This window comes from Beta vulgaris, chromosome 9 (assembly GCF_026745355.1).
Source record: "Beta vulgaris subsp. vulgaris cultivar EL10 chromosome 9, EL10.2, whole genome shotgun sequence".
Taxonomy (NCBI): domain Eukaryota; kingdom Viridiplantae; phylum Streptophyta; class Magnoliopsida; order Caryophyllales; family Amaranthaceae; genus Beta; species Beta vulgaris.
This window is the reverse complement of record NC_079210.1, coordinates 51,749,791-51,820,221: the sequence shown is the minus strand read 5'-3', so window position 1 is coordinate 51,820,221 and position 70,431 is coordinate 51,749,791. Positions and strand designations below refer to the sequence as shown.

Sequence of the window (70,431 nt, the reverse complement as noted above, 5' to 3'; positions counted from 1 at the left end):
GGAAAAAACTACACCCCAGAATAGCCATCAGCTGATCAGCATAAGTATTGTCATTGCTGCTGCAAGCGACATTCGATTCGACAACTAACACCATTGAAACGAAACAAAATCCTCCTTTTCCAGCTTCTTGAAAATAGCTAACATGATCAACAATTGCATCAATTAAAACCCAAAAATACCCCTATACTATCCCCAACCACCCCCAAATTTGTCGCCAGAAAAAATGAAAAACCCTGTCATTGTTCATCACATATACACCTAGCAAAACAATCTCAAGTTTCAATTTTTATAACAATTACGTGGACAAACAACAGAAATTAATAAAACCAGCAAATTACAAACAGCATTCACATTACTTAAACATATAAAAAAAAAATCCAATAATTAAACCACATAGCTAAAGCAAATAAAAAGTTAAAGAAAAACCGTAAAAGAACAAAAATTGGGAACAATTGAATACTAATCTAGGGTTTAAACTAAGAAAAAATCGAATGACGCAAAAAACAACAATTCAAAAAACAACAATTAAAATTCGATCAAAAAAAAAAGAGTGGAGTTAAAAAGTACACAAAAGAAAGAGGAGAGAGAAAGAGAACGTACGACGATGAGCTTGAAGAGATTAGCTTCCTTAGAAGGAAGCGAAGCGCCCATGGTTGAAGGAGGAGAGAGAAAGAGAAGTTGAATAGTAGTTTAGAAGGCTGCGAAAGAGGAGAGAGAAAGAGGTGGCGTTTATCTGCTGCAACCCTACTAAGGTGAGAAAAATAAGGGAAGAGGAGAGTGTACTACTGTGTAAACGACTCAGATGCGCACATATTATGATAATACTGTGCGTGTGTTTGTGTGTGTTTGCCCTTTTTTATTGTTCGTTTTTGGTTTGGAGGGGGATATTCCAAGGTAATGAGATTTACTTAGAAAACTAGTTCTTGTCGCGAGTGATACGCTTTGAATTATTTACTGATGCATGCGTATTTGAAGTCTTCAAAAATCGAGATATTTGTCTTTGAATGGTTTTTTTCGCCCATAAACATCAACATGAATATTGTAGTTTAGTTGGTTAGTGCATTAGCATATCAAATGAGAGGTTATAGGTTTGAGTCTTGAAACATATAATAGATGAGAGACAAAGGAAAAGGAGAAGGTTGGTGTAAATTGTAATAATACGTTTGTTCCTAAATAATGGTTACGTTTTGATTTTTGACACTAGGGGTGCTAATTGAGCGAGTCGATCGCGAGCTGGGGTCTGCTCGACTCGGCTTGATTGATCAATTCGAACTCGTCAAGCTTAGCTCAACTTGGGCTCATTATGCTAAACCCAACCCAAACTCTTAACGGCCCGTTTGGTAGTTGGTAATAAATGGTGGTAATGGGAATGAATTTGTGTGTAAATTTGTGAAAAATATCATTGTCCAATACCATGGTAATGCTAATTTATCCTAAAGTGTCCACTTTCCTTCTTGAATTTTCATTCCCATCCAATACCACCTTGTAGGGTGGTAATGAGTGGTAATGAAAATTGCTTCCCCTTGGAGACAAAAACACAAGTTTAGGGGTGAGATTGCTTTCCCATGGAGAAAAAATGCCTCCCCATGGAGATTTTAAGGGTGCTTCCCTAATACAATTACACTTAAAATTCATTCCCATTACCGCAATTTATTAACGACTACCAAACGGGCCGTAAGTGTCATCCTTCCCTTTTATAAAGAAAGAAGCTTTGGTTTTTAGTTTTCAACCAATGTGAGACTTTTGTTTAAGCCATCATCTTTTTATAAAGTAAAATAGGCTTTGATTCTTTGTCTTTCTACCAATATGGGATAAGTTTTATGCATTGTTTCTCCATCCGCCTTTCCAACTTGTTTACCTTACTTTCTTTTTAAGTATATTTGTTTTCATTCTCACTTCAACAATTTATATAAAAAATTTTAACGAGTTGCTCGCGAGCTTATCGAGTCGAGTTGGTGCTTGCTCAACTCGACTCGTTAAGGTCTCAAGTAGAGCAAATTCGAGTCGAGCGTTGATCGAGTCGAGTTTATTATTTTGCATGCCATTTCAGATTGTTTTGAGGTTGGAAATTTCAACCGTAACCTAATACCTAACCTATTATATTTTAGGCCGTGTTCAAGTTGATCCAATTATCTAAATGGTTGAATATTCCAATCCTAACCTATTTTTATCATTTTTTGGCATTTCTAACTGTATATATGTTCTTTATAAATTGAAATAGATACTTTCTATAATTAGAAGTTGATCCAATATGGGGATGGGAAAATGGTAACATAGTCAAAGAAGATTATAAAATTGTAGATATTTTCCAAGTACTGTTAGACCAATCGAACTACGTAGTTGTCGACTTGTCGTTCACATTGATCAGATTTTTAAAAAAAGCAAACAAATTTTAAATAAATTAAAAAAGGATTATTGATTCTAAAATGTAGCCTCGGACCAAACTGAAAGTTGGTATCAAAATAGTGTTGGTACCAAAGTACTCTATTTTGGTACCACTTTGACTTAGCTTTGGTACCAATTTTTTTTTTTGTATTTTTGTTTGAGATGCCATTTTGGCATCTCACTATGAGACGCTAATACTTTCTCTTTGAAAATATAGCAAACATAGGTTACAGTGTAGTTTTAGAAAACATAAAGATAAGATAGAGCTTGGATTAGCGTCTCACAGTGACATACCCAAAATGACATCTCACAAAGATAGCAAAGTAATTTTATAAGCTGGAGATACTAAAGTAATTCTATAAGCTGGAGATACCAAAGTAATTTTATAAGTTGGAGGTACCAAAGTAAGTATAAGTTGGTAACAAAACTCAGTCAAATTGGTACTAAAATAGAGTAATTGTAATACAAATATAAGAACTTGGTCACCGTAATACAAATATAAGAACTTGTATTTAATTACCCGTTGCATTTGAAAAATATATCCGATGCATTCGAAAAATAGTTAGGGGAACATGGAGCAAAAGGTTTTCAATCCTAATTACCAATTGACGCCATAAGTAAAAGGCCTTATTGCCTTTCACTATAGTACGGGGTATAGCCGTATAGGATGCATTTTGAAAAATACACCAATGTATCATTTAAAAGTACACGATAACCCGTGAAAAGCCGGAAAAGAACCTTGATAACGTCCTAGCTATCTCCACATGAGAGTTTGTAAGCAATTTTTTGGCATAAGGTTGTGTAATTATTTCAAACTCTTCCTGGAAAACACAAGAATTACCTATGATGGTGCTAGTTGGGACTTGAGGAGCTTTTGACATATATATCATAATTAAATGCTCTTTAGGTATCAAAATGTAATCACTAAAATCAGGTAAAAAGAATAGGGTTGAAATAGAGGTGATCAAGGTGAGCCGAACTCAAAAACGGGCGGGTTTTGGGCACAAGTTTTTGGTTCGTGGTCGGACCCGACCAGATTTTTTGGGCAAAGGCAACCTAGATTTGGAAAAGATGGATAAATATCGGCCCTACCTAAAATGGCCCGAAAAGCCCGCTAGACCAACCGAAATGATGGGCTTTGGCGTGGATTTTTGGCCCGCACCTTGCTCGGCACGCGGCTTTTGCCCGAAACAGGCCACTTTGTTTGCCAAATCCCGGCCCGGCCCATGATCACCTCTAAGCTGAAACATGAACTACAAATTGAAAAAGTGCGAACTGATATCACAAGCAGCTTGCAATGACTGCTCAAGGTCTGACTTACAGGCACTATAACTCTGCATAATGGAACTCATAAGAACAAGAATTCTTGTTAGTCTGATCTTAATTGATGTTCTCGGTGTAAATTAGTACATTTTTCACTTTTCAATCAGCTTCTTTCTCACCCACAATATCTAAATAACCATTAACCATCTAAGACAAGTTTTCATAATAAAACTAAATGAACAGATTCATGCTACACAGGACAGTAATACTATACACAAAAAAAAGTCCTCTAAGATGTAGGTATCTTGGAAGCTATACTATTGTAAGCATCATTTACTTCATCTTCTGTCATTTCAATTGTTTCCTCACTGTCATAATCCATTAAATTACCAGCTAAGTCATCGGTTAAGCCATGTTTCCCTTTCCTTGTGTTGCGGCTTTTAGACATTGGCGATGTATCATTACCTTTTGAACCATTAGACATCATCTTTAGTTCCCCTTCGTAAATCTTCTTACATGCAAGTACCTGTCTGTAAAGATCATCCTTAGAAATTGAGGAAGAACTTTCAGTACTTTGCACTTCTATCAATTCTTCTACCACACGAGGGACCGTTGTCCACTGTTCAGTTAAAGGGCGTAAATCCTGGACTCCAAATTGAAACAAAAACAATCAGAAAAATGACCATATCATAGAAGAGAAGAATGTAACAAGTGCAACCCTTTCCACTTTACAATGTGGCCAAGTAGAAGTCAACTTCCTTAAAATCGTTTTCTAAATCTTTCTCATAGTAGGCATACCTGGTCTTTGTCAAGCAAGTCTATGGCATCCTGTAAACAGGTCAAGATCCCTTCAGCAGCTACATTCCTTATCACCATTGGCTCCGGCTAGATAAAGAAAATAAAACATTGTCAAGATGCTATTTCAGACAGGGCACAGAGTGGTAATGTTATTTTTTCAAAAATTTATCATAAGGTGTCGTACAATGTTAAAAGGTAGATCCACATGCGGTGAATAACGCAAAGCAAATATGAAAATCTATTAAAATTTCTGTTCTTTTTCTCTCTTTCTACTTGTTTTAAATCATCAAGTAATCTGTATGACCAGGAACCTTCTATATTTTCTGTGTTTGTTCCTCATGTGCTTTGTTGTCTTTTAATGCTTTATCCGACTCAAATACTCAAGGAGGAGGAATCAGTCTGTTAGGGAAAATTCCAAGCTCATACTTCGGTTCCTAGTTTACGTTTCATAATACCATTGACCATGTTATTGACAGTTAAAGGTTTCAGACCTGAAGACAGAATAGTGCAAGCAGAAGAAATAGCAAGGATTTCAATATGAGTAAGGCTACTTGGTTAAATATTTGTCAGCTATATCTTGTTTCACAAGTCTATTAGAGGCATTTCTGTAAAATTAGGACTTCATCGATACAACTAATATAATCAGCACTAAATCTACTTATTTTACTTAGTATAATTCAACTCACCTGAGTTCTTAGCATTTACTGAATCAAGATTCAGTAAAAACGATCTTACTATTTCTTTCATCAGACAATCCTAAAAGTTTAGACATCAAACAATCTAACAATTATACCCCCCATGTACCCACGGCCACCTGGCTCCGCCACTGTGTCCTAGGGTGAAAAAAAAGTCAAGAGTGAGGTAAGGACTTGATAATCATGTTGGAATGTTTAGTATCTGAAGTAGGTACTTATGATAGAATATAGTAACAAAATCATATAGGTCCTAACTCATTGAACATTGTATCAGTAATTTACTAAACCTCCAAGGGTTAGAAGACGAGAGAATGGGAGAAGGGTGCAGGATATACTTGAAGAAGGAAAGGGCCATCTTTTCATCCCTCCCCCTCCTAGAGATTAGTCCCAGCGTTATAATACCCTGCTTTGTTATCATCTCAAACGTAGAGTTAAAACTTAAAAGCAATAGTGCAACTTCTTTTCCTGGCTTTTAAGCCATGTGAGAGTGGTGCAGGACATACTTGGAGCAAAGTGCAATCTTTTCATTCCTTCCCCACCTAGAGATTATTCCCAACACTATATTACCCTTGCATTATTTTGCACTCTAACTTGAATTAAAAGCACTAGAGTGTACCTTCTCTTCCTGGCTCTCAAGCCATGTGAGAGTTTTGTCCAAATCATCATTTGCCCATTTCTTCACCTTCAAAGAAGAAAATCTATCTCTCAGACATTTGGATACGTTGCCACTCAATTCCTGCAGCACAAAAAAAGTATGTTTCACCAGCATAAGTGACATCATAGGTCCAAGAGCTGCCAAGGGTCTTCCAACCAAGTTCTCATCACATATGGATGGATGATACATGCCAGCAATTTCTCAAATACTGTCAAGAAACTTGTACTGCAGTCAATTTCTCATCACATATGGATGATACATGCCAGCAATTTGTCAAATACTGTCAAGAAACTTGTACTGCAGTGAGCACTAAAAATGCTCGGTTCGACTAGAATGACTAACCTTTGAACTGGAAGCCTTGGGGTCTACTTCAACTTGTTTTACTTCCTGCTTGCGAGATTTACTAGGTTGTGATGTTTCACAAACTGCAAGCAAACACAGCATTAGCCTTCAGAAATATATACACAATCAAGGAGCTAAAAGCTCCAGTTCAAGCAAGAGCATGAACATGAACATAATATTATGAGAATGAACTGCCTATTTAGAAGAAAAGCAAGAAATGAAACAACTATTTGTTCTTGATTTTTTATTTCAGTTGATGTTCCCTATCTCAGGGAGGGGAAGGGAGTTGGAACTGAGGATACTGACCCCATTACTACACCCTGGAAGGAGTGAAGCAACTTCTCCAGCCCAACTCCTCAAGGAAAACTTGATTCTGACTTGACTTGTAGCAAAAAGCTCTGATGCATTGGAATAAGTCCAAAATGGTATGCAAGCTCAACAAGTGGAAGGAATAGGTAGGAGAAGAAAAACAGTGTTCAAGCAAAATTAGAGCAGCAATAGGTTTAGGAAAAGTTACGGTGCATAAAACCGTAATAACATATTGGCTATCCTATTATGCATATTGGTTTATAGTCACCTATCCAAACAGTGCAGCTTCAGGTTCAGACGTTCAGCCTCAATGGCAGACGCTGATGTAGAGTAAAAGACATGACAGAACAATGGTGTCAACTATAGTCACGATGTTCCCACATGCCACAGCATAAGCAATGATTAGAAAAGACTAAAAAGGGTCAGCAACAAATAAACTTCTGTCTGGACTTTGAATACAAAAGAACATGAGCTCCAAAAAGCTCAAGCAGCTGCAGAGTGCATCAGGAGGCCTCTCTCCAACTACACGGCCTACAATGGCCTCTAATTCCAGATCACAGGACAATTCAACGCATAGCAGCGTTCTCATATATGTGCTTAGTATATACTCAAAGATTATGGAAGGAGCTTGAAAAGCTGATCACCAGCAACAAAAATGGAAAAACCTGTCCTCATTACCAGAAAATCCAGATGTATCAGCGATCATGCCCTTTTGCTCTAGTTTCTCAAAGGCTCAAGTGGACGTCCAGAGTTTGAGGAATATCCACCACTAGAACTTAGAAGCCCAAACCTGGCGATAGTGTGAGACTAGTTCAAGGAGAGCAGTATATGTAATGGAAAAGTGAAGCACTTGAGATTGGCTAGTACTACAGGGAATATAGAGTCAAAGACTTATATGCTAGAGAACTCAGCCTGAGGAAGCTCCACCTTGTTTACAAAAATAATTAGCTCTAGTTGTTAAAAGTCTATCCTTGATAATCCCCTTGGTTTTCTCCCTTTATCTTTGCCATAGTTTCATACTAATTCCTTCGAAGATATGGTGGGCCATATCAAAGTCTTCCATGAGAGGAAGAGATGTAAAATATTTTGTCTTCTAGTGCTGCAATCCTGGAATCAGTAGACTGCAGCAGCTAATCTAAGCTTTTTGATAGGAATATCTATGAGAGATCTCCCTAAAGAAAACTGATGCACTCAAACAGGACAAGTTTGTGGGCCTACAGTCAATTATTTCATGTCTTTAGCGTGAATCCTCTACAAATTTTCGCGCCAAAATTCTGCTGTTCCTTGTTATATAACTTCAACATGCATTAGCTTCTTTGCACATGCCTAAGTAGCTTCCTCATAAACAAATGATAACACTCTCTCCTCCAAATTAATAAATAAATCCACATGAGCATAGGAGCATCTCATATCCCAATGAAATCATGAACATTTAATCAAACACCTTTTCTCTCCATTTAAATAAAGAAAATTGTACGCAGGGGTAAGAACAAAGTGAACACCATGAAGACAGGTGGAAGCCTTACATTTTAAACACACACAAAGTATTTACATGAAACTATCACGATATAGTGACACTGTTGGCAACCACTCTTTCCTACCATCTATATCCTTAATTCTTTTTAAAAAGGACTACAGAAGGAATTTTCATAATACCTTGGTCGCCTGCATGACTTTTTTGTTTCCTCCAAGGTTTACCGACATGCATAAGATAAGTTTCAATATCAACAAGCTTCTTCTGTGTGTAGCACTCTGTTATCCAGTCCTAAAAAAAATATGCAGCAAGATATAAGATTACGGATTGTTATTATGAACAAAATTAGAAAATAAAGCTAAAGGGAAAAGACTGAGAGAAAACACCTCAGTAATCAACAAAAACAAGAGTAGACTTCGATTTGGAAAGCAATACGAGGCACAGGAACAACAAAACCATGCAAGATCATATTTTAGGTCTATCAGGGTTAATTATGAACAACTTTCAACTGAAAAAGCAAAAAGGTTGTTCCTGATATTCAAAATTACTTAGAGAGCATTTGTTTGGTTCAATCATCAAAGACCCACAGGCCACAGGGATTCACTGATGACCTACCCGGCTACCCTTCCAACCCTCTCCCCCAAGCCACCGACCACAGCGTAACAAGAGAGATCCGCCCACCATGATTTTGCCAAGAAAACATTATATGACCTTAGTTAATAAAGTTAAGTTTCACTACAATCTGCATAAGTGTACCAAGTAATTCATAAGTTTAGTTGATGTGTTATGGTCGTCTAGTATTTAGGGTATCTCAATTCATGTTTTTTTTTTATTTGTATTCCTTTACCTGTGATCTTTAGATTATCTAATTATATTGTTGTGAGGTCCTATGTCCCTAAGTCACATAGATTAGAGTGTTTATCCTAAAAGATACTTTTACTATACCTTGAGTCCTTGACCATACCATAAACTTAAATAAGTTGAAAAGGTGCATGACAAAACTAGTTGTCTGTTACCTTATTTGATTTTAAAGTTGGTTATAAATGATGGAGAGAACAAACTTCAAGAGAATATACAACTTCAATTAACATGTTCTAAATATAGCAGCTCCCCAAGTAAACATTGTAGTAGAAATATAGGACTAGCAGTAAGACGATAGCATAGGCAACGCTCCAAACGACAGGAATGGCAAATAGTTCCAATGAAGAGGCATATTTTTGTTCATTTGTTGACACTTCCCTCTCAGCAAGACCATTAATAATATACTTCATGAGGCAACAGATAAAAGTATACAATGAATTCCGCAGAAAGAAATCATGTTGAAAGGCAATGCAAGAAAGATACTGCACCAGAATCAATAAAAAGAAGTGCAGACCTTTGAGACAATTGTTCCACCGTCTGCTTCAACTTGCCGAAACTTTGGAGTATTGGGAAATGCACAAACCAAAAGAGTGCAATCAGAGTTCCAGTCTTGCTGATATGCTGCCCCCATTTCTAAGGCTCGTGACCGCAATATACCTCGTTCAGGATTTACAAATCCTGACAAAACAAATACTACCCCATCCTGTAATAACGCCAAGAAAATAATTTTTCACACACCAAGAAGCACATGATATGATCATATGAAAATAAACATATATGTATAACATACCAAAAGCTTGGAGAATCCCAATTTGGTTGGACCAACCGGTGAGGATTTCTTCCTATTTACATATTCCTCACCACTATCATTCACTCTTTTGCCTTGTCCTCTCCCTTTATTCTGCGAATTCTCCACTTGACTTTCATCATCCATCCTATCACTAACTAGGTTTTCGTCATTTTTATCGTCTCTTGCACTCATCCAAGAAGGCAAAGCTCGTTTCGGAATCTTAGAAGTCCCAGTATTGGGACTTGCCTTTGAAGATGACATATCACAATCACTCCCCTATTATCCGAACTAGGAGTAATTGAAATTAATCAAAGCTCTTAACACAAGTCACAACCACAAGCAAAACCCTGAAATAAAAAATTATCACCCCTATATCAACATAACTACATTAAAGTTCAAATTTCTGGGCTTAAAACAAGAAAATACTCATCAAAAATCAGTACCCATGTCTTAGATAAACAAAATAACATTCAGTTCGAATCAATATCAACAAATCATTTACTACTGTTACTAGTATTACCCCCATTGATATATATTAAATAAGCAATTTTGAAGCAGATACAAATTAATTACCTCATTTTCTAACAAATAATTTTCATTTTAAGATACACATTTGAACTCAATGAAACAAAACGAATTTCTCAATAACACCATCAAATTGTACCATTAAAAGAAATCATCCTAAAATTTACTAAAGAATACAAACACAAACTGTGATTAAAGCATCATAAGTTCATAAATCATAATCATAGTCTCTCTCATCTGATTTTAAATGTAGGCATGCATCATTAGCATACATCACAAATCACAATTGCTCCATAAAAAAAAAAGAGTGAATTTCTAGAGAAATAACATGAAGGAGAGAGTTTTACCTGGGTTGCAAAGTAGTGGAGAGAGAGAAAAAAATGCAATCTTTTTTTTTTTTTTGTTCCCGCCGGTCGTTGAACTTGTGACTTGTGAGATGGTTTTGCAAGAGAAAAGGCATATTCTTTCTTACTTTGGGTTGGACCGTTGAGGCCTCCAATTAAGGTAGGTCTCGTTTTTATCCATTCGGGTTCGGTTCGGTTCGGTTCCGTCTATGGTTGAATTAGAGTGGGTACTAGTTAGGGATGTAGGTGGAGTGGGATGGTTCCCTGTTTGGTGGGTGGTGGGGCGGAGATGGGGATAAAAATCATATCTGTCTTGGAGATGGATTTTAAGTTATACCCGCCCCACCCATAATACCCGCCCCGCATGTTCCATCTTTTTTTAAATAAGTTTGAGTCAAAAGTAAAAAATATCAAAAAGTCAACGGGCCTTCACATTAGGGCAAAAAAGTAAAGGATGTTTTTGTCTATTTCATCATATATGTGTTCTTGGGTCATTTCATTGTTTATGTATTTTTGGGCCGTTTATATTTATCGATGTCAAAGATATTGTACATGTTTCTTTCCTTTCAAGGTGGGGATTTGGCGGGTGGTGGGACGGGAATGATTTTATGTTCATACCCGTCGGGGTGAGGATGGGGATAGCCTTTATACCCACCACGAGGATGGAAATGGGGATGGAAGAACAAAATCTGCCCCGCCCCAGTTGCATCTCTAGTACTAGTTAGACTATGAGTCCGTCATATTCAACTCTTATTTTAGTTTATCTGGACTTATTATACATTATTAGTCCTTATTTTAACTTATTAGGCCGTATTTTGTGAGAGTGACAACCCTTATTTTTTCTATTTTTGCTAAAGTGAATTTATGTCTATTTGTTAGTCCTTATTACACCTATCTAAAATGTGAAAATAAGGTGAACAAAACAAGGCCTACATGGTCGATATTAGGTCAAGTAGCTGCTGATTTTGTTTTATTGTGAATGGGTATTATCTAGTCGGGTCAAACTTTGGAAGTTTGAATTTGTAATTAAGTGATTTTGACGTATACAAAGTTAAAATTTTGATCTGCATGTCTTTCAAGTGGGGAACTTAGGCTCCGTTTGGTAGGGGGTAAAATATTTTCAGTGTAAAATGATTTTCATGGAAAACAATTTACAATGGAAAACACAATTCCAAAATTATTTTTCCGTTGTTTGGTTCAATGTAAAAAAAATGATGAAATGAAAGGGAAAGTAAGGAGGTAGTGAGAGGAGTGTACAAGAGAGAGAAGGAAAATAGTTTTCCCTTCATTTTGAAAGGAAAATGGTTTTCCATCCTTGGGAGAGTAATTTTACCCCAAGGGAAAATGGTTTTACACTCTTTTGCCAACCAAACAATGTAAAACTGAAAATAGAGGAAAACAGTTTTCCGAGAAAACGTTTTACGCCCTACCAAACGGAGCCTTAGTCCATTATATGATTTAGTTAGCCTTTCAAACTAGTAACAACATTTTGATATCAGATAATCCATATTAAAAACTCCTCCTACAAATAAAAATACTTAATTTTAAATCTAAGGTTTTGTTTTGAAAAATATTTTGAAATAAGATTTATTTTTCTTTACGAATCAAGATTTAGTTCTAAATTCTTTTGATGAATTGAGTTGTTGACCAATTAGCTATATGGGTATATAAAAACGCATTATTTGTCACATGGGCATACATAAAATAACAATGACATTTGGGTATAAAAACACTTAAACGAAATTTAAATCTATTTGTCATCACATTGCTATTTAGGAATGTGTGATGTACACTATTTATGTATCCTTAAATTTTTATGATATAATAACCTTACTTAGTACTGCTTTTATTTATATTTCTACCTTTTAACAACTACTAATATTTTACATTCTTATACAGAATGTGCTTATATTTTTCATTTTGTCACCTATTGTTGCCCACTAACATATGACAAAATCGAATCTTATTTTTATTACTTCCTCCGTTTTTTTTTATATGTTACACTTTCAAAAATTGTGGTTTTCTAGGCAAAAATTGGAGGAGTGATTAGGAGATAATAAGTATAGGGGATTAAAGGGGTGGGGACCATTGCACATGGGGGGTTTAAGGGAAAGGAGGAGAGAGAAAAGAGGGACCACTAGTTGGTTCCCTCCCAAATTATACACGGCTGAGGAGAGAGAAAAGTGGGGGAGCCAATTTTTTTTGGCACCAATTTGTTTTCCCTCCAAAATTTCACAAAGATGAAAATTTGCAAAAAATTTAAATTACCCAATTTCAAAGTTACTTTTAGCATACCATAACCATACTCTATCCTCTATATAAACCCCCAACATTAAATGGGGGCTTATTTTCCAAAATGAGGAGAGAGAAAATAATGTTAAGCACCATGGTTTAGTTTTGTTACAAAAAATCAGATAGACCCACAATTCACTGCACACACATTGCACAGGATTAATTACAAAAAAATTTCTACTAAGTTCAAAACTGAAGTTTCCCACAAAAAACTTCAAACTTCAGTCTTCAAAAAATCATCTTCAGCTTAATCACATGGGGTCAGCAGAGAGGGAGGGGATTTTGGCCTTCAAGAGCTGCTGGAAATAGAAGGCATGGAGGATGAGTTGCTGATGCATGAGATGTGGACACATTACAACAGATAAGATGACACAGAGGATGATGATGATGGAGGTACAGCAGCAGCAGATGGCAGTGAATCAGGCAACCAAATCACCAAGGTAACCCAGAACAACAAAACACAGAAATAGACACAATGTAAGTTCAACAACCCAAAAACCAATTTAACTTTAACAAAAAGAAGAATGTTGGTTGATGACCTACTTACCTCTGAAATAAATGGTAAATTTGCATGGGTTTAAAAACAGAAATAGCAAAAAACATGGCATAAGTAGGATGACATTAGATAGGATATGGAAAGATGCAAAAAACAGAGAGAAGCTGGGCATGCCATAGATGTGAGAAACAAAAAAGCAGGAAGATGTGGTAGGAAGCTTAAAGTATATGATGACAAATGGCTTCAGTCAGTCCCACTTAATCTGAGGACAAGTATAAGGCATTTGCTGGATATCTTAAAATCCCCCCCTCCTCTGTTTACAGTCTATTGAAACGGGGCAAGCTGAGAAGTCACACTAGCAGCACCCACCCAAAACTGACTGAAGATCATAAGATTCAAAGAATGAAGTGGGTGTTACAACACATATTACCAGCAACAAGGACACAACCCTAAATTTGTTGACATGCAAAATGTTGTTCACATAGATGAGAAGTGGTTTTATTTAAGTCCAGATATGAGAAGGTTTTATTTGCTTCCTGCTGAAGATGACCCTTATAGTTGCTGTCAGTCCAAGAGGTTTAAGATAAAAGCCATGTTCATGTGTGCCACATCTAGACCTATTAAGGACAGTGAGGGAAGGATGATACATGATGGGAAATTTGGTATCTACCCTTTTGTTGAGTATGCAAGAGCTAAGTATTCAACAAAAAACAGAAGGGCAGGTACTATGTTGACAAAGGCAATTGAAAGTGTTACACTACCAGTTATGAGGGATATGATAGTTAACACTATCATACCTGCCATAATGAGGAATTGGCCAGAAGGTGTGTCGAAAGAAATATACATACAACAAGACAATGCTAGACCTCACATTCATGCATCAGACCCACAATTTATTGAACAGCAACTCAGAATGGATTCAATATCCAACTCATAATCAACGCAGCTCAGTCCCCTGACTTAAATGTGCTAGACTTGGGGTTTTTTAGAGCAATTCAGGCACTACAATATCAATCATTTCCTAAGAACCTAGATGAACTGATTTTAAGAGTGCAGGACTGTTATGATTTCTTTGACCCAGAAGTTTTGAAGTACACTTGGTTGCAATTACAATATGTTATGGTAGAAATACTAAAGTGCAAAGGGGGGAACAATTTCAAGAATCCACACCATGCAAAGAGAAAGTTAGAGAGATTGGGATTACTTCCAGAAAATGTAACAGTGGACCAAGCTGTGATAGATGAGGCAGTTACATACTTGAATGAGAGGTTTGTGAATGTAGGAGAAGCATTTGACTACTTAGATGCACATCAAGAGTAGAATGGGCAGAAGATGTGGCAAGTTTTTTTTGAACATAACTACACTGTGTATGAAGGAAAAAATGGGGAGCAACTTTTTGGTATATATCTAGTATAGAAGAAGATGAAGGATCTACTTGCACAAATACACATGATCTACTTTTTGTTAAAGATTATGGACAACATGAAGCAACACTTCTAAGCAAACCAGAAAGTTTTTGGGGGTTCTTGTTTAGTTATTAGACTATTTTGTACATGTTCAAGGACTGGTTTGTATAAGCAGTGATGCAAGCATTTAATGAAGTAAGCAATTATGGTTGTTTTTATTCTTTTGCATGTCAACAAGTTTAAATTAAGGTGTGTGTTTTTAAAATCCATCAGGGTTAATTCAATGGCTCATTGAGGAAGCAATGGATGATTTAAAACCTCAACTTATTGGTTTAACACCAATAAGGAGCAAATCATCTATTGCTCTTCAAGCCCAATGTATGAGTCCCTTCATCATTTGGATTTTACTTTTTAAAATACATTTGGGACTCAAGGGGGAAGCAAGAGGGACTCATTGTGTAAACAGTGGGGGACTTAACTTAACTCAGCACCCAAAAACAGAAGGCAACCAAAAAACAGAAGGCAACCAAAAACAGAAGTACATCATTAGCCATTTGTTCATCCTCAAACCTCCTATCCAAACCAACACCCATAGGCTTCCCAAATATACATGCAACCACATACACAAGGCAACCAAAAACAGCCAACCAAAATCCACAATCCAACCAAAAACAGAAGCCTACCAAAATCAGAACCCAACCAACACTTTCATAGGCAACCAAAAACAGCCAACCAAAATATTCATAGGCAACCAAATACACAATCCAACCAAAATCAGAACCCAACCAACACTTTCATAGGCAACCAAAAACAGCAAACCAAAATATGCATAGCAAACCAAATACACAAGGCAACCAAAAACAGGCAACCAAAATACAAAATCCAACCTAAAACAGAAGCATACCAAAACCAGAACCCAACAACCTTTTCATAGGCAACCAAATACACAATCCAACTAAATTATTCATAGCCAACCATATAACAATCCAACCAAAATCATAAGGCAACCAAAAACAGAACCCAACCACCATTTTCATAGGCAACCAAATACACAATCCAACCTAACATATTCATAGCCAACCATATACACAATCCAACCAATATCATAAGGCAACCAAAAACAGAACCCAACCACCATTTTCATAGGCAACCAAATAAACAATCCAACCATAAATTATTCATAGCCAACCATATACACAATCCAACCAATATCATAAGGCAACCAAAAACAGAACCCAACCACCATTTTCATAGGCAACCAAATAAACAATCCAACCTAAAACATATTCATAGCCAACCATATACACAATCCAACCAATATCATAAGGCAACCAAAAACAGAACCCAACCACCATTTTCATAGGCAACCAAATAAACAATCCAACCTAAAACATATTCATAGCCAACCATATACACAATCCAACCAAAAACATAAGCCAACCAAAAACAGAACCCAACCAACAGATTTATAGGCAACCCCAAATCAGACCCCAAGCAACATATTTATAGGCATCCAAAAACACAATCCAACATAAATAATATCATACGCAACCAATAATAGGCAACAGCAAAGCAATAGGAATTTCAGGGACTCAAATTAACTAAAAGGCAACAAAAAACAGAAGGCAATAAAAAGAGTTAGTATGATAGAACCTCAGGGAGTCAAAGTACTCTCCTTTCTCCTGATAAGGAAGCAATGAGTATCAGGATCAATTCTGATGAAGTGCAGGATCATTGGATTCAGCTCACCTCACATCCTCAGCCTCCTCATCATCCAGCAGTTCTTCAACACATCGAAAACCTTAAAACCCCATCAGACTCAACATACATGCATAAACAGTGCCTTCATGTCTAGACGTTGAAGGACTTAGAAGCACAACCAAACATGACATCTGTCCTTCCTCTTACACCCAAAATGTCCTCTCCTTCTCTTCCCCTTATCCTTCATTCTCCTTCAACTCTTAACTTTACCATTCTTCCCAACAGTGTAAAAACACGGAGCCTTTAAAGCACAAACAATCTCATGGTAGAACGGAGAATTTCCTTACCTTTTCCCCATCCCCTTCTTCCTCAACCTAGGTCTAGGCCTCAACCTCTGGAAATAGGTCTGGGGTCAAAGATCTTCTTAACTTGGGGACTCATTTTTTTTAGGGTTGGAAGAAGAAGAGGGACGGAATTCCCTTGGTAACCCCGTTACCTGATAAAACTCATCAACCACCACACCCAAAGCCTTCAAGGCATAAGGGCGAAGCAAGTGCTTTGCATCTCCACTGTCATAGAGCCTCCTTGGCCAAGGAGACCCAGTCTGCAATGCAAGCATCAACTCGCGAATAGAGTCAGACTCATCAGCATCGTCAGTTTGGAACAAGGCATCAACAAGGGGTTGGAGGTCAGGCACAAAATTCTTCGGCATTTTTCTAGGGTTTTGTTCAAGAACTTTTGAGGGGAGATTTGAAGAGAAATCGAAAGAATCAAGAGAAGAATGGAGAAATCGAAAGTTTTAAGGGGAGATTTGAAGAGGAAGTGAAGAAATCTAGAGAGAGAAAATGAAGTTCAGTAGAGAGAGGAAGAGAAGATCAGAAGAGGAGAAATGGAAGTGGAGAGAGAGAAGATGAAGTTTTGAGGGAGAGAGAGAAGGTCGAAGTTTTAGGGTTAGGGAATGGGAGGGGTTGGGAACTGGGGAAGAACTTTAATGGGGGGATGAATCAGTTGGGGAAGGGGGTTGAATGTAGTAAATGATCATGGGGAAGATGAATAGGTAGTTGGGGTGTTTTAATTTTGGTGGGAATGGTTAAAATCTGATTAGATTAGGTAGGGATTTAATAGGGTAGATTAAGAGTGTTTTAATTTTTAAATGGGTAGTTAGTAAGGTAATATGGACATTTCACAAGGCAAAAGTTACTAAATAAGGAAATTTTTAAAAGTGTAACATTTATTTAAAACCATGCAATTTTAGGAAAGTGTAACATATAAAAAAAAACGGAGGAAGTATATTTTTTTCTTGCAAATTATTGTTGGACATATAACAACTAAATTTAGTAGCAACCGTGCATTGCACGAGACCTTATCTTGTGCTCATGATTTCTCATTGTACAACTAAAAATCAGTTGCGTTCCTAACATGTTAATCTGGAGGCCTGGGGCAAATTAAGAAATATGGGCCCTTCCTAACATCAACTGAATTCTTGATATATATTGATTTAAATGTATTAACGGTCAAAGTTATATTATAAATTTGGAAATGGTTTTTTAGCTAATGGATTCTAAATTTATTTGAGCTTGCATTTTTTACAAGATACCCATTAGATTGATGGTTATATTATTATGACATATGTTCCTACATTAAGTCACGTTTGCTTCTTATATATATCACGTTGCCCTCATCAATCGTTGCCGGTTGCAGTATGAGTTTTGGATCACGTAATTGCGATAATTGACCTTTGGAATTACTTTTATTATTTCCTTGGGTTTGGATTGTGTAAAAAGAAAACCCTTTCCTTTTTAACAGTTGCACTTTTATATCCACATTTTACCAATGCCTTACTATATTAACGTGTAATATTTTTAACCATCTTACTTTATCGATTCATAATTTTTGGTAAAATATAGAATATTAGAAATTGATATTCGTCGAGATAGATCTAATAACATATTAACCTTTGTTCTTATGTATTTTTATTAACTTCATAATCGAAGAGGGATAAATGAATAATTGAACAATTATTCAAAATAGGGGGTAGGAAATAGCAAAATGGACAAAGTTAACGTTCTATACGAGAAGGGGGGAAAATTCCCCTTATTAAAGATCAGGTAGTTATTAAGATCATTGAGAACGAAAGAAGCAAAAATAGGCCGAAAGATACAATGTTTCAATCAGTAAACCATTGACCCAACACTTTCCTCCATAAATATAAAGAATATACATATATATTATATACTCAATAGCAGATTATAAACAACAATTTAGACATTTTCTCCATGAACCCTGAACGGGAGCCCCTCCTGCCCAGACTCAAAGACGGACTTGCTAAAAATATAGGCAATAACATTAAAATGGAGAATTCAACTACACAATAATCAACCATATTCACTATTATCAATAGAATAAGTAACATGATGAACTCAACATCTACCAAAATTTCCCTTCTCAAAAGTAATACTACTAAACCACAAAACTAAAGATCTTATCTTCCTTTTCCATTCTTTATGTGCATGTCTAAAATCCATCATAATTGGTAAGAAGTCACTAATGTCATAAACACACCCACCAAACTCACCTCCTATTTATGCTTAGCAAAGACAAAAACAGTTATGTACCATCAAAATAATTCCCTTACTCATCATCTTACCCTACAAACACCATACCATGTTGAAGTTACATGTAACAAATTAACAATACCCAGGTCAAAGGGCAAAAAAGTGGGTCCCCAATATTACGTGGCACTGTTTAACTGGTCCCTACCCTCCATTTGCATGCTCCCACAAAGCTCAATTTCCAAAAAGTACCCTTCTTCTTTCTCCATTAAACTGCATTTAACAAAATCATTTGGCGTCCACTAGGATACTGATACTCTGTCTTTCACTTTTTGGCGGGGAGGAAAGTTAATTCCCTCTCTCCCAAACAATCCCTTAATCTTGAAATATTTCCCGCTGAGATTAATAAATAAAAAATAAAAAGTAAAAAAATAGTACCCATCAAAATGTATGATAAAACAAAACAATGTTAGGGTTTTGTTTGTTTTGTGGGCTTCTTTTTCTTATCATATTATAGCTCTCTGCTTGAGATAAATGAGATAGTTGAGGTTAGAGAAAGTGACATAAGGAAAGAAAAAGGGATTAGACAAAAAAGTTGTTCTTTTTTAGATTATAAAGCTTAAAAAAGTTGTGTTCTTTTTATTTTTTGTTTTGTTTTTGTTATTTTAGACTGTGAGAGTTCCTTTGATTACTCTACTTTGTAGAAAGATTATTCTGTATTTTATAGTTAAACTGAATGTGTAATTAAGGGCTAAAATGTTGATGGGTCCCTCATATTTATGTCAATGCAGGTGTTGATTGCAAAACATTTTAGTGTCTACTTTTTTGTGGGTTAGTCTTTGAGGTTTTTTTTTTTCTTCTTATGATGATTTTTACTTCTTTTTAGTTGAGTTTTTCTGGGTATTTAGCATCAAATGTGGGAGTTAAGTTGTAAATTGAGCTGAAGTTGAATAACAGGTTGAACATTTGTTGATCTTTTGGTGTTTGGTTGGTGACAGTGATTGATTCCTCAAAAGAGATTCTGTTCTGGTAAGAAAGATTTTCCCTTTTTTTTTGGCATTTTCTTCCTTTTTTCAGTTACTTTGGATTTTAGAATAGATCTCTGAAAGCTACATTTAGTTTCTTGAATGCTTGTTCATTTCATTTTGATGTCCTTTTATTTATCACTGTATAATTGATTCCAATTTTATGGGTTTTTCAAGCTTATTTTATGATGCATTGGCTATGAAATACTTCATTTGGTTGTATTATGTCAGAGAATGTGACAAGTTTTTGTTTGGGATATTCATGATTTCAGGTGAAAATTAGCTTAAGGGGGTTTCTTCTAGTTGAGTTGGGCAGTTCTTGTTGTGTGGTGAAGATATAGGTTTGAAGTAATGGTGAGACTTTTTAGGTTTGTTTTGCTTTCACTATATTTGGCCTCTACATTGGGGCAGCTTCCGTCACCGGATATTATGGCATTGCTTCAATTTAAGAAGGGTATTAAGCATGACCCTACTGGTTATGTGTTGAATTCATGGAATGAGGAGTCCATTGATTTCAATGGTTGCCCTTCTTCTTGGAATGGCATAGTTTGTAATGCGGGACATGTTGCCGGGGTTGTTCTTGATAACTTGGAGCTCTCTGCCGAGGCAGACTTGAGTGTTTTTTCTAACCTTACCATGTTGGTAAAACTTTCAATGGCAAACAATTCCATAAGTGGCAAAATTCCTGGTAACATAGGCTCCTTTGATAAGCTTCAGTATTTGGATATCTCAAACAACTTGTTTGCTGACTCTTTGCCATCAGGAATTGGTAACTTGGCTAGCCTTCAGAACCTTTCATTTGCCGGAAACAATTTCTCTGGACCAATTCCTGATTCTATATCCGGACTTACTTCACTCCAGTCATTGGACTTGAGCCGCAACTCCTTTTCCGGCCCTCTGCCTTACTCATTGACAAAGCTGGGTAGTTTAGTTTATCTAAATTTATCTAACAATGAGTTTCAGAAGAAGATTCCAAAAGGATTTGAATTGCTTTCAAGTCTCGAGGTGCTTGACTTGCATGGAAACATGCTTGATGGAAATCTTGATGCGGAGTTCCTGTTATTTTCAAGTGCTATTCATGTTGATTTAAGTGACAACCAACTTGAGAATTCTGGTTCACAGAAGGAGAAATTTCTGGCTGGCGTGTCTGAGACGGTTAAGTATCTGAATCTCAGCCATAACAGGCTTACTGGATCATTAATTGGTCAAACTCAGCTCTTTGAGAATATCAAGGTCTTGGATTTGAGTTATAATATGTTGTCTGGTGATTTACCTGAATTCAACTTTGTTTATGATCTGGAGGTCCTCAGGTTGAGCAACAACAGATTTTCAGGGTTTGTTCCTAATGATCTGCTGAAAGGAGGCCCTCTACTTCTTACTGATTTGGATTTGAGTGGCAATAATCTCACAGGTACTAGACTATTAATTATACAGTTCGTGTGAAAAATCTAATTGTTGCTTTAGTAGTCCTTTTGCTATGTCTTATTAATTGTCATGCATGTATTTTATGAATTTATCCATGCTTTGCCTTAAAACCATGTACGAAGCAAATATGTTCATCTTTTTATAATAAAGATAAGTCCTCTCCCCTCAAAGTTATGTTAATATAACTTCTACTCTCTCACGGTCCTTATCAATTGTCTCTCAGGTCCAATTAGCATCATCATGTCTACAACGCTAAGGACGCTTAATCTGTCTTCAAATGGTCTTTCTGGTGAACTGCCAGTGCTGACTGGAGATTGTGCTATCCTTGATTTATCCAACAACCAATTTAAAGGGAATTTGACAAGAATGGCAAAATGGGGAAATGTCGAGTTCCTTGACCTCAGCCAAAATCGTTTGACAGGTCCTATTCCTGAAACAACATCTCAGTTTTTGCATCTAAACTATCTCAACCTTTCCCATAACTCCATCCGTAGCAGCCTTCCTAAAGACGTGACACAATTTCCAAAGCTTAGTGTATTGGATCTCAGTTTCAATCAATTAGACGGATCTCTACAGAGTGGTTTATTGACTATGCCAACCTTGCAAGAATTACATCTTGCTGGAAATTCTTTTAATGGGAGTATTGAGTTCTCTCCTCCCCCTGGCCAGTCCAATCTTCGAGTCCTCGATCTTTCCGATAACCATTTAGGTGGCTACTTTCCTGATAGATTTGGGTCGCTGACTGGTCTCGAGGTGCTCAATCTTGCTGGAAATAATATTTCAGGTTCCTTGCCAACTTCCATGAATGACATGAGTTCATTGACATCTTTGGATATATCTGAGAATCACTTTACTGGTTCTTTGCCAACTAACCTGTCTAGTAACCTTCAAAGCTTTAATGCATCATACAATGACCTTTCTGGAGTTGTTCCAGAGAATTTGAGAGTGTTTCCTCGCTCATCTTTCTTTCCTGGAAATTCCAAGCTGCAACTTCCAAATGCACCTCCTGGACCTGAGGATTCTGCTGGTGGAAACTCCAAGAGGAAATCAATGAAGACCCTGATTAAAGTGATCATTATTGTTGCATGTGTGGTTGTTTTTTTCATTTTAATTTTGCTTGCCATCTTCATACATTATATTCGTATCTCAAGGAGACCTCTATCTGATGATGTTACTAAGAAAGATGTTCAGAGGAAGGTGCCACCAAATCCCTCTGGTACTGGTGGAAGGGAAAATCCCCATAATTTGGTTGTTTCAGCTGAAGATATTATTACCACCACCAGGAAAGGATCCTCATCTGAGATAATGAGTCCTGATGAGAAAACAGCTGCTGTAACTGGGTTCTCTCCATCCAAAACTAGCCAGCTATCATGGTCGCCAGGATCTGGAGATTCTCTTCCAGCAGAGAACCTAGCCAAACTTGATGTCAGATCCCCTGATCGCTTGGCAGGCGAGTTGTTTTTTCTTGATGATACAGTATCATTGACACCCGAGGAGCTGTCAAGAGCTCCCGCAGAGGTTTTAGGTCGTAGCAGCCATGGAACTTCTTACAGGGCTACGTTGGAAAATGGTATGTTCTTAACTGTGAAGTGGCTAAGAGAAGGTGTGGCAAGACCAAAAAAGGATTTTTCCAAGGAAGCTAGGAAGTTCGCAAATATCAGGCATCCTAATGTTGTTGCACTGCGAGGATACTATTGGGGACCTACCCAGCATGAGAAGCTCATTCTTTCAGACTATATTTCACCTGGAAGTCTTGCAAGCTTTCTTTATGGTAATAAGTTGTTCTCTTAATCCCCCTTCCCCAAAGTCCCCAACAGCAAATAAAGTAAAATATCATCTGGGAAAGTTTTGAATTTAATTATAATTTTTTTTCCCATCACTAGATTTCTGTTTTTCAGTTCTCTTATTTGGCCTTAGTAGCTATTTTCCTTTTATTATGATAGAATAGGATCGTGTTCGTTTTGCAAAGTTAGTCTTAGTTTGATGCATAAGTGTTACCTGATCATGGATGTTTTTCAGCTTATTTGATCTGGCATGTTTAAACTCTTGAAGTAAGCTATAATGTGCATGAGAAGGTCGATATGCTAGAAATCGTCTTATATGTGTCGGTTTCTTTAACCCATTTTGGATCCCTAAAATGGGAACTTTTCATGCAATCGAGTGGGTTGGAGATATATAAGGTCTTGTACAATGAAATCTACTAAATGCACTTGGATATATCTGCTATCATCTATCTTATATGTGTCACTTATATATTTCTCTTGCATTCAAATCTTTTATTTAAGCTTGCCACTTGACTGAGTAATTACTATTATTTTCAGATCGGCCAGGGAGAAAAGGTCCACCATTGACTTGGCCACAGAGACTGAAGATTGCAGTGGATGTTGCACGAGGTTTGAACTATCTTCATTTTGATCGAGCTCTTCCTCATGGTAATCTTAAAGCAAACAACATACTACTGGATGGTCCTGAGCTTAATGCACGAGTAGCAGATTACTGTCTTCACCGACTCATGACTCAAGCTGGAACCATTGAGCAAATCCTCGATGCTGGTGTTCTAGGATACCGTGCTCCAGAACTGGCTGCTTCTAAGAAACCACTACCGTCTTTCAAGTCAGATGTTTATGCCTTCGGAGTTATACTGCTGGAATTGTTGACTGGCAGATGTGCTGGTGAAGTGGTTTCTGGTGAAGAAGGGGGAGGTGTTGATTTGACAGACTGGGTTCGGTTGCGAGTTGCTGAAGGACGGGGTTCTGATTGCTTTGACTCTGTCCTGAATGCAGAAATGGGAAATCCTACTATAGCTAAGGGTTCAAAGGAGGTCCTTGCAATAGCTTTACGATGTATACGCTCAGTTTCTGAGAGACCAGGTATCAAGACTATATATGAGGATCTTTCATCCATTTAGATTTTTTGTGTTTTTAGTTTTTGGAATTTTGATTGTTAGATCTTCCTAAAATGGGATATGTTACTAGGTAGCCTCACTTTTGAGGGTTGGTTTTTTTTTCTGTAGGCAGTGAGTTTTGTTTTTCTTGAATGATGATTGTGTAAATGGGCCATCGTTCAATGTTTGCATTTTGAGATAGATGCCCATGTGTAAAAAGAATTGCAGATATCACTTTGCCAATACCTTATTAGCAATGTGAGTCTTTAGGTTTGTTAACCAATTCTACTGCTTGATTATGACAGCTGAATTGTAAAAAACACTACAGTTTTTTTTTCCTGTTTTTTTGGTTCTTACTTGTGGTTTGGGCGTCTGCCATATAAATTTCTGGCATGATACCGAGATTTGGTAGTTCCATTGGTTTAGTAATTCTGCAGTAGTATAAATTGCCAACTTCTCATTCTATATCTTAAAGTAATACATCAATTGCCCTGAGTTTGCTGCGTTCTTCACTTATATGGGCTAGATTCAGCTGCGTTTCCACCCATTACTATGTGAGTGTATGAATTACATAAAAGTTTCAGGGAAATCAGCTGTCTTGGTTCATTTTCTAGTGTAATTTCTATGGATGCGTTTTTTTTTTTTTTGGCCATAATCAGCTATTTTCTAGTCTAGCAGATCATCAGACATCAGTGCAATTCTATTATTCATCAGCTACTTTATTATAGGGATTCATGAAGTTTTATAATGGTGCATAACAATACAAGTATATAATCATTAATCAAGATTGCTTTTATAATGGTGCATAACAATGCACCTATACAAGTATATATAAGCATTAATCAGGAATCAGGATGCTCATGTTTCTTAAATCTGCATTCTGAGTCCCAGTGATGTGGTACTGAATTTAGCTACCATGTTCTGCTGCTACAATTTGCAGATTTCTGTTGCTAAAATAGTAAAATCTGCTGATTTGTGTTCTGTAAAGACTAATATATAAACAGACATGAAGTATATTATTGTTGCTCTTCTTTGCCATCTGTTGTAACTTGTAATTTATGTTTGCCATTTTGTTTTGGAGATTTTAGAGTAGCGTCATGACTAATACTTCCTCCGTTTCTAAATAAGTGCAACACTCCTTGTTTTCACGTTTGCCAATGCATTATTTTAACCATTAATATCTTCAATTATCAATAAATAAAAATTATATAAAGCTGATATTAAAAAAACTCACATTCAGACGAATCTAAGAAGATCCCACATGACTATGTTTTTCCTAAAATGTAAATCACCAAAGCTAATTAAAGTTTAAACTGTGAATAGTAAACACTATGCAAATGTGGCACTTATTTAGAAACAGAGGAAGTAAATACCCCCGTTTCTTCTAAGTTACACACTTTTTTTGTGTCTCATTTTTTAATATTATAATCCATCCTAAAATTTCCGTCTCTACCTTTTATTCCCCATCTTGTTAGGGTGTGTTCTCTTTACCTTAATTAATTAAGTTTCAGGTCCAATAAGTTCAGTTCAGTTCAAATACGTTCCAATCAGTTGCAATAAGTTCTAATCAGGTGCAATAAGTTCTAATCAAGTCTAATCAGGTGCAATAAGTTCCAATCATATCTAATCCAATGGCTCCTCTTTCACATTAATCTTCTGGATTGCTATATGATACCGTATAATTTCCTACTAACGCTCTAAATACGTATAAAATATTGTATTGGTATACTTTCCATCTCTTTTCTTATTTTCTCCCCTTTCCTTTTCACTTTCCCTCCCCATCTTCTTCTATATCACCATTGTAAGTCTTGGAGTGGGAGCTGATTGGATCTCGTGGCCAAAACATCTAGCATCGAAATTTGTAATGCCGGTATTTATACTTGTTAGATAAAAAGATTATCTTCTATACGCGAAGGGAACAACAACCCAAGTGTCCATATAATACAATCATGTAACTAAGGCTTATTAACAGATCAAGTCGGATCATGTTCGGGTTAATAATAAACAGATTGAACATGATCCAATCCAAACCGGACTCGTTTATTAAACGGGTTGAAAAACTCAACCTTGACCCGTCCTATTTATTAAACAGGTTGCCCATATAACCTGTTTAACCCGCTTACACATTTACCACTATAAATTTTATATTAAAATTTATTAGTTTTTAACTATTAATTCACATAAAAGTATGCATGATTAAATTTTCTTTTCAGTATTTGTATCTACAATTAGTATTTTGAAAAATTTCACCAACCTCAACACAACTTTTTAGGAAATTTATATTTTAATGAGTTAAACATGTCAAAGTAGGTTAATTTCGGGTTGAAAATATCAACCTTAAATTAAATGGATAAGACGTGTCAACCCATTTACCTAAATAGGTCAAGAAATACAAACCAATCCCACTTATTTCAGGTCAAGTTCGAATTTAATAAACGAGTTGCGTCAGTTTTTCACCGTGCTACCTAACATAGCTAATTACGTAAAATTAAAGTGATTTGACCAACAGTAAATATTGCAATTTGCAACCAACCTCCCGCCCTCGCAGAATTTCGAAACGGTTCCCACTTTTCAAACCCTCAACAATGGCGTTACAATGTTGAGAGAGAAACCCAAATTTCATCCCCAAATTCACCGGGAATCAGAGTGAATAAACCCTAATTTTGTCGGCAATTGAAATTCCTTCACCGGAACAAATTATGGGAGTGCGAACTGAAACTGAGGGTTCCGATCTTGTGGACCCACTCGCCGACTACTCTTCTTTATCTCTCTTCCCTCGTACCTTCAGTTCTTTATCAACATCATCTTCATCTTCTATCGATCTTCGTAAACCTAATTCCCCGATTTTGAACTCTATTCTCACTCATCTCAAGGCTAAAGTAAGCTCATTATTTTATTGTGTTATTTTCTAAGTTTAATGCGGTTTATGAGCTGAAATTGTCAGTTCGAACTTTTAATTTGTTGAAGATTATTTGTTTAGAGGGTTTATTTTTGGTTAATTATGAATTATGATTGATTGTTGATTTTGTGAAGTTGGGTTTTTAGGGTTTAGTTTGGCTGCGTGTGCGATTGTTGAGGATTTAAGGAATTTTGCTGGAAAATATGTAAATTTTGAAAAGGGAAAAGGTTTACTTAGAGGGCGTTCTTTTCAGTTTTTACCCAAAAAAATAAAAAGTTTTAGGGCTAATTATGTTTAATTAGGGCTTTTCAGGTACAATTAGGTGTAAATATGAGGTGTCATTAGGGCTGATTAAGCCCAATGAGGTGTAGTGAGTTCAGTGAAGATGAGTTCAGGTGAAGAGAACACACCTTTAGTTTCTTGAGATTGAGTAAGATTAGATTATGTTTTCACGTTTTAAGGACTATTATGGACTGATTTGGGTGGGTGAGAAGAAGAAGGATTTCCAATGTCGAAACAAGCTGAAAATGTTAAGGATTTGAGCTGGCATGGCGCTTCCGTTGAAATTTGATTGGAAATGTTAGTTAGCTGATCTTGACAGTGTTTTTTGACTTTGATTAGGGATCCAATATGTGGAATTAATTAGAGATATTTGTTTCACTTCAAGGCTGTTCAAAAGCAAGTTGCTGAAATTCTCAGTGACCTTGCTGGAGTTGAAATACAGTGTATGTTCCGAGAACTGTTGTAGCTATGGTTTGGACCGTGAATGTCATAAAAAATCAAAATGTGATTTAAAGGCTTAGGAAAAGGACTTATGTTACTTCACAATGTAACTAAAGTAGTTCTTCTGTATTTTACTGCTTCTATTTGTCTTCTCTTACAGCTTTATATCATTTCTCTTTCTATCTGTTATCATGCTGGTATAAAAGAGATATAGTGCCCTTAATATTTGTCGATTCAAACAGTTAGTTTGAACAAATTGGGTTTATCTGCTTCTAACGAGCTTAAAAGGGTTCAGAATGCTTCAGCAATCTTGGATTGTAGATGTTAGATGTAAATAAGGGAGGTTTCATGGATCTCGTTCCAGATTGGATGTAATGCTCACTCAAGAGTCAAGATCTCTAGATATTATTGTTGAGCTGTTGGTTACAACTTACAAGCCTATTGGCCTATACTGACATTGCTTTGCTTTCAGGTGTTAAGCAGTCCTGACAAGATGTTGAAGCAGGCAAAGCCCATCTTAGAAGACAGTTTGAACTTCTTAAAAACTGATAAAACTGAAGCTATTGCAGAAAATGAAAAAGTTCCCCGAGAGAGGAGACCTGCTTTAGGACTTAAGCGGGCTAAGTTTTCTGCAAAACCCATGCCAAGGTGATGAAACAATAAAATAACTTGTTAAGCTGATTTTGTGAAGTTGTGCGGTCTTCCCTTTGTTGCTGCTGTCAGTCTTGCAATTGTATAAGCTATAATGTGAATTTTCTCTCCTTAATATTGTCGTTTCCACTACAGTCAGCCTGATGCAAGTCTGGAATTTAGCATAGACGTTGATAAGCTGAGTGATCCAGAAGAATTATTTTCAGCCTTTGAAAGGATGGAAAGTGAGCTGCAATATCTTATGCTTTTTCCATTTGTCCTAAACTGCATTGAGATTTACGGTTCATAGTGCTTTGCTATTGCTGAATGATTTTCAGATGCCAAAAAGGAGGTGCAAAGACTAAGAGGTGAACCACTCTTCGACTTGGATCAAAATCGTGCATCTTTGGCTCGAAGGCCTCGGCGGCCTAGCCTTCTGGGGTTAAAGTTTTTTTCATTACTATTTGCTTAGTTGCGTATGTCAACTTTTGTAGCCATCTGATACAGGGAGTCATAAATGTAATTATATCTATCTGTTACAGGAGGTCATCCACCTACACACACCGCCCTTACTCTTCAAAGTCAATGGCTGATGTTGATGAGACCCTTTTGCCCTCTCAAGAGACTATTTATGATGAAATACTAAGCCCTACTCGTGATGATGTCTTACCACATGCTAATGTTGTGAATCATTCGCCATCTGTGATATTGTCTGGTGGGTGAATGTTATTAAAGAGAGCTATCTATGTTACTTTGTGCTTGTTTTTAATTATGGAACTGCTCATTGTTTCTAACCGGGATAGTATTTGATCTTTTGTCTTGTTAATAGATTCCAAATCTAGGACAACTAGCAAAGTCAGCGAGTTTGATGAGCTGTTATCTTCTAATTATGAGGGTTTAGATGAAGATGAAGTAGAGAATCTCCTTAGAGACAAACTGCAGATCAAACCTGTAGAAATTGGTAAAGCGGCCCTTCCTAACTGGCGTGTTCAGCTTCGTGAATCAATGACTTCAAGCTTAGCCTTGCCAAAGGTGAATAATATGGTATCTCATCGAAGTGCTGCGAGAAAAGCTGTTAGGAGCAGTGACAAAGTATCTCCTGCAAAATCCCAAAGTCCATTGGCTTCCATCTCATTGTTGAATAGACACATTGCAAAACGCACCCCATCAAAAGACCCATTCTCACCCATTCACATCAACTCATCACCAGCAGAGGCTACAATTCCTGCTAGAGAGCCTGAAAATAGGGCGGATCAAGCTGGGGAATCTGATGAGATTGATGCAAGGAAGAATTCATGTGCATTTAGTACATCTCCAGCACATGGAGAAGAAAATATTGCAGTTTCCATTCAGGATTCTTTTGTCTCTATGGAGAAGGATGTAGATACTAGTAGCGAGCCTAATGAAAAGGAGGATCTGATTGGCCAATTAGATCAAATTGGTAATAAGAAAGATTTGTGTGAGTTTGGAAGATCTCCAGTACATGAAGAAGAAAGCGTTGCAGTCTCTGGTCAGGACTCACTTGCTTTGGCATCAAAGAATGTAGTTCCAACTAATGAGCCTGAAAAACAGGACGATGAGGTTAGACTCAAGTGGAAGTTGATGATCAGATAAAAAAGGGATCACTTGATATGGATTTTGATTTTGAAATTCTTGTTGATCTTAGCAGGATGTGCCTGCAGCCGAGTTGCCTGTAAGACAACTTCTTTTCGAAGGCCTTGATATGGAGGAACCAACTTCTGGCGGAGGTAATTGATTATTGGACCCGTGCAATGCATGGATTAATATTTAATTAGCTTTTGTGATGTATATGTCATTAGCTTTTGTTTGCATGGCATGAATTCTTATTGTTGGGCCTTTATGTGCTTTGCATGATTTTGGAATGGTGATGTGGATGCGATCATGCAATTGAAGGTGAGGGGGTGCATTTGGGAGAACTCGGTAATTTTTCTTGTTTTCTGTTTTCTCATACTCTTGTAACCTTTTTTATTTGTTCTTTTTTAAGTAATAATTTCTCAAGTCAGGTTGGCGGACAAATCTTATATTCTGTTCAAAATGGTGCGTGTTTGGTTGTTGTTATGCTTCCTTGCATGTTCTTTTTCAAAATTATTGGATTATGTCCACATAAAAGTATGACAGCATTTCTTATATGTCTCTTACCATTAATAAACACATCATTTAATCCTTTAACAAATTTATCTTATCCCCTGTTGCGATGTATTAAAATGGGTACAAATTCATTCCTGTTCTTGAATATAGGGCGATCGATTATCCAAATTCATTCATCTATTAATGTATATGGGTACTTCTATCAATCTATTACTCCTGTTCTTTCTCAGCTGAAAGCTCTTTCAGAATAACACTCAGAAGAGGGAGCATTTTTATCTATTTGCATGAATCTATTTCTTTTGGATATACATGTGTGGTTTACCTTGCCTGCTTTCATTCTCTTGCTGTTAAATTACAAAGTACTACAACAAGAACATCACCATAATCAGCAGTATGTAGCTGTAAATTTATAGACAATCCTTCCTCACCAAGCAAAGCAAATTCTTTATGTTTTTGTTTCCAGGAGCCAGAGAGTCTGGTTATTTTGCTCATTTAGAGTAAAGATATACACGACCCTTACACCAGCAAGAAGCTTCCTTATGACATACGTATACCGAAAGAAAACAAAAAGAACCTTTATGAACAAAGGGTATAGTGACAAATATTTAGTCATCATAAAACCTGTTGCTTCATTGTTTGATTTTGTACTGAAGCATTTGTCGTTTTCATTAACTAGGCTCTTAATACCATCAAAAAGTTAATGAGAAGGGAACACACCAGTAACAATCTGATATGAGAGTATGGTTAAAGTGGTTTTGGTGCCAATAGTTACAGATCTTCAATGAGCCCTGATGGCTAAAAGTCTAGAAAGTGGACATTTGTATTTAAGCACTTGAACCTTGCAATAGTTGCAAAAAGGCTAGCTCTTTCCTTCCCATGGTGGCTCTGTACTAGAGTACTCCCTGCATCTTTATCTGTGAAAAAACAGTTTCATGCCCTGTATTGGGTACTGAATTTGAGGAAGTTTATGAGATTCGGTTTCTGAAACTGCTATTAGCTTGAGAGACATTCAAAGGCATAAAGCGCGAATGAATGGTTTAAACGACAGTTTCAAAATCACTCAGGAAGTTTTTTGGTGCTGAGCAGTCAAGACTTTCATCCTTGCTGATGATGTGAATAGCCTGTTTTTGTGAACTGTGATGACCCTGATGAATGATGTCAATATTTTTTCCTATATATGCTCCTGCTGTCTAAACTTTATCACCTGTTCTATATCACATACAACATTATGTTGGAATGGTGTTGTAGCTTCTATTCAGAATTTTTACACGTTATGAACTTGGTTTATATGGGTGTATATAGTACAACAAAATCAACCATGTCAAGCCATAGACCACAAGATCAATTTGGTTTGTGTTATTAGCTCTGTCCTTGCGTTGTATTTAGTTGCTCTATTTTGAACATGTTGATATCAGTTTGTATCAAATTCTGGGTTTCATGTCTTTTTGTTGCTTTCACATTTCACATTTGTTTTTTTTTTTTTTTTTTTTGTTTCTGATGATGCAAAATAATTATGGCAGTTGAAAAAGGTGGGACTTGTGAACCATCGACTAGAGAAAACTGTTCTGTTGAAGAGCTAAACGTTTCTGTTGAAGAGCTGAACGTTTCTGTTGAAGAGCCTACCACGGTAGTTCTCAATCTTGTTTTTGATATAATGTTTGCTCCAACTTCATGAACATCAACAATCATGAGTGCAAAGTCACTTCTTATGATTGGTAGTAGGACCCTTTGATTATTATGAGTATCCTGTCAAAGAAGATATAAATGATCAGTATCAGCTTGCCCTGGCCTTGAATGGCAATGAGAGAAATTCTTCTGTGCGTGGATTTCCTCAGCTTTTGCTTGTGACCAATTGCACTAACGATGTCCAATTTTATTTACTTTTTGTATAACAGGAAAGAGTAGCATCTTCCAAGAGGAAATCGAAAGAGTTAGGGATATCAACGGCACCATCTGAAGCAGGTGTTTTTGAAGAAGGAATGCAAGCAGAGAAGTCTCAGTCGGATGCACTTGTTTCTAGTGAAGGTAGGAGTAAAAAGAGGAAAGTACAAGGTGCTCAACCAAGACGGAGCAAAAGGGATTTGCAGCAACGAAGAACCAGCTTATATTGTAATTTTTGGTCCCTCGGCAATTTCTGTTTATTGCTCGAGTTTTTGAAGTACCCTTCATATCGGATTTTATGTGTTCATTTGTGTCTATTCTCTTTGCAGGTGCTGGTACAAAATGGGAAGCTGGAGTTAGGCGAAGTACAAGGATAAAGATGAGACCATTGCAGTACTGGAAAGGTGAACGGTTTTTGTACGGACGTGTTCATGAAAGTAAGTTTTCCATTTCCCTTTCATAATTGAAGAGAGTTCATCATAATGGGATACCTATTCCTGCTTCACAAATTGGTTCTGTCGCAAGTTCTGATTGAAACTTAATGGAAGTTTTAAATGAGGTGTCTTAAATTCTTCACTTTCATCGTCTCTTACAATGTGAAGATCTTTGTGATTCCAGATCTTCAAGTAGTGCTGTTTTTGGTCCTTTTTAGCTCTTTTTTCACTTTCCAACTAATCCGGTGTGAAGAATTTGATTGTGTAATCTTCGAATCTGGTTCTGCAGGTCTAGTGACTGTGATAGGGGTGAAGTATGCTTCGCCGTCAAAGGATACCGAAGAAGCTGGTGTCAAGGTGAAGTCTTTTGTTTCTGATAAATACAAAGATATGGTTGAGTTTGCTTCCCTACATTGAAGTAGATGGAATAAGTTGTAGTTGTATTGTTGTAAGTATAAAAATATGAACTTATGTCTATTTGATCCCATCAAATAGTTGCCGATCTTTGATGTTTGTTCAGGCTCTCGGACGACGTTCGTCTTGTAGACATGATCCCTCATATTAGGATTTTTTTTTTCATTTTCTAGCTTTAGATTATGACATCTAAAACAACTAGCAAAAATTTTGAGATTACTCAATCTCGTTAAATGTACTTGTTTGTACTTTTTAAATCGTTAGTATAAGAAATGGTCATAATTTTGATATTCTTAAGCTGCTTAAACTGAAAATAATAAGAAAAGGAAAGCAAAACTCTGCAGGCAACAGCCATTGATATTCGAAGAGTATAATATAAATGAGTAGTTACTGTTAACCTCTCTACACTTCGTAATGATCGATATTATCTGAAATGGGTTTATTATGTGTTAATTTGATATTTGCAGATCATTAGCTTAGTTGGTAAGTTCTTGTTAGAATGAAATTCTTTACATCACTACTACTAGTCGCTCATTTGCCTTCTATAAAAGGAAAATTTGCGAGAAACCGCCTTTTATAAACACTTTTATGAGAAACAATCTTTTATTTTTCTTTTGGTATTTTACAACCTTAACCAAAATTCGTTTTGCGAGATTAGACCTCAAGATTATTTTTCGATGTTAGTTTTCGATCACAAACGTTGGTCAAGGTATTGATCACCTTTAAGCGCGAGGATTATATATGGAAAATGCCTTGATCAGTGCTTGGAAAGTTAAAATTAATGTCAAGATCCAAATGGGTAAAATAACAAAAAAATGCTTAGAGCGTACATAGTATTTGTGAGTGGGCCTGTTCTCCCCAATTTATTTTCAGTTCAGTTCAGTTCAACTTTGGACAATACTTTTATTCTCACATATCACTATTCATTTTAGTTCAGTTCAATTCAGTTTCATTTATCTGTTTTATGCCGAAGAGAACATACTTAAAGGAATAGGGATTATATGATATACCAGCTACAATATACAATCTTGGCCAACTTTTAGAACACATGTCTATGCTTTTAGAACACATGGAGAGTTATATTTTGAGAAAATATGTTTATTTTGGTGTCTTAATCTTAGTAGCTAAGTGCTTACATCAACTTTCGTATCACTGTTCCCAGTACTTTTGTTCTAGAACCTAATAGTATTAAAATTTCATTTCATGCTTACAATTTGGTTAATAATTTGATGAAGTAATGACAAATTACTCTTCCACAAATTATGATTTCTTTATAGTGTCCTTGAAACGTAAACAATCTTTGAAAAATCCTTAAACAATTTTTAATTCTCTCTTGAGAATCTCTCGATAATATAATTGTGTATTTGTGTTAAGACTTGTTCAAAAACTATATTAGCGTGAAAAGAAATAAATAATTATCAAAGCAACATTGACCTTCTTTGATAGAGACACAAAAAATGTTCCTCAAATTCTTGTACTCGCCCTTCTTTGTTTCAAGATGTTCCCACTTTTATTCATTAGTTGCAAAATTTATTCCTACTTTTATTCAAATCTATTTTAGGTTGATTTAACCATATTCATATTTATATTACCCGAAAGTTAAAATAAAGGACCAACTTCTAATTATAATCTAAAACCGTGTCCTTTAATTTATTTTGCTGTAATAACTAAAAGACATATATTATTGTGAATGTCAACTAGCTTAGTTGATTAAAGTTTTGAAAAGTGCTACTCAATGTCTGAGATCAGATCTCGTCTATATTATTTGCGCCTGCATCTCTTAAAATATTTCCGTAGATAAGAAGGAATCTCCCAAAATCCGCCATGGTTTCTTACTTCTATTCTAACTAACACTTGAGATTTATATAATACATATATTAAAATTGCAACTGTGTGCCTATTGATAAAGTAGAATTTTCTTGTAAAATAGTCTTGATAGATACATAGAACTGATTAGAAAGGAGACAAATTGTAGAGATTTAGGATAAGAATGTCAAGGTATTACGTACAAGTGTATAATTTTGTATTGCAAAAATCATTTTAATAAAGTTTTTGCATATTCACTTATTATTATATACGCAATACGCTTACTAAACGTATCGCTATCTGAAACATCACTGCTTACTTGGTGTACGTAGTTTACTTCAGCTTGCACTAGTCTTCTAGAAGACATGCACTAATCATCTTAGTAACATTAGTTATTGACTAGTAATATTTAAAGGGTTATGCTATATGCAGTGTATAGTTGCAATAAAATATAAATACATTACTTAAAGTAGAAATTAATTGTAAATTTATAACAAAAATTTGCGTTAATCTACGTAATAAATGATCAGTTAATATTTTTTTCTTTCATTTTTAGCTTTTTATATGCAACCCTTAAAACTACATTTAACTTTTCCTATTTTTAAATAACTAATATAATTACAACTTACAATGTGACATACATGAACTTAAATATGATAACGTATAGACTATATGCAAGTTCATAAATTGCTTTCCTTTTCGTTTAATAAGACTATTCAAACTTTGACAAATCACTTTCTAATTAACCTTCAAATGTTCCGAGATAGCAAGTTAGCAACTAGTTTTTTTTTTTATATATATTTTGTTTAAAAGGAACACATGCACGGAGGATGCACCATTCCAAAAGAAAAAGGAGTACAATTTATGTCATAGATGTATTATCTACCACTTATTTTTTGGCTAGAATTTATTATTGTAATTATCTATTCTAAAATTAATCACATGTGGGCAGAGGCACAGGGATTTAGGAGAGGAGAGGAAGGAGGGGATAAAGAAAACTAATAATTTATAATAAGGACTCATGTGATGGATCGAGGGATAGCGAGAAATAAATGTCAAATGAATTAGCGTTTCAGCTGTGTAAATGTTATCTACTCTTAATAAAAAAAATAATTAACTAAAACTTGAATGTGACAACCTTGTTGTTCTAAACATTCTTCAAAGCTTATTTCTGTACAATAACTGATGTATTAGCATTATTGTCGACAATATCCGCCAGATCATATATGTCTTCCGCTTCATCTCTTTTAGAGCTTGTCTTGGCAACCAACCGTTTGAGTCTCTTAGGGGACTCAAACGGGGGTAATTTGGTCATTTTAAGCCTTGGAAATTTCACGCGCGTGTTGTTTGGTACCAATGCTAGGTTAGATTGGTACCATTGTCCGAAAATTTTGATACCAAAGTAAGGTTGCTTGGTACCAATCCTGATAACAATGTGATACCAATACCAGATTATGATGGTACCATTGTGTAACTTTTTGAGTGTGAGTCTTTTTTGGACTCAAACAGTTGGTTATCAAGCCTTTCTCTTTTAATAGGGACCTGGATTTTCTCACTCATTTTGTTTTTTAATAGTGATTTTCCTCGAGAGAAGGATTGTCTAAACTTTTTCTTGTAGTACCGCATCCAAAAAACTAAACAAGCTCTCGAGTAAGAAAGAAGGCTTGCAAGTTTAATTAGTACAATCTTTTTAATACAACACTATCATGCATCCTAATCATGAAAAAGAACATTAAAAATCTACCTAAGTAATCCATGAACGTTAAAAGCCTAAAATCACACATAATGACATGCTACATGCTACATTCTACAAGGACTATGTATCATGTATGCATCATGCCATCATGCATGGTTAGCATAAAAAGAAAATGATGTATGCATGTGATAATAATTAAAAGGTCAGTACTCCACGTAAGAGTGTCTAAATCATAAATGAAATTTTAATTTATAATCTGAACCTTATAATTGTATAATAAAAAAAATAACGAATTAAATTTATTTCTTTACAATGCTTATCCTAATTCCTTTTCCTGGGTCTTTCCATTCATCATTTGTTAGGGAGGAGGGAGGGGTCCTAACGTCTAATTTCTCATCTTCTGTCTTATTCGGAATTTATTGTGTAGTGTTGAAAAAAAAAAACTCTTAAGTTTAATTTGTTTCTATATTTGTCTACAATCTCTTTTAAAGGCGAACATATGGATAGGAAAACCTAATACATGAATAATGAAAAATTCGAAATATTGCGAGTTTGCGACTAAATTTAATTATTAATTATGTCAAAATCACACGTCAATTGATTGATTTGATTAAATTTTGTTTTTTTACTTAATAGTTTCATTTCAATCTTTTTGTATTATTTAACTAAACATCATTACTGCATCTGTTTCTCCGTAAACTACTTGCTTTCCATTAATTAGTCAAATTTGTGAAAAACTACTTATTACCGTTTCTTTCTATTATGGCAAAGAGATATATTATTTGGCCAACACTTTCTCTTTTCTATACACTTTGTCCTCATATACTACTCCCTCCGTCCCAAAATATAGTTTCCGTTTTATTTTGCACAGTCTCGAAGACAAACCTTTGATTTACGATATCTTCTATTTCTTGTTAGTAAAAAATATAAAAAGTTGATATTATGAATTTACACGTTGAGACGAATCTAACAAGACCCCTCATGAATATGTTTTTTTTGTATATATTAGTAAGAATATTTGATCAAAGTTTTTAAAATTTGACTCTCAAAATAAAAATGGAAACTATATTTTGGGACGGAGGAGTATAATAAACTCAAACTCTATCTTCAATTAAGCTAAGCTAAATTCAATTTTTCATACTCTCTTTGTTTGTTTTTTTCAAAAAAATTCATATGAGCCAGAAGGCAGTACAAAATAGGGGAAGGGAAATTCGAACTTGTAACCTATTATTCGTGTACAAGTGTGAGAAATAAGTGTGTTAACCTATTGTAGGTTAACCTGACATTCAATATATATAATGTTTATATTACAGACCTATGACTATGAAAGTACCATTTTATCCTTTACATATAATATTATCCAATAATTCGCAGCACTTCAATCTTAACCATCAAGCTAAAACATCATTTGATACAAAAAATATATCTACAATAACTGAGTAATCTTTAAAAGATGGGAGGGGGAAGAAACCAGATAGCGTGTTTGCACAGGTTTTTGACCCCAATAAGACGGGCACTCTTAAATGCTACCAAAAGAAAGCAGCTTGGATTTGGAAAACAACTTGTCAAGTGACAAATCTTCATTGTTGAGATTTGCTTGTTTATAATTATATTTGTTTTTTATTTTGTTTTTTAAGGATAAAAATATGTTTGATTTTGATTGTTTTACTTGAAAGATGATCCTCCACCACTCACTGAACTACATTCCCTTTTAACACAATTGTCCCGAGATGTTACTGAAAACCAATTTGATCTAAATTTTAAAATATACTTCTTCATTTGTGAAGCATATGACTACTGAATTATAGCTTAATAGGTGGATATAAGCTAACTTAGTTGGTAAATTATTGTAAGGATGGTACTCCAGATCTAGAATTGAGTTTTTTCTATAATCTACTAGCCTTACCTGCACGCAATGCGTGCGATAGCATGTGATACCATATGAAGTAGAAAATGGAATTACTTGGGTAGAAAATCTGTCTTTATATTTTGTTTTCTCAGTGATGTTTAGTTTAAATGTCCTACTTTCCCACCTTTTTTCATTCAAAATGAAACAGTTAGTTATTTCCCTATTTTTTTTTTCTTTTATTCCTTTTTCTATTTTTTGGTGTCCCCCATGTGTTGCCTTATATAATAGAGATTGCGCTTAGTCGTTCATTTACGTCAAAAATAATATTGTTTGACTTAATTACATTCTGAATTGTATTAAAATCTTATAAATTTAGTTGAAAATAGGGGTGACAATTAGTCGACACAACTAGCGAGCTACTCAAGATCGAATCAGTCAAAACTCGGTCAAAACTACACTCGAATGAGCACAAATCGAACTCGACTCGAGATATGTTGATGAGTCGAGTTGAGCAACTCACTACTCGACTCAAAAACTCGAATGCCCAATTATCAATAGCAAAATACCCAAATTCAACATTTTTCTACCTTATCGTTGCTTTTAGCATGAAACACTTGCAAGCTACTCGAAATTTACTCGATCAAAGATCGACCTGATTAATGTTCGACTCGATGAAAACTCAGACAAAATTTGGTCAAAATTCGACTCGAATGAGCTCGACTCAACTCAAACTCGACTCGAAATGCTAACGATTCGAGTCAAGTTAACTTAAATTCAAACTCGATTCGCATCATTGTCACCTTTTGAAAATGACATGCCTGAGAGGCTTAGACCAGACAAAGAATTCTAGCCATTCAGGATTCGGCTTTATCTTTAGAACCCATTAAAAAAGTGTATAAAAGTACCAAAAATTATAAAATAAGAACAAAAAATAAGATCCAAAAATCGTAAAAGATGCACTGAATGAGGAAATTGTGTTCATGCTTGAGAGACAGGTATTATCAGATCATTAGTTTCCAAGTTTATTATCCACATTATCATAAATACAATCTACAATCTACAATCTCCAAACTGCAAACAACAAATATACATAATAAATTGACAATTTTATGTCTTCACCACGTGTCCTCACCATGAAGGCAACAACTATATGTCTATATCTACACGAAGGCATTAAAAAAAAAAGAAAGGAATAACTAACAAATTGAAAAACATTATCTATCTAGATATTGATAACGATTTTCTTTCTCTTAGAAAGTTAGAAATTTTCTTAAATAATGCTAAAAGAAACTATATCGAGTTTTCCCCTCTATTTTCTACAATTGTATCACGGTTTTTTTTTTCTTCTAAGGGCCTGTTCTCCCCAGCTTATTTTCAGTTCAGTTCAGTTCAGTTCAGTTCAGTTCAGCTTTAATAAGTTCAGTTCAGTTCAGCTCCAATAAGTTCGGTTCAGTTCAGTTCAGCTCCAATAAGTTCAGTTCAGTTCAGTTTAGATCAGTTCAGTTCAGTTCAGTTCAGTTCAGTTCAGCTCAACTCTATTCTTTTATAACCATTTTGTTAAATATTATTATTATTATGTTGGTATAATTTATTTTACTAATTACTATTATTATTATTATTTAAATATATATCATTACTATTAAGTATTATTATTATTATTATTATTATTATTATTATTATTATTATTATTATTATTATTATTATTATTGTTGTTGTTTCTATATATTTTTTTATTGTAGCTTTACTAATTATTATTACTATTATTATTAGGAGGAACATGGTTTAGGTCAAAGCACAAATAAACCCACTTTTTTTAGCCCATAAACCAATCAAATCGCGTCAAGACGGTTTATTGTATAATTTTCGCGGTCCAACCCAATCCTTATTTTTATTACTAAATATTTTTAAGTTATTAAATATAATTATTAAAATAGTAATATTAATTTACTTCTTAGATATTATTGTTATTTATATATCATCGTCAAGTATTAATATATTAATACAAATAATATAAAATAATTATTATTAATTATCATTACTATCATTATATTATATTATTATTAATTATTAATTTATATTATTAATATTATTTATTTATACATATTAATCATTATTATTATTATCTTAATTATTATTTAATATTCATATTATTATTCATATTCATATTATTATTGTTTAAAATATTATTTATATATTTATTACATTCAATTTATTTCAATGTAATATAATTCAATTCAGTTCAGTTCAATTCAATTCAGTTCAGTTCAGTTCAGTTCAGTTCAGTTCAGCTCTGATAAGTTCAGTTCAGCTCCGATAAGTTCAGTTCAGTTCAGTTCAGCTTTGATAAGTTCAGTTCAGTTCAGTTCAGTTCAGTTCAGCTATTTTATGCCGAAGAGAACATACCCTAAGTTGTACCCTTGAACTTTTTACTTGTTCAATGTTGTACACAAATCTATGTCAAGTTTTACATTCATTTTTTATATTCAGTTCTTTTGACTTATATTACTTCTTTAGACGATACAATGGAGCAACAATAATTCCTACAAATGTAAGTCTAAAATTGAAAGTAGAAAACAAACAAAAGACTTAATTAGATGACATGTACGACTTATAAGAAATAAAAAAAATTCAAGAGCACGACTTGAAAGAAAAAGACTTCACAGTACACTTCACCGAACAAAGAATTCTTTTGTAGCAAATCATTTATTAAGAATGTTTAGAAGTTTGAGTGCTTAACACTAAAGCCAAAAAAGAAATAAGAGTACATCTTACTACCCATTATACTACCCACAACTATTGGCCACACAATTGCTATTCATATTAAAAAGAGAATACTAGCTTATTTACATAACATATCGTATGATAGATCATAAATTAGAAGAATTTGCATCAACTCTAAATTTTCAAGGATATGCAAAAAACAACATATAAAACACGCTAAAACACAAGTATATTACTTTATATTGAGAACTCATCTATCCTTGTATTACCTACACATAGTTGCTACTTTGAGACCGAACGTTGTTATAGAAAAATCCATATCTTGAGTATTACTTACTATAGGCGCGTTGAGTAAGTACTGGATCAAATCCAGGCCCACTTTAGGATGACCCAAATTAAGAACACCGTCAATGTATCCCCATAAAGCCGACATGACATAATAAATGGCCTTCATATGCATAAATTGACCATGACGGTCGTTAACTGTTCAATAAAACCAATATGGAACTTAGACATCCCCATACACTTTGCGCGTAAAAAACTAATATTAAATAATAAACAAACACTAATTACATAATTGAAATATAATATTTATCAATTTGAAATTGATCAAGAATAGAATAAATTTTGGGAAAGAGACGTTGATAGAGGAAAGAGGTAAGACAGTAGGAAACATGATTCTTGCTGATTCAGCAATGGATGATTTTTATCCCCAAAAACTTATTCTTTTTCTAGAAATAAAAAAAAGCAATTATTGTCTTTGTGAATTCACTAGAAGCCGTTATCATAAAACCATCATGAAATCTGACAAAACAAGATATTTAAAAATTCACTATCCTATGGTCGCACCACATATTTTTGATAAAATTATAAAATTCTCAATCCACCGCCTTTTTACATCATCTTCTTTATTTTTCCTTCTAGAACATACAACTTTTTTGTACTTATCAACTCTTTCTAAACTTCTTTATATAACTTCAAAACCATTACTAAATTCTCATTCATATTTCATCCCTCTAAACACACCACTACTTGAAGTTTATACTTTACACATAGTACACCCAGTTCACCAGAGTTTAGCTCCGACTATATATCCGACTTATATTATTAAGTTGTATGCTAGAAATGGATTCTATTATTCCGGGTTTGATAGATGATTTGGGTCGAGAGTGTTTAATTCGGGTACCCTTTTATGAACTACCCACTGCAACATCAGTATGTAAAAAATGGAAGTCTGAGATTACTCTTTCAGAATTCCGGGTACAAAGAAAACGGGCGGGTGTAACCCGCCCGATTATTGTTTTGGCTCAAGCTCAATCTGAGGGTCCGAATGAAAATTCGGACCCAGGTGTAAAGCAACATCCATCTAAGCCTACGTACCAGCTGACGGTTTCTGATCCGACAGCTGGTACGTGGGGACATCTACCCCCGATACCTGGGCTGCCCGAAGGGCTGCCCATGTTTTCGGGGTTAGTTGGATCTGGTTCGTGTCTTGTTGTCATAGGTGGTTGGGATCTTGAGACGTGGAAGGCCTCAAAATCTGTGTATATTTACAATTTTTTGAGTGGGAAGTGGCGGAGAGGTGAGGATATGCCAGGTGTACGGCGGTCATTCTTTGGATGTGCTGCATCTGATGATGATCGGACGGTTATAATTGCTGGGGGCCACGATGAGGACAAAAACGCCTTGAGTTCAGTGATGTTATATGACGTGGAAGAGGATAAGTGGGTCCCACTTCCTGATATGAGTCAGCCACGTGATGAGTGTAAAGCAATCTTCCAACGTGGCAGTTTCCACGTCATCAGTGGTTATCCAACGGATATGCAAGGGTGCTTCGTTAGGAGTGCTGAGTCATTTAGTTTGTCCACTTGGAAGTGGGGGCCAGTAGTTGAGGAGTTTCTAGAAGCAGGGGCGGGTCCAGGATTATGCGTGGCGGGTCCTGATGGGCGAGTATATGCTTGCATAGGGAGGAGAAGTGGTGATGTGGCGGTCCGAATGGGTGATAGGTGGCAGGTTGTGGCGGAGGTTCCGGCTGACGTGAGAAGCTCTCATTGGATGAACACTTATGGGGACAAGTTGGTGGTAATTGGGTGTTCAAAGTTTGGGGAGCCTCAAAGTGGTTATATGTTGGATTTGAAGAACTATAAATGGACTAAAATTGATGTGCCAAAGAAGTTTTCTGGGCATGTTCAATGTGGTTTTGTTTTGGAGCTTTAGTTTAGGTTTGTAATATTTGCTACATGTATTTGTTGCAAGTTTTAAGCAGAGTTAGCGTATGTGAATATGTAGTTAAATCCAACATTTTCGGAAGAGTATGTGTAAATTATGAGTGATCATATACTTCTATGTAATTCTATACATTATAAATATAATTTTGGTATAGATTGCAATGAAGAAATTTGGTAAAAACTGAGTGATAAAAGTAGTTTAATGGAGTATAATGCGATATACTTATAGTTTAATGCTCATCCTTGCATTATAGAATTGCAGAGAGTTCTAGCTAGATTTTGTTTTTGAAGCAAAGAGATGAATCTTGGCAAGGTTCAACTGCATCTGTCAATACTATTTCGTAGTAGTATTATCTTAATTAATCTAGAGAAATGAAACAGGAATATTTATGTCCAACTCATGTCAACTAAAAAGATCGGCAATAGATTGTTTTAATCAGTTTGGTTGCAATTAGCAAAAATTAGTTTCAATAAACAAATTAATTTTGATCTATAACAAACGGTAACTTGTACATGAGAAATACACGAGCGTCAATATAAAAAAAATCAATTTTAATCAGTAAAAATTATAGTATATACAAGTGATTAGCAAAAATAATTTTTTTAATCAAATAAAGAAGGTGAAGTAAACAAGTCCTTTCAGAAAGAGTCGGAAAATCTTAACAACCCTCTTCAAATTACTACGTGAAGCAACATAGTATGCAATGATATTAGCTTAGGTATAAGAATAGAAACTAAAAGGTCTGAACAAGAGGAGTTGAATCTGACAGTGAATGCATTAGTACTTTTCTGTACGTAAGGACTTCTAGAGATCTTATGGTATGTGAAGATGATAATAGTCTATTAAAGGAAAATCACTCTTGACTAATCTAAATTCAAGTTTTTTGCGGCTCTTACAGAAGAAGTTATAGTACTTTCATAACAAAATAGTCCACCAACGAATTGTTTGGTTAACATGCTTTTTTCTATTTGACTTAACTGATCTTACTAAGTTGTGTATTATGTCAAACATGCTTTTCTGAAAAGTGGAACTCAGGAGTACTTTGAATCAGTAAAATGGTCAAAAGCTCCTCTTGTGTAGGAATATTGTTAAGGTCACACCATTTCACTAACTTTTTTCTGAAATTTAACTTCCACAATTTTTTTCTTTTGTAGAAATTTAGCTTTTTACCTACTTTTCCTGTAACTATCTTCATATTGCCTTTTCTAAGGAAAATTACTTTGTGCCCTGAAGGCCTGAAAAACCATTTTATCAGCAAAATGTTATGTATCTTCATAGTAACATTTAAGCCTGATGTATGCCCTTGGAGTTTGTTATTATACACGACGAAGACATAGCCAGAGAACAGTGAAAATACATGACAATTTATGTAAGAGGGATAAGACGAGTCTGTTATTATACACGATGAAGACAATACAAAGCCAGAGAACAGCGAAAATTAACAGTTCAGTCATTGGTGCAGTGAATATAGACATGCCCCGAGACAAACGCAATCAAGTCAGTCGTGGTTGCTGCACAAGAAGGGTCAAGTGCTCTAAATTTTTTTTGTGATGAAGAATTTTTGGAGAGTACACTGTGAATGCTACAAGAGAATCAAAAGTACAAGACAGATGATTATCACCAAAAACCAAAAAAGCTCCAATGGGTCAAAACACCCTTCCGTAACTCGAGTTTGTTTCTAACTTTCTATCTTTACTGACAAACTTCATAGGTGGGGAAGCTCTGATATCAGATTCTCAACCTCTACTGACAAACTTTACTGGTCTTCATTGTCATTGCTATTCGCAAAAGCCAGAAGATTAGGACACAACTCCTAGAATAAGAGACAGTCCAATGTTCACCGATTGCTGGCATGTTGTTTATTTCTAATGCTATCAGTAAACTCTAATTCCATGAGATTTTGTATGCAGGAAAAAAAATATCTTCCAATATCAGAAAATTTATTTAATTCGCATGCACTTGAACAAGACCTCGAAGAACAACTTGTACATATGCCTCTTTAAGTACATCTTCTCTACTTTCTCCCTACCTCTCAGTCCCATTTGCTGCCTAACTGATGGGTTTTTCAGCAAGTACCTGAGATGTTCAGTCAGCACTTTACTGCCTGGGCGTCCCACAGGATGAAGGAGACCCGTAACATTTTGCTCGACTATTTCTGTTGTACCACCTGCATCTGTTCCAAGTACCTGCCCCCACGAATCAAAGCAAAAAAATCATCATACTCCATCCCTGTACCACGACAGACAAATGGCACAGAAAAGAGGAAGGGAGATTTGAAAGATAAGCAAACAAATAAATTAGAAGAAATGAGTCAGACTTACGGGCAGACCAAATGCCATAGCCTCGATTGTCACTCTTCCAAATGTCTCTCCAAGCCCCTATTGACAGTTAATAGATCATGATACTGATAATTAAATATACTCCAAGAATAGTTAGGAAAGACAAAAGCTTCCATTTGTACAAAATGATTTACTCCCAGCCAAACACACTCATAATAGTATAATACCTCTGGTAAAATAAAATCATCAACATCACATCATAATACATGTTAACCAAATTATGGTACGGAGCAAATAATAATGCAGAATAATATCTGGAATTTACAAAATATGAAGTATATTTACCTGGGAATTGGTGACATAAACATCTGCTGCAGAATAAAGTGAAGCAACACTTTTTGTTGTTGGGGACCACAGGATGGATTCTGACAAATTTGAATGCTTTGATAAATATTCAAGAATTTCTTTCACATACATCACCTTGTTGCTTTTGGATCCAACTGAACCAATCAGAACCTTAAGCTTTTGTTCAGGAACTTCATGGCTAGAATTAACTCTAAAAATACTCTGGGTGAGACCAGATGTCGTGGGATTCGAGTGATTCAGTGACAGGCCATCAGATATACTGCTCCGGGAAGACCCTTTAGTTTTACTCGATTTCAAAGGTAAACCTCTTAAATGAAACTTCCTAGCCAATTTCGATGTCTTTTTCTCTGGCTCCAGTGAAGTCTTTGATTTGACTTTACTTGGAGAAGGTTGCTCTTCATTTACCAAATGAACTGATTCAACAAGCAGGAGCTGACCCTTAGCAGCATTGATGCTACCTAGAGATATGACAAGCATATCATGATCTGTCAATCCCATCTCCTGCCTCACAGCATGTCGAAGCATCTCACGCTTCTGTGACATTTTCTCTGGGTTTGATAAAGGAGTATTAAGTGAGCAGGGGATTCCTGCTACAAAGGCCAATTCATCATTGACAGAAAGGGGGATCAAAGCTGTTTGGGTAGTCAATGTAATGTTTTCCTCTTTCGACCAATCAAGCCACTGCTTGGACTGTAATTCGGAAAGGAATACAAGCATTTTTACTCGGTTGAGCAAGGCTTTTGACCGATCAAAGTACTCACGCCGATTCTCCATGATCCACCAAGCAATTTGGTTCGAGCCAGCATTGAAATATGCAAGATATTGCTCTGCAGACGAACCATCAGAAAATCAAAAGGATTGTTTCATGTGTTCCAAGAAGATGCAAAGTCAGATTTTAAATAGCTATAATCAAGAATATGATATGATAGGATAGAGATCCCCAGAGTTGATAGTCTGATAGAAAGTCAGAAACCCCCAACAAGTAGTCACTTCCTAATTCTTCGAAGTATATTTCTAAATCTAAACAAACAAACACACAACGGACACTAATATGCACTGTAACATAATTCGCTTTCTCAATTCACGGTTTGCCCAAAATGGGCAAAAGATAGGCGAATACCGACTGTAATACGCTTTTTTCGGATCGCAATTCGCAGAAAGATTAGGGAATTATGTGACACTGCTAATACGTCCATTCAACATATATAATAGATGCTGTAAGTAATAACAGTATAAAAACTATCCAAAGATCTAATATCAACACTATTTACCATGAACAAGTTAATTGAAAGTCTTTAAAATTTGAAACATGCAAGAGAATTCAGTATTACAAATGTGAATCCTTCATTTAAAGATGTGGTATTCCATATGGTAATTTGTTAATGGAGAATTTAGAACTTACTATTAGTTAAATAAGGCATCAATCTCTTAATGGTCGTGCAATTAAGGAAACACAGTTATTTACTCATTAGAAAATTATCACTATGCACCAGAATTTATAAGCTCAATTTCTCAATTAAGATAGATCTTTCGCTAGATCTCTACTTTTGATCACCTTATAATAAAATTCCAATGCGCGAGCAGAGTACAGAATTTATGAACTCCAATAATTATTACTATCACCGAAAGTTCAAAGAATAAGGCCATACCAATCCAGTGTGAACAGACTGCTGATCCAGCAATAACAAGATCGGCTTTCATGGCAGTCTTGAAGCTGTGTTCTGCCTTGTCATCAACGATCTTGATCCTTCGCTTTACGAGCTCTGCCATTAAACCACCCCGTCTACTTAGAACTACAGCCTGAACTGTTGCTCCACAACTCAAGAGCTCTGTTGCCAGCTCCAGCATGGAAAGGGGAGCCCCGGTCATTGACAGCTCATGAAAAATCAAGACAAAGTTCCTCGACCATACTAGACGTGCAAAGAGCTCGTTCCTATCACATGTTCCTGTTCTTTTTGCAGGGCTCCACTCCAGAACTCGTTCCTCAGTAGAGCCAAATGGACCAACAAGCAATCGGTAGGATGAATTACTCATTGGAATCTCCTCTTCCAGCACCTCCTCCACATCTCTTGTTCTGGATTCTTGCCCAATCTTATGTTTCCCACGAGTTTTACTTTGTGAACCACGCCTTCCTTTCTTGTTCCTCTTCTTTGAAGGTACAGTCCGAGGAGGTTTAATTCTAGGAGGTAGAATAACATTTTCTTGTTCAGCCAAGGATGAATCCATGCTATTGTTTAACTTGCTCCCATATCCTACCAGACTATGACTAGACCTATTTTTCGCATTAACAAAATTATCATCTGATTTCAATTCACGACGCTGATTCTGCCCAGAATCAACATACTGGTTCCTAGAATTACTTCCAAACCCAACTTGATTTTCTCCATTATCCCCATGAGCCCACCTTGACTGGATGTAAAATCCACCATAAGTCCACAAAGTAATCAAAAGTAACCAGTACACCACCCGACCATTCCTAAACCACTGAAATGTACCCCCACTATATCTACCCTCTCGCCTAGGTGTTCGACTAGAAGGAAGCCTCCGAAATGTGGGCGAGGACCTAGGGGTAGATCTTCCAGACAATGTAGTCTTTAAGGGTCGCAGTGACGATGGCCTAATGACATTTCCAAGCATATCCTCATCGTTATAATTGGTCTCCATTACAACTTTCTTCTGTACAATTATTAGATCATTTTCTCAACATCAACCTTTCCTAGGAACCAATCCTCAACCACACATCCTTGTACAGCTTCTTAATCTCAAATCCTGCAAATAACAATTTCGGAGTAGCAAATCTTTAACTTTTGAATCCAAGAGTCTTATTATATGCATAATCACAAGTCACAACACCCAAAACCCCCTAAATTCTCTTAATTGTACAAATTAATCACAATACATTCCCCACAAAAAAAATTGAACAAAAGATTTTGCTTCCTTAACCAAAAAAAAAAAAGAAGCACACAAGAACTGATTCTTGATTAAATTCTAGAAACATGAAATGTACACAAATACAATCCCCACAAAAATTACAATCTTCACATTACTGATTCTTCCTGAGGAAATCTTCCACATTTCATTCACAAAAACCAAGATCAAAACTACTTATCTTGCTAAAAAAATTCAACATCATCCAAGTTCATACAAGTACTACCATTTTCTCTTCTTCTTTTTTTTTTTGGGACATTTACCCAAAATCAAAACTCCCCAAAAAAAACCCATTTCTCAAAAACAAGACTAAACTCTATGCAAAACAAATGGGTTACAAAAACAAAGATATATAAAAGGAAAGATAACCCATTATTAGAACAAACCCAAGAAATATTCCCACAATAAAAACACACCCACAAATAGAATATTTTAAAGAAAAGCGACGAAATTCCTACCACCATTAATGACGCCAAGAGCTTTTCTTTTGGTATATTTGCTTCGAATATTCAAAATAAGATGTAGCAGCAACAAATGAACTGAAGTTAGCTAACTTTTTCAGCTGATTTTGCTTCTTTATATATATATATATTTTTCCTTCTTAATTTTCCAAATTTTGTTTCTTTTATTTCCAAATTTTGTTTTGTTTTCCCTCTTTTTTCTTATCACCTCAAAATATTGAAGTTCAGAAGAAGAGTTTTACCAGTGTCGGAGGAGAGAGAAAGTGTCTGATTGAGTTTTTTTTTGTTTTTTTGACGGGATCTGAGTGAGTCTTTTTACATTGACTTCAGCACGTTTTTTCTTTCAGACAATAAATTCACAGCTCTATTATTATTTTTTATTTACTAAATATATTTATAAATCCCAGAAAAATAGAAATTGAGGATATTTTCATCAGCTGAGTACTAAATAAAGGGCGAAAACTTTTGTCACTATTCATATAATGTAATTTGACCGTCTCAATATATAAACATTATTCATAAATAATTAGAGATAATAGAGGTTTAAGTTATGCGTTGATAAATGTGTTGAAAAACAATGAAACAATTATTTTGAGGAAATTGAGGAGTCATTTTTTGTCCATATCTTAATATAATACTTCTTGTATTCTTAATTAATCAACACATTTCCCTATGACGAAAATTTGCTATTCCTCACTAAAAAAAAGAAATCTTTTTTTTAACATTTGCATTTCATACATCATCTTTCACATGTTATTGTAAGATTTCCATTAACTTAAATATGTATAATAATTTATATCAAAGAACGAAGAAGTCACCACTTTCTAAACTAATTCGACAAATTTAGCCAGAAAGTGTTCCACTCTGAATTCTGGCAAGAGATTTTTTTTTTGATGTAGAAAGGGGACAACAAAAGCCCAAGCAAGTTACAAAACTAGCGAAACAAAAATAAAAACGCAACTACTCCAAACAAAATAAACATACTACTTCAGACAACAAACATAAAACTAAACTTAAACAAACAAACTAAACTCGTCCATTCCCCACCCTGTGAGAAGGAACCATCCGAGGCCAAGAAACTCCCCCCAAGTCCTCCAATAAAACGGCACGAAGGTCCACCGGGACCGCCTCCAAGAACTTGAACTTTTCAACCATATCAACACCATAATTCGCTAACCAATCCGCCACTTTGTTCGCTTCTCGGTAACAATGTTCAATTTTGACCACCCATTCTCGTGACTTAATCAAAGCATGACACTTCCGAATAATATGAATGAAAGGAGAGTTGGCTGGGATATCACCCCCCAACAAAGATACCACAACTTCCGAATCAATCGAAACAACCACTTTTCTATGCCCACCATTCCATGCCACGGCGAGGCCACGCATTACTCCCAATAACTCCGCGCGAGTGCAGGAACAAATTCCACAATTCAATGCAAACATCTCGAAGAGTTCCCCCCGATGGCCCCTGATAACTCCACCAGCCCCAGCCCTCCCCGGATTACCTTTCGAGGCTCCGTCCGTGTTTAGCCGAACCCACTCCACACATGGATACTTCCAACGTACCAAGACCTCAGTACGTCCAGCACCTCGTTGCCCCTGCTCCACATGGTTTTTATTAAAAGCCGAATTGATTTGATGCAATCTAGCCAGAATAAAACTTACTTGATCGAGCGGGATGCTAGGTGACGCGGTGAAGACTCTCTCATTCCGCCACCTCCAGAGCCACCAAACTGTAACACTAAATAACTGAGCCCAATTTCCTTCCTTCTCGCCATTCACATTTTCCAAATTAAGCATTAACCAATCTTTCAGTGGGAGCCGCCAAGTCATAGAACTCAGCTCTACACTCAGCTTACGCCAGACCATTACCGCAGCCGGACACTCTCGAAGTATGTGAACCGTGTTTTCCTCCACCTCTCCACACACTAAACATCTAGGGTCCTCTGTCAAACGTCTGAGGAACCGATTACTATTTGTCATAATCCTATCTTGACTTGCAAGCCATAGAAAAAATTTTATTCTTTGAGGAACCTCTATCCTCCACATCGTTCGCCAACCACGCACCTCTTCAAAACTCGGCGCTTCCTCATTTCGGATAATTTTAAGAGCGGATGCCAATGTAAATCCACCCGAAGGGGAACCATTCCAGAAAACCTCATCGACGCACTCCGAGTCTTCCACTAAATCATGCGCGGCCACACGTCCCAAACTTTCCCTCGAAAGATACTGAGAAAAGATTTCCCATTTCCACCCCAAATTCTCATCCCACATTTCCTTGACAGTCATGTCTTGAATATGTATTGGTGGTTCGACCACCGCTTCTTCCAATAGAGAGTTCTCAGATGCCCACTTATGATGCCAGAAGAAAGTCCTTTGTCCATTACCTACCGCCATGTTGACTCCTTTCCTCACTACATCAACACTACTCATTATCCCGCGCCAAGCATTGGAAGCATTACTTTTATCTTTAAACATGTCCAAATCGCACCTATTATCGCAATACTTGGCTCTCATTACTCTTGACCACAGAGCCGTGGGTTCTGTTAATAAACGCCACCCAAGTTTTGCTAAGAAAGCATTATTTGTTTGACGCATAGCTCGAAGGCCCAAACCGCCCTCCTTCTTTGATTTCGTCACCGCCGCCCATGAAACCAGATGAACCTTTTTTTCCCCTTCCTTCGAACCCCAAAGAAAACTTCGCGACTTTCGGTCCAACTCGTCACACGTGGTCCTCGGGATTTTTGTTGATTGCATAACATACATAGGAATCGAGCTAAGAGTGGACTGAATGAGAGAGGTTCGGCCCGCCAAAGATAAAGTTTTAGCCTTCCAGCCTGCTAACTTTCCATTCACTCTGTCAACCAAATATTGATAATCTTTTTTAGACGAGCGACCATTAATCGTAGGAACACCTAGATACTGACCCAAGTCTTCAGTTGCTTCCATACCAAGAGTAGTACATATTTCATCTCTAACATCAAAATTTGTATTAGGAGAAAAATAAACGCGCGACTTCGTGATACTCACTTTACTACCGGAGGCCTCACAAAACAGTTGAAGACATTTCCACATTATTTGGGCCTGCTGCACCGAAGCCTCCCCAAACAGCAAGAGATCGTCCGCGAATGCCAGATGTGAAATAGGAGGACCATTTCTGCTAGCTTTGACTGGTTTCCAATCCCCAAATTGTACTTCTCGTTCAATTAGGTGAGATAAACGTTCCATACAAATTACATATAGGTAAGGGGACAATGGGTCCCCTTGCCTAATCCCACGCGACGGAGCAAAAGAGTCCATAGGCTCCCCATTCCATAAGATTTGAAGTTTGGCGGAAGTTATGCAATTCATTACCACATCCACCATAAGTTGGGGTAAAGAAATTTCCATTAGAGATTTCCGAATAAAGTTCCACCTCAAGCGGTCGTACGCTTTTTCGAAATCTATTTTTATAACCATAGAACCTGCTCTACCTTGCTTACTCCTCATCGTGTGTAGCATCTCCTGGACAATAATAATGTTATCTGTGATCTGCCTCTTTGGGACAAAAGAGCATTGCGTAGGAGATATAATGATCGGCAAAATGGATTTTAATCTATTAACAATGACTTTCGTCACTATTTTATAGACAATATTGCATAACCCAATAGGCCTAAACTGATTAGCTTTTGAGGGTGTATCGACTTTCGGAATCAACACCAGAAATGCATCATTCAAACCATCTGGGAAATCACGGCCCTCAAGGACGTCCTTTACCAACGAGATTACATTCGGATGCACCACATCCCAGAATTTTTGGTAAAAGAGGGGCTGGAAACCATCTGGCCCAGGAGCCTTAAACGCTTTCATGTCTCTGATCGCAGCCCATACTTCGCATGGGGCCACCTCTCGAGCCAGCTGCTCGATACTCGAAGCTGACAGATGTGGAAAACAGCCCGTCAAAAGATCACCAGCACTCCCATTCTCATTTTCTTCTTGGAAAAGGCCACTCCAATACTGCAGCACTAAGTTTTTCACTTGGTCCCTATCTGTGATCCAATTGTCACTCGCATCCATCAAAGCATCAATGCTATTGTGTCTTCTCCGAATTACCGTGGCTAGGTGAAAATATCTGGTGTTTCGATCTCCATCTCGAATGGCCTCCATTCTAGATTTTTGGAACCACAACATCTCTTCAGCATCTAGGACTTCGTCCATCTCTCTTCTTAACTTGGCTTCAAGTTTAATCAAGTGCTTTTGGCGACCTTGCGCAAGGATTTTCTGTATACCCTCAAGCCGCGCCCAAAGTTCCGATTTTCTACGAAATATGTTATAGAATTCTTCTTTGTTCCACTTTTGGAGCTTCGATGAAAAAGTTTTCAAAAATGGGACCAGAGGCTCCGATTTTTTCCATTGTTCTTGTACAAACGAGTAAAAGTTATCATGATGTAACCAAGCTGCTTGGAAACGAAAAGGTTTAACAACAGCTGGGACGGGGGCAAAGCCACTAGTACTAATTAAAATAGGGCAGTGATCTGAACTTGCTTTTGGCAAGTTTCGGACAGCACCTTCCGCGAACCTTAGCCTCCAGTCATCGTTAGCTAGCCCTCGGTCAAGCCGAGCAGACTTAAACGTTGCCTCCGAATTTCCTCGAAACCATGTGTGGGCAGGACCTGAGCATCCCAAATCTATGAGGTGATTATGGTTAACCCAGCTTGAAAATTCAGCACATCTCTTCACCATCTCAGTTCCTCCCGAACCATTTCTCTCACTCATACACATCGTCTCATTGAAATCTCCCGCAATTAACCAAGGGCCATTATACCGTGATTTGATATTTTCAAGTTCACGCCACAACTCTTTTCTCAAAGAACTATCTGGGCTGGCATACACCGCCGAGAATAGCCACGGGTCCTCACCCACTTTCTTAATCTCAACTGACAAATGTTGCGAGTGAGAACCATATGTAGCCACGCTCACCACCGCAGAGTTCCAAAACATCCAAATACCTCCCGAGAAGCCTTGCGCTTCCACCCTTGTAGAACTACTAAATCCTATTTTTTCACACACTTTTTGGGCTTGGTCACCACTCAAATGAGTTTCCACAAGAACCAAAACAGTAGGTTTATTAATCCGAATCAATTCACGAATCACTGAAACCTTATTCCCAGCACCTTGCACATTCCAAATTAATATCTTTATAGACATATTAAACATTGGGAAATAGGGATATCTATCATACTCATTAAGAGGAATCCGGGGAAGCATCGATAGGTATGCTTCCCTCAACGCCCTCATTGGGCCGTCCGTCACGTACGGAATACCTATTTTCATCAGCATCAATGGATTTTGCTCCTCCTGCGGCAGGAATGAGTTCACCTCGATGTTCGCCCTGTTCGCTAACGGGTGAACCACCATCACTGATGGGCCGTCCATTGGCTCTTCCACAAATATTTCGATGGCCGGAGGAACCTTGGATTCCAGAGAGATGGGGATTCGCAGAGGATTCATTATTTTTCCCTGGATCAACTGGTTTCAAAAACTTCGAGTCTTTCACAACTATGGAGACCGGCTCAAGATTTTCTTTTTCCTTTATTCCTAGGCGAGATGGTTTTTTCAAGGAACCTTTTTTGAATTTGGAATTACGAAAATTCGGTCCCTTATTCAGCGAGGATAGCGGCGTTCGGATTCCACTTCCCGAGATTTTAGGAACACTAACTGGGGAAGTCTTACCTAAGTTGATAGAATTTCCTATCGGGGTAGGATTTTCTAAACTGATAGAATTTCTATTGACCAAACATAGTACCGAATTATTTAAATTCAAATTTTTCCCCGCCTCTGTTACCTCAACCGATATTGGCCCTCCTTCCGAAATTGGATCGTTCCTAACCACCTCCTGACTTTTCGCTAAGTCGTTACCTATTTCCGCGGGTTTCTCGCCAATTATTTTCCTTGTGGTATGCACTCCAACCAAGTTTTCCTTCGGGGGTTCCATATTCAGATCCATGGGTTGTTCCGTCTCGATAATCATACCATGAACATGGGAGTTCTCATCAATTACACAGTTAGCAGCCTCAACCTGGTCCAGAATTTCGAACCGGGAACCTTTACCGATATCTAAACTCCGTCCATTAATATTACTACTCACCTTACTTTTTCCTGAGGTAGCCAGTTCCTCTGACTTCTTTTTGTTGTGAGGTTGATGCACACCCGTCGTTCCATTACCCCTAGGATTCATCCTCCTAGTTTGACGTTGGACTAACATCCACGCTCCATAGGACTTGTCTTTAATCTCAGGGTGAGCTTGTTTGGCACTCAGAGCCTGAATTTCTCTCGGAGCTCCGTTACTTGGGGTTTGATTCATTTCCCCTTGACTGTTCCCCGGTTTGAATAAAGGACAACCATCATCTTTATGCCCCAAATGGCCACATTTGAAACAAATGAGCTTTAACCCCTCGTACTGGACCATCCACACCCGCTTGTTTAATTTAAACTTGGATAACAAAGGCTTCGTAAGATCTACCTCAATGCAAAAACGCACATATTGCCCTCTGTCCATCGACTCAGTGTTCCGATCAATCTTGATTACCTTGCCTATCTTCTCTCCAATTTTATGTAAAACATACTTATCGAAATATTCCAGTGAAAGATTTGGAATACGCACCCAAGCCGTCAAGCTCTTTATAGGGGCTTCATCGGCTATGAAATTCGGAGTCCACTTTCTGATAGTAAGATAACTATCTCCTATCATCCATGGACCTTGAGTTAACACAAAATCATAGTCGTCACTATTTGTGAATCTGACTACGTAATACGCAAACCCGACATCAGTTAAGGCAATATCACCTTTCAAACTCCATTTCGCTTTGAGGCGACGTAACAGCAGTTCATATCCTAACCTCTTATCAAATAATTTAATAATAAGAGCATTTTTCCATGGCAGACGAATACGTCTCTTTTCAGCACTTGACAACCGGATTGTTGGACAAGTATCATCTTCTTCCTCCTCTTCGTCTGAAATCTGTTCATCGTCTGAACTCACATCTCCTGAGCCATCGTCTCCCTCAAATAGAGGGTTACTGGATCCTCCAAAACCCTTTGCCGCCTGGCTATAAGACCTATTCTGTGAATAATTCAGCTTTCCATCCATGGACTGAGGGACCATGGGTACATCTTCATAATCGCCCGGATTGGGTGGACTCCATCCACGCTTGAATTTCTTATTAGATCTTTGAATGTATGCAAGAGATGACAATAGTGTTAAAATGCTTGGATAAAGGTTCAATTTTTTTGTAAAAGGCGTCACAATAACCTTTAGATAGAGAAATATTGGCATTTGACAAGTCAGTCTTATGCAATCCCCTTGATAGAATATAAAGAAAACTATAGCAAACATGGCCCTCTTGAATTCAAGCCATATAAAGCTTAGAGAAACTGTTGCCGTCAAACATGTGGTCTCCAAAAGATTCCACCAGATACATCATACAACTCCCATGGCTTTAGACCCGAATTACGCCTCGAATTATTATGATTTTCATCTATTAACATTTACTTCATAAGTTTAACAACAAACATTACTTGTTTTGCTGGTTGAGACTTTTTAATGTATAAACTTGAGGTCATAAGATCAAATCTTATAAGATGCATTTTCTATTTTTTTTTATTGTATATGTGTGTACATAAATTAAACACTCTAAGAGATAACGCCATGTAGCGTAGTTCCTTGCCTAGGAACGCCTTTTAATGTATTAGTGTAGATGGTACCAGTCTTTCTTACAAATGGTACCAATTCACTTATAAGCTGGTTTACCAATCACGCCTGGTGGAGACTCCCACCTGATTGTTGAAAATCACAGCTCCTGTTTGTCGAAAATCACAGCTCTAAAGCTTCATATTGATTGCATCCTAGGCTGGACTCTCACCCAAATATTCCATGGAGTTTCGCATGTGTAGTTGCAAATAGCAAGACTTGTTCATGGACGTCGCATTTATACGAAGTTATAGTTGATCTCAAAGCCGAAGGTAAATACAGATCACGATGTCATATCACACTGCTGAAAACGCTAAATAGAAGGCGTAGAACCACAATGTTCTCTTATAGAGAGAAGCTTAACTCAAATGGAAGAGATAAACACAAGCCAAAATCAAACTAGTTCAGCAACATGTTCATATATCCATGCAGTCCTTAGAGAACCATTATAACAAGCAGATTTACCCCAACAGAAGTGGGATAGGGCTAATGATTTCCCCTTAATCACATTAACTTGTAAACTGGAATAAATATAACCGAAAAGGTCAACATGAAATAGCCAGCATATAAAACGAAAAAATAGAGAAAAAAAAACGACTTGACATGTATATAGCAAATGCATATCGCACACTAGGTCTGGCTTTTCCAACATCTTCTGCAAACAATACTTCAAAAAAGCCGCCTATATTGAATCAGCTTCACAAAAATCAAGCCACCCGAAAAACCTAAAACGAGAACAGTAACACACTTATATTGCCATCAGGAATGCAACAAGCTCAATCAATGAAAGATTAATTTTGTCCATGATCCGTACCACATATCAAAGAGAAAGCTACAAACCAACCCATTTGAAGGCAACATTCTTCCTAAACCGAGAACAGCTTAAGCAGATGCATACCCCATTACCTGCATGCCATTCAAAGACAAATCAGAGCCTCATACATACCTACTAACAGTCTAACACAGCTGATACAATCAGTTAAACTTCCAAGAAGGCACTTGAAGTAGCACAAGGTGCAAAAATGGAACTTCAATATCTTCACGTCAATCACTTAAAACAGGCTTACCTACAATAACTCTGAGAGACAGAAGGCCCAATGTGGTCTAGCGCAAGGGCACAAGAACACAAAGGGTGTCAGAAAGGGAGCCCTACAATGAGGAGAAACCGGAGTTCTTAACCCAAACGCGACCTATTATCGATATCAAGGAAACAACTTCCATAACCTTATTCGAACAGGCAGAAACTTCAATATGTACTTCACTGGCTAAATTTCATCTCTGAGTATCTGCAAGGCAGAAAAAGGGTCAATTTAGCAAAATAAAGACAACAGGATCAAAAACATATAGAGATAAAAGGACTTTTTTATTCAAGAGGAAAGAGAATTATGTCCACCTGCGAGGCTTATTTTGTCTCTGACTGAACTCATCATTCACCGCATCTGAACACAAGCAGAATCAGATCAAAATAAAGACAATACAGTAGCTGAAATTACTATCTAAAGCCATAACAGTTAAATATTTACCAGATCTTTGCTGAGGCTTTAATTCATTATTAGGTTTACTGAGATTATTATCCTTGCTGCAATAGAAAGAAAAACGTTAAGCCTTTTTCCAATTAATGGCTCACGTTTGATTTTGAGCGTGTACATTTAGGTAGCCATAAGTGCCAATATAACAGGCAAGCAGGCATATTCAAACGTGGGGCTTAAATCCAAAGCATACCTTGCATTTCAAACAGTCTAGCAACAAACCATCAGTTATTCGCTAAGCAGTTAGATGTATACAGTTAGGGGACTAAGTTGGAAACAAATAATAATAAAAAGAAACTGCAAACAGAGTTCCCATACTCTTCGTCCCTACCCCTTTCTGTCCTACTCCCTATTTTCGGCCGTCCCACATTAGTTGGTACATTTCCCAAAATGGCATAATTCCACCAATTTAATATTATTTCCCTTCTCATGGAAAACCCAACAATAATAATAATAATACATCATCCACATTCCTACTTCAAAGAGTTGAGCCCTGCAATCTACTAATTACAATAAAAATAAAAGTACCCCACCACCAACTACAAACAATAAAATAAAGAAATCAAATAAAGCTCCTAACACTCTATGCTTAATATGTGGAGGAGGGAGTATTGTTTTCCAGTAACATGCATCAGCATTTTATCAGAAAGTTTGACTCATCTTAGCACAAGTAGGCCGAGGCTAATATAATAAAAGGGGATTGCGCTACAGTAAGCCAAAAAGCACTCATTCTCAAAGCCTCAAAGTGATTCGTAAAACTCTAGAGTTTCTAGAACAGTTAGAATACTGTCTGCTTCAGCTGCGACAAGGATCAGTGACTGATTAACAAAATATAGCACACAGTTATTATATTGGAACAAATAAAAAAATTGAATATCTCCTGGCGAAAAATCTTTTCAAACAACTTTCACGATTCAAGACAACCCTGTAGGATGACATAAAAAAAAAGGTCCTGCAAACCCAATTCCTCCTCAGTACAATTAGAGAAAAGGCAACACGACACATGACAGAGAAAAGACGCCAATGTTTTTAGCAAAAAGGATATAATAAAAAAAATTGCAAGGCTGATCTACCCACAACCTTGAATGCACTATAAGCTTTAGTTTGTTTGCTAATGGGTAGACAACAAAGTAGGTGTACAAATTGAACATTTCCACCAGTGCTTAACTTGAGGGCTGAGACCCAACACTAAATCAAAGTGGAGACATCTTGACTTTTCAACATCCCCCCCCCCCACCAAAGAAGTAGAACACGCTGGAAAAGCTTCATAAATAAACAACATTAAGAATAAAGATACAGACCTAGGGGCAGGCAAGGCAGATGTTTGCCCTGTTGGCCGAGGATTATAAGAGCCATCAACAGATAGAAAAGGTGGACAGTATGAGGCTCCCAAAGCACCTGCAGCACTTGCTAGTACAGGTAACCTGAAAACATATATCAGCGACCACTAATAAGTTTAAAGCCTTAAAAGAAGAATGACAAGGTGTATCAGACTTCGTTGGACAAAAAATCATAAAAAGCATATAACTGAAACTCGAAACAAATAGAGCACAATATGCAGTCACTACAGCTAGAGATTCTGCATCACTGCATTGATATTTACATGTAATTTCATTCAGAAATCTATACCGAGTAACATATACTTCACATTACGCTTTAAGAATTAAAAATCATCTCAACTTATCATTAATCCATATTTCCTCAAATCAAAAAGTCTTGTATCACACTTGTGAAGTGGAGAACGGCTAATTGTACCCAATGGACTACGGAACACATTGAGCAATGGAAAAAAAGGATACTCCACATAAATTCTCTGTTGAATGCATGGAAACTCATAGAGGTAATACCCAACAAGCAGAAGAAATCCGATGGCGCGGGTGAAAAGCAATGAATCAATAACCAGAGCTCTAACAGTAAATTGAACATCACACATCAGAGATAAATGCCACGAAACTTGATCTATACAAAAAGAGAGATAAAAAGAGAGAGAGAGAGAGAGACTACAACAAAAACATAATTTACCATATAACATATTAGCACATAGCAAGCTCTGTAACAAAGTTCTTTTTGATAAAATCTAAGCCAAATGCAGCGGTTCATTTCTACAGACTTAGTCTCTCCATTGCTTAAAAAGTACCTTTTAAGATTATGCTTATGGACGAAAAAGTTGTTAGTTATTGCATTGGCACTCAACCTAACACGTATTGCAGCAGCAAAACTTTATGTAATCCCACATTGATTGTCAGCAGTTCATTCCTAAAGATATACTCTCTCCATTGCTTAAAAAATCTCTTTTAAGATAATGCTAATGTATTAAAAAGTTGTTAGTTATTGCATCCACACTCAAACTAACACGAATCACATTGGCAATTCAGAACTTAATGTAATAGCACATTGATTGTCTATTGATCTCGTGCGACATACTTCCAGAAGCAAAAAATGCAAAAACAAGAGCACTGACCATGTCATTTCAGAATTTCCAAGACCATTTGGCTGAGCAACATATCCAGGAAATGCCATTCCAACAGCAGGGACTCCCATTCCACCAGGATGCTGGCCCCCAAATTGCATAACTACATGACCAGCAAGTATATTTGATGTCACAAGCTCATAAACCAAATAACGAATATGGTTTCAAAAAATAAACACAATACATAAACAATCTGGCACACTTTTTACAATTATTATTGAAAAAAACTATAGAAAAAACTGACTTTTACGAGGAACTTTACAAATGGTTTCCATTGTAAGAGTCATAGATATATTGACAAAGATTGCCAGCCTTAAATGAGATCCATATTATATTCATTTGTTGAAATGCATCGAATAGACAAAAAATTATAACCAGGTCATACGAGAATTCTCCTGCTTTATTGAACCAGGAAACGCAATCTAAAACTATAGCCAAACCTGCAATTCCTTAGGTCCAGTAAACCCCAGTATCACCAAACCAGACAGGGTTAAATACAATTAGATTTGACCAAAGTTGCTCAACTACATTTGGCAATTGGCATCTTCTTGACCCCAATTTCACCAAAGACAGTTAAATACCATTAGATTTGACCAAAGTTGCTCAACTACATTAGGCATCATGACTTCTTGAAAGAAAAAGGAAAAATTATTGAGACACAATGTACAAGTCTATCAAGTAAAAGGAACAATGTTGTTTACCTGGGAAAAAAGCAGGTATGTTTGGATCCCCATGACCAGAAGCCAAGTTTCCACCTGGCCCCATCACTTGTGACCCACCATACATGAGTGTACCCCTTCCAGCTCCCTGGGAACTTAATTTTCCTTTCCCAGCCACAGCAATCTTGGAATTACCAGTTTCTAGAGGGGCCTCAAGGTTTCCACCCTCAAATGTACTACTCGGCAAACCTGCTTTTGGTGGAGAAGAACTTTGAGAGCCACCAAGCGGACGCTGGACAAGTTGCTGACCTGAAGCCTGCAGAGAATTCTGCCCACGGCTTTGAACAAGACTCCGCTGAGAAGCTTGAGCTTGTGGTGAAGAAACTTTGTTAACTTGGTTATTTACTTGAGGGGGTTGAAATATTGCAGATCCAGATGGTGCTACACCCCTACCCTGTGCTTTAGACTGAGTCATCTGAGTAGCACCCACTAATGGAGAAGCAGAGGACGACATATGCACATTATTTGAATTCTTAATATTGGCTAGAGAAATAGAATCATCAATGTGCAACTTGTCCATGCCCATAGAATCAATAACATTCTTCCCTCGCAACGAAGTAGACTGCGGCATAGAAAAGTTATTGTCCACAGCAGATGGGCGAATATTCCTGTTATGATTTCCAGCTTGTATTTCTTTTTTTTGTGTGAGTGCAATGTCCTTATTGGATGACGCTGATGGATAAAAAGGAGGAGATGCAGAACTTAAGTTGGAGGCAACTTTCTTAGCAGGAACCGGTTCATGATCCACATTGGAGCTGGCTGTTGAAGCAAAAACTCTACCAGAAGAACCATGTGAATTTTTGTCTAGCGCCTTTGCAAATCTAAGTAGCAAAATAAGGGTCAGGATTATATATTTGAAGAAAAAAGGAATCCACAATTATGGAGCGAAACGTTGAGAGTCCTCACTGTTTGTTATGTGGTGAGAATGTTTCACTCCTATTCTTCATTGAAGGTTGATATCTTCTAGGTCCTCTTCCTCTGACATCCTTAGGTGGAGCACTCTGGTTGCTGTTACCACTATATCCTCTCATCCTGCTCCCCTGAGCATACCCACGATCTGTACCTCTAGCTCTCCCACGGCCTCGATAAAATCCTTTAGAAGGCCTCCTTTCCTGAGGAAAATCACAAATATTCAAAAAATAAAATAACGAGAAAAGCAGTTTCTTCAATACTATGGTGTTTCATTGAGCAAAGCTAATAGCCAAATGAAAAAGATAAAAATAGAAGACACAAAATCCTGCACATGACATTAAAAGGACACATAACAATACTGTGAATATCAACATAAGAAAATGTTACCTCTTCATAATTTCTGTTGTCCGTATTCAACTCCTCAAATTTGTCATGTCCCCATTTCCTTTCGTCTTTAGATTCCCACAACCTTCTACCAGCAAAAGTCCGCCTAATATGACCAAAGCAATTGGATGTATGAATTTACAAACAACAATATGAGCTCTAATCAGCAATACAAACCCACGGAGAATAAGACACAAAGAAAAGGAAGACATGATACAAGCTAACACCAGAAACTTTTAATTTAAGTACGAGTAAATAAATGAGTATGGTCTAGAAGGCCTCATGTGAGTGGTTGTCATGTCAGAACTAAAACTAACTACAACAATGTGAAAATTAAGGCTAGTTTACATAACAAAAGAGGACTCTTCCGTCTAAAAGATGAACCATGGCATCAATCTCCACTTACCTCAAGGAAATAAAAGAAAAAGAACATCACCAAGAGGGAAATTTTCAAATCTAACCCATACTTATTATTAATTCAAAGCTTTCGCTGCAATAATAAGCGGGCAATTATAAACACAAAGCAACAACCTACTCACAAGAAAACTTATACCACTGATACTATAACACAAGGAACTAAGTTTAGATCTCCATCCCGACTACCCCCCCCCCCTAAATTCATGATGAGAGTTCCCCATGGATCATGATGAGAGTCAGTTAACCACAAAAGTGTCGGAAGAGAGTACCGTAAAGTGTCACCAGTGAAAAAGAAACATAACAACAAATCTCATAAGCCACAAGATATATTGTTTGCTTCGAGCATAACAAGAATTCTCATACGCCAGAACAGATATTGTTAGTGTCAGGGAGAAAAAAAAATAGTGCACACTCCGCTTTTTCAAAACCAATGAAGAAAACTGAAGAATAGAGGAACCGATAATAAACAGCAGTCACTTCACCATACACTAACATGTATGACATTGTCTAATCAAGCATCCAAGGAGCTTTACATAAATAAATCGATATTGACTAGAACACATACATATCCCACAGGATGCTTAAAATGCAATCTTGCGAACATGTTCACAATCTCAACAGTTCCAGTAACCAAATGCTCTTAGGTTCTGGTATAAGGGAACACACTTTCATCATATACTCAAACCAAATTGTGCTAAAAAGCATTCTGAACTTGAAAATCTTAATGAATCATCTATTTGAAATATAAACAGCAAGCTGTAAAAGACAGATCTAAGAGACAGTTCCAAGATTATTAAAATTATTTTTGCGTCCATTGTTCTCTAAAATCGAGTTAACCTAGGGCAGCAGATGTCACACTATTATGCCCATATTGTGATCAGTGGAGCTTGTTTCTCAAATACTTCTATAAATAAAATTACAACATAGCAGATAAACATCCATCTTAGCTATGCACACCAAAAGAACCTCTTCATTCACTATTATTAAAAATTAAACTACACTTAACCAAGTAAAACAAAAGAACACAAAAGAAAAAAAAAGATATCATAACCACTTCACTTTCTATCTTTCACTTGATCCTACTTTATCCATCTTCATTTCTCTTACCAATTAATCGAACAAATGCGAAACTATGAAAGTCCCAATCCCAAATATTTCCATTCCAAACATCAATATCAGTCATCTAGATTCCATACTACACAGTACACACACTAAATTCTAAACTTTTATGTCCACAATTTCATCAAAACTAAAGCTCCACCCAAGAATCTTCCCATTGTCCCCCACCCAAAAAAAAAATCCACAAAAACCTCAATTATCCTCAAGAAACAAAACCAACATACTAAAAAAAAGATACTCCACCCTTTTCAATACAAAATGAAGAACAAATACCACAAAATTACCTATGTCTACCACCAGCATTATCTCGAAACCGATCATCATGCATATAAAAAGCTCCAGAAGTCGGCACAGCAAACGGCTCATTCTCCTTCTTCTCCACCTCCTCACCTTCACCACCTTCACCACCTTCACCACCTTCTCCTTCTTTGCCTCGTTCCGCCGTTCCCTGACTATTCTCCCCTTCTCCCACTGCTTTCGCCTCGCTTACTCCCTTCTCCCCCACCCCGCCGACACCAATTTCTCTCTCCTCTTGCTCATACTGCTCATTCTGACCGTAATACTCCTCTCCTTCTTCATCCTCCTCCTCTTCTTCTTCATCTTCATCATCATCATAATCCGCCGCAGCACCTTGACCGTCCGATTCACCCTCGGAATCAACGATACCAGACCTACCTCTTCCTCTCTCCTCCTCAACATCTTCGTCGTCGCTTGCTTCTCTCCTTCGCATCTTCAACGACATCTTCGCTTCTTCTGGATCACTCTCGTACTCCGTATCTTCTTCACCTTCTAATTTCTCCATTGCGAAACCCTAATTTGTTCAATTCAAGTACCAAATCGATTTGATTTCTGATGAATTTACCCCGGAATCGAAACCCTAAAGTACTGAAAATTCTTCCTAATCAAACGAACCCTAGATTTTCATGATGACGATAATAAAATTGAAGTAGTTTCGTGACCAATAAATGCAGAGATTTGGTGTTTCTACAACTCTTTGTTGGTGAGAGAAAAAAGAGGAGAGAGATTGGGGAAGGTTTTTGATTGGTGTAAAGGCTTTTTCTAAGAGGAGAACCAAAAGTATAGCACGGGGTTTATCTTGGTTTTACAAGGGCTTTTTTGGGAATGCACTTTATATTATTTCCTCTATTATCAACAAGTTTCCTAAAAAATTGAAAAGATAGAAATACAGTTCAACAACTAAATGTTAGACCCAATTTTACTAGTCATCCTCCTCAAATTTATGATGTTTTCAATAAATTTGATGTTTACCTTATTTGATGTGTTTGTGTTATTTCTTTCTCTTTTTCCTATGAGATCATTAGTTTTTTTTGTTGATAATTATATATGTCTCTTCTGTGTCTAGAGATGACAGATGGGTATAATTTAGTGGATTTTGTGTTGCACCTACCCCCTATTGAAATAGGCGTGAGTATGACTTTTGTGGGTAATGAATGGATGTAAATTTAAAAAGTCAAAATACATCATAGATAGTGACTAGGTGGTAGATTTAATCATTTATGATCCCTGTATCAATTTGTCCTATATTACATGAATTTGCCTCCCATCAACTTACCACATAGTTACCCCAGTTGACCTTTGATTTTAATTTTTTTTTCCCGAACCTGAATACAATATAAATTGATAATAAACCCAAAGCTCCATTTAGAATGTAAATGACATTATCAACTTTTATTTTGTTATTTTTAGAACATTTAGCAAGCGGATACGAGGCAAGTGGTGGGTAGGTATATGTGGGTAGTTAATAGTATCCATTTGGATGGTGGGATGGATGTGGATTTAGGTTTTTACCCAAGTAGCGAATATAGATACTAGATTTATATCTATTAGGGTAACGGGTGGGTGATCAGTAGGTATGAGTATATCTGTATATGGGGGAGGGGTTATCCACATTTGATTCGCCGATTGTCATCCAAACCCTTGCCCCATGTAAACACTCAATGACGACCTGCCTAATTCGGATAAAAGAGTGAATGATTAACGAATTTTTATGTCCACTTCAGTACATATATAAAAGCACATCTTCTGAATTTTATATTAAATATTTGATTATCTCTTATTCTCTTTATTATTTCAAAATTTTATTTCGATGATTGCTTACTTAAAACATAAATTCGGAAGATTGGTACAAAATTGAGATTAAATTGATGAAAAGTTGAACTTCTAATTGGGTGTAGCGTGGATTTACTTTGCTATGGCACACATCTAACTTCACTTCAGCATGACCATAGTTAGTTTAGTACTTTAGTATGCCTTAACTTGTACTGACTTGTTAGTTTGGCATGTTGTAAATCCTAAATTGTGTTTTTTTACCTTGCAAAATCTCACAAATTCTACATCATTTTATTATTTATCTATGTTTTTAGTGCTTTCAATCACCATTATTGTATACTAAATCGAACCTACATGATGATGTATTGCAAGTAACATGATGTTTAGCCAAATAATCACAGTAATTAGACATTGTATGCTAAAACACCAATTCAACTCTAGTGTATTTGTCCTATGTTCGACATTGAATATTAATTTTTTTTTATTGAGAGGAAGAAGTCCTTTTGTTACTAGCTTCTTCATAAACGTTCGGGAGCCTTTCGAAAGCTCACCCCTGCCTTTAGACGAGAAAGCCCTCTTTTACGGTTCCTATCTACCGTTGGTGTTAAAGGGAGAACTGCGAGGTAATAGCCGAAATAGGATTCGTTTTGGCTAGAGCGCTGAATGGCAGGTCTAACAGATCTAGGTTGAGGCTGCCAAGAGCTTGAACAATCATGCCCCACCATCTTACATTTGCACCGTCTGCACGTCCTACATTCACTCCCGGAAATTGAAACAGGAAAAGAGGAATTTGAACCCCCGGTCTGCTGTTAATTTTAAGTAGTCATTATTCTTACAATACGTCCTTCAATCTAGTAAATCAAATTTGGTCATATTCGAATTCATGATTTGATTTATACCCTCATCCGCCGCCAAATCCACTATGCGACATAACCAATGCAATAGAGTAATAAAGGAATACACCGTTGGATTCGTTCCTCGTTGTAGTCCATAACCATTGTCCCTTTAATATCATTATTTACAAGTTAATAAATCGACATAATTCATACATAGTGAGATTCTTACTTTTTTGCAAAAGAAGACAAGGAAACAATTACAAAATCTCATAATTCAACGTAAATTATATTTCTGATTCAAATAACACCCTTCCTGAATTTATGTGTAGTTTTTCTAAAAGCTTTCGAGAGAAGGGAAAAACTAATAGTTTCTCTTTCCCATGTAAAAAGATTTATCTAGAAAAATTTGTTCGCACTAAAATAAGAAGAGTACTCAAATGAATCATGAAGGATATCATAAATCTAGATCTTTTCCATGATTTCAACCACCTTGATCTATCCAGACTACTTACCAAAATTACAAGAAATATCATGATTTGTTTCAAACTTTTAAGCCTATATATTCCCATCAAAATCAACATGTTAAAAACAATTCATGCTTACTCCAAACTACTACCAAGTAATTCATTCATTCATTTAGAGAGAAAAAAAAATGGAGGCAAAATCTTTCAAAGTAGGTGTAATGCTCATATTTATATTGAGCATGTTTGCAGGACAATCTTATGGGCACTTTTTAGGTACTGTAATATGCATTGGTAATTGCATCATAAAATATGATGCTCCTAGTGATATTGTTTCCTGCATCAAATCTTGTAAACATAAAGAAGTTCTCTCTAATCAAGATGCAAAAGATCTATCTTGTCATATTGGCTGTGCTATGGCATCTTGTAGACATACAAATGCTGCAACAACAGAAGAGATGGATGGTTGCTTAACAAAGTGTTCTAATTTTTGTTTCAACAAAGAGATAAAATGATGTATTATGTTATGGAGTACTATTTCCATGCATATACAACAATATAAATAAAAGATGTTGTGAAGAGTAAAACACATTAATAAAGCATGTATTGATGATTGGAATATAGTGAAAGAAAGCAATAATAAGGGGAATTTTTTTTACAGTAAAATTAGTTGTGCTTGATTTCTCTTATTCTTCCCCTTTATTTTCATTTTTTGGGTATAATAATGTCATGTGTAGGATTCCCGTATTGTCCTATAACACATCCTGATTTCATAATTCAATCATTGTTAATTGAAAAGTCATTTGCTAACGTCTCAACGTAAAATTGATCTAACCTAGAACACCAAATCAAAATTTGACGGAGAATTAACAGGTTCAAACTCATTATATTGACTTGAAACCTAATATAAACCTCAAAAAGATGGATTTCACTATGTTCTTTGGAAATTTGTTGATTGATATTAATTTTTTTATTATACTTATGTTATACCATGATATTAATCCTTTCATTTGCTTGTTATTTTGACACGTTTCGGAAAAAAGTTATAATGAATAATTTTGGAGCAACATTGGAACAATTGACTAAGACAAAGTTTGTATGGTATGCAATGTTATCAGGATCAGGATCCTACTTTGGATCGTAAGGGTTGGCGGGATCGAATTGGTGGGATCAGATCGTAGGATCATAAGATCCTACAATTCCGTAAAATAGAGATAATTATGCTAGATTATGGTGAGAAACTCATGTTAAAATTTTATAGAAATTAATAATGACTTATTTTAATAACAAATAGTGATATTTTGTCAATATTATAAGATTGAAGTACATGCAACCAAAATCTAATAGAAGAAATATAATATGTGAAATTACTTTATGATTGTTTTACGATAGGATCGGATCGTAGAGTCGTAGGATCATAGAATCGTATTAAGATCCTACTATGTGATTTTTTGTGGTTGCATAGGATCGAAAGATCCTATAAAATTAAGATCCTATGTAGGATCGGGATGGGTAAGCTCCTCCCGGATCGTAGAATCGTAAGATCGGGATTTCAACAACAATGATGGTATGTTTCTAGTTTGTACTTCCAACTTCTAAATAATGTAAAATTTTCTCGATGTAAAAAAGAAAAAAACTAAGACAAAGTTTGATTGTAAATAATAACATTACGCACGAGTTCTTATGACAATTCATGTTAATCGACCTAAATCATTTTGAGGCTAATGCGTTTTTGGTGTAAACATTATAGACTTACCGTGTTTAGGAGCCCTTGTTTTATTCCTTTTCAATTCACAAGATCGTGGTGCCAAAATGTATGAGATGGAACTAGGATTGGTAGTTGGAAACAGAGAAACTCCAATCCTTTTTTTACAGTTAACAATATACCAAATCAATTTAAGAGTCAGCAATGCAAAAGGCATTACATGCACTAGAGGAGAAAATCAACCAAGTTGAGCTCAATTACTGAACATATCATTAGATACTCCTATTTAGAAATCGATTTAGTTGAGTAACTTTCAAACTAAGCTAAACCCGATTCAACTTGACTCATTAAGATCACAAGCCAAACTCGAGCTAGAATCGAGCTCTAGCTCGACTTGGTAGCATTACAGTCATTATAATCTCTAACATAA

General features: G+C 36.4%; 8 protein-coding genes across 13 annotated transcripts in view; 4 read left to right on the top strand and 4 right to left on the bottom strand.

The window, feature by feature from the left end:
* The window catches only part of LOC104904650 (N-terminal acetyltransferase A complex auxiliary subunit NAA15), a 17,014-nt gene extending 16,183 nt beyond the window's left edge, over positions 1-831 (bottom strand). Inside the window, exon 1 of the mRNA XM_010692967.3 lies at positions 601-831. Within this exon, the coding sequence (XP_010691269.2) occupies positions 601-651 (51 nt within the window). The 5' untranslated portion in view covers positions 652-831. The remainder of the gene's footprint in view (positions 1-600) is intronic.
* A 2,896-nt stretch (positions 832-3,727) lies between these two features.
* LOC104904648 (DNA-repair protein XRCC1) lies at positions 3,728-10,641 on the bottom strand. Of its 3 annotated transcripts, none has more exons than XM_057391909.1 (8): positions 10,445-10,641; positions 9,573-9,860; positions 9,297-9,485; positions 8,104-8,212; positions 6,139-6,221; positions 5,758-5,877; positions 4,447-4,533; positions 3,728-4,291 (listed from the first exon to the last, which is right to left on the bottom strand). In XM_057391909.1, the coding sequence occupies exons 2-8, from the start codon at positions 9,831-9,833 to the stop codon at positions 3,938-3,940; spliced, it is 1,203 nt and encodes a 400-aa protein (XP_057247892.1). In that variant the 5' UTR covers positions 9,834-9,860; positions 10,445-10,641; the 3' UTR covers positions 3,728-3,937. The 3 variants fall into 3 exon arrangements, with proteins under 3 accessions (XP_057247892.1, XP_010691267.2, XP_048492440.1); XM_010692965.3 differs by having other exon boundaries at positions 9,573-9,919; positions 10,445-10,640; XM_048636483.1 differs by lacking the exon at positions 10,445-10,641 and having other exon boundaries at positions 9,573-10,380.
* Positions 10,642-13,692: 3,051 nt separating this feature from the next.
* Positions 13,693-14,549, top strand: LOC104897330 (uncharacterized). Its single transcript, XM_057392301.1, has 2 exons — positions 13,693-14,053; positions 14,134-14,549. Exons 1-2 carry the CDS (start codon positions 13,693-13,695, stop codon positions 14,547-14,549), a joined length of 777 nt encoding a protein of 258 aa, XP_057248284.1.
* Positions 14,550-19,629: 5,080 nt separating this feature from the next.
* Positions 19,630-24,637, top strand: LOC104904647 (LRR receptor-like serine/threonine-protein kinase GHR1). Its single transcript, XM_010692964.4, has 4 exons — positions 19,630-19,917; positions 20,186-21,324; positions 21,562-23,109; positions 23,660-24,637. Exons 2-4 carry the CDS (start codon positions 20,265-20,267, stop codon positions 24,244-24,246), a joined length of 3,195 nt encoding a protein of 1,064 aa, XP_010691266.2. The 5' UTR covers positions 19,630-19,917; positions 20,186-20,264; the 3' UTR covers positions 24,247-24,637.
* Positions 24,638-26,711: 2,074 nt separating this feature from the next.
* On the top strand, positions 26,712-33,602 carry CENP-C (uncharacterized protein). 4 transcript variants are annotated; one of them, XM_010692963.4, is made up of 12 exons: positions 26,713-27,101; positions 28,317-28,492; positions 28,631-28,719; positions 28,813-28,915; positions 29,017-29,189; positions 29,304-30,055; positions 30,144-30,222; positions 30,389-30,415; positions 32,104-32,210; positions 32,479-32,692; positions 32,794-32,901; positions 33,188-33,602. In XM_010692963.4, exons 1-12 carry the CDS (start codon positions 26,922-26,924, stop codon positions 33,313-33,315), a joined length of 2,136 nt encoding a protein of 711 aa, XP_010691265.2. In that variant the 5' UTR covers positions 26,713-26,921; the 3' UTR covers positions 33,316-33,602. The 4 variants fall into 4 exon arrangements, with proteins under 4 accessions (XP_048492188.1, XP_010691265.2, XP_010691264.2 ...); XM_010692962.4 differs by having other exon boundaries at positions 30,141-30,222; XM_048636231.2 differs by lacking the exon at positions 30,389-30,415 and having other exon boundaries at positions 26,712-27,101; positions 30,141-30,222.
* Positions 33,603-42,360: 8,758 nt separating this feature from the next.
* Positions 42,361-43,766, top strand: LOC104905039 (F-box/kelch-repeat protein At1g80440). Its single transcript, XM_010693484.3, has one exon. It carries the CDS (start codon positions 42,501-42,503, stop codon positions 43,599-43,601), a length of 1,101 nt encoding a protein of 366 aa, XP_010691786.3. The 5' UTR covers positions 42,361-42,500; the 3' UTR covers positions 43,602-43,766.
* Positions 43,767-45,121: 1,355 nt separating this feature from the next.
* On the bottom strand, positions 45,122-50,143 carry LOC104904645 (hypothetical protein). Its single transcript, XM_010692960.4, has 5 exons — positions 49,645-50,143; positions 47,908-49,027; positions 46,238-47,085; positions 45,935-45,991; positions 45,122-45,799 (listed from the first exon to the last, which is right to left on the bottom strand). The coding sequence occupies exons 2-5, from the start codon at positions 48,920-48,922 to the stop codon at positions 45,554-45,556; spliced, it is 2,166 nt and encodes a 721-aa protein (XP_010691262.2). The 5' UTR covers positions 48,923-49,027; positions 49,645-50,143; the 3' UTR covers positions 45,122-45,553.
* A 7,627-nt stretch (positions 50,144-57,770) lies between these two features.
* LOC104904644 (hypothetical protein) lies at positions 57,771-66,020 on the bottom strand. The gene is made up of 11 exons (XM_010692959.4): positions 65,214-66,020; positions 63,397-63,499; positions 63,004-63,209; positions 62,080-62,918; positions 61,370-61,481; positions 60,210-60,332; positions 58,903-58,958; positions 58,773-58,818; positions 58,447-58,665; positions 58,194-58,285; positions 57,771-58,104 (listed from the first exon to the last, which is right to left on the bottom strand). The coding sequence occupies exons 1-9, from the start codon at positions 65,729-65,731 to the stop codon at positions 58,638-58,640; spliced, it is 2,031 nt and encodes a 676-aa protein (XP_010691261.2). The 5' UTR covers positions 65,732-66,020; the 3' UTR covers positions 57,771-58,104; positions 58,194-58,285; positions 58,447-58,637.
* Between the last annotated feature and the right edge of the window lie 4,411 nt (positions 66,021-70,431).

Bases quoted from the DNA above. Each gene is read 5' to 3' on its own strand.
- LOC104904648 (XM_057391909.1), bottom strand. From the start codon at position 9,833: ATGTCATCTTCAAAGGCAAGTCCCAATACTGGGACTTCTAAGATTCCG. The intron at 9,486-9,572 runs GTATGTTATACA...GCGTTATTACAG, and splicing joins TGGGATTCTCCAAGCTTTTG to GATGGGGTAGTATTTGTTTT. The intron at 8,213-9,296 runs GTCTGCACTTCT...TATTTTTTTTAG, and splicing joins GTGGAACAATTGTCTCAAAG to GACTGGATAACAGAGTGCTA.
- LOC104897330 (XM_057392301.1), top strand. From the start codon at position 13,693: ATGCAAAATGTTGTTCACATAGATGAGAAGTGGTTTTATTTAAGTCCA. The intron at 14,054-14,133 runs GTGTGTCGAAAG...TTTATTGAACAG, and splicing joins AATGAGGAATTGGCCAGAAG to CAACTCAGAATGGATTCAAT.
- LOC104904647 (XM_010692964.4), top strand. From the start codon at position 20,265: ATGGTGAGACTTTTTAGGTTTGTTTTGCTTTCACTATATTTGGCCTCT. The intron at 21,325-21,561 runs GTACTAGACTAT...ATTGTCTCTCAG, and splicing joins GAGTGGCAATAATCTCACAG to GTCCAATTAGCATCATCATG. The intron at 23,110-23,659 runs GTAATAAGTTGT...TATTATTTTCAG, and splicing joins TCTTGCAAGCTTTCTTTATG to ATCGGCCAGGGAGAAAAGGT.
- CENP-C (XM_010692962.4), top strand. From the start codon at position 26,922: ATGGGAGTGCGAACTGAAACTGAGGGTTCCGATCTTGTGGACCCACTC. The intron at 28,493-28,630 runs GTGATGAAACAA...TTTCCACTACAG, and splicing joins TCTGCAAAACCCATGCCAAG to TCAGCCTGATGCAAGTCTGG. The intron at 28,720-28,812 runs GTGAGCTGCAAT...AATGATTTTCAG, and splicing joins AGCCTTTGAAAGGATGGAAA to ATGCCAAAAAGGAGGTGCAA.
- LOC104905039 (XM_010693484.3), top strand. From the start codon at position 42,501: ATGCTAGAAATGGATTCTATTATTCCGGGTTTGATAGATGATTTGGGT.
- LOC104904645 (XM_010692960.4), bottom strand. From the start codon at position 48,922: ATGGAGACCAATTATAACGATGAGGATATGCTTGGAAATGTCATTAGG. The intron at 47,086-47,907 runs GTATGGCCTTAT...GTTCGTCTGCAG, and splicing joins AGTCTGTTCACACTGGATTG to AGCAATATCTTGCATATTTC. The intron at 45,800-45,934 runs GTAAGTCTGACT...TCGTGGGGGCAG, and splicing joins CTATGGCATTTGGTCTGCCC to GTACTTGGAACAGATGCAGG.
- LOC104904644 (XM_010692959.4), bottom strand. From the start codon at position 65,731: ATGGAGAAATTAGAAGGTGAAGAAGATACGGAGTACGAGAGTGATCCA. The intron at 62,919-63,003 runs GTGAGGACTCTC...TTTGCTACTTAG, and splicing joins TTCTCACCACATAACAAACA to ATTTGCAAAGGCGCTAGACA. The intron at 58,819-58,902 runs GTAAATATTTAA...GCTTGTGTTCAG, and splicing joins AAAGCCTCAGCAAAGATCTG to ATGCGGTGAATGATGAGTTC.